At 36.2% G+C, this 70,491-nt stretch overlaps 8 protein-coding genes and 1 long non-coding RNA gene across 13 annotated transcripts in view; 1 reads left to right on the plus strand and 8 right to left on the minus strand.

Moving 5' to 3' along the window:
* The window catches only part of LOC117631962 (protein TIC 100), an 8,068-nt gene extending 2,879 nt beyond the window's left edge, over window positions 1-5,189 (minus strand). The window contains exons 1-9 of the mRNA XM_034365315.1: window positions 4,434-5,189; window positions 4,079-4,150; window positions 3,363-3,452; window positions 3,082-3,255; window positions 2,385-2,475; window positions 1,255-1,317; window positions 1,082-1,148; window positions 413-516; window positions 186-312 (exon numbers count right to left, since the gene is read on the minus strand). Coding sequence (XP_034221206.1) covers window positions 186-312; window positions 413-516; window positions 1,082-1,148; window positions 1,255-1,317; window positions 2,385-2,475; window positions 3,082-3,255; window positions 3,363-3,452; window positions 4,079-4,150; window positions 4,434-5,086 — 1,441 coding nt within the window. The 5' untranslated portion in view covers window positions 5,087-5,189. The remainder of the gene's footprint in view (window positions 1-185; window positions 313-412; window positions 517-1,081; window positions 1,149-1,254; window positions 1,318-2,384; window positions 2,476-3,081; window positions 3,256-3,362; window positions 3,453-4,078; window positions 4,151-4,433) is intronic.
* A 15,371-nt stretch (window positions 5,190-20,560) lies between these two features.
* Window positions 20,561-29,190, plus strand: LOC117629564 (DNA glycosylase/AP lyase ROS1-like). Of its 2 annotated transcripts, XM_034362087.1 has the most exons (22): window positions 20,561-20,684; window positions 20,848-21,030; window positions 21,130-21,614; window positions 22,155-23,399; window positions 23,554-23,694; window positions 23,808-24,185; window positions 24,269-24,359; window positions 24,451-25,267; window positions 25,362-25,441; window positions 25,546-25,630; window positions 25,713-25,804; window positions 25,876-25,944; window positions 26,043-26,079; window positions 26,170-26,252; window positions 26,446-26,859; window positions 27,142-27,178; window positions 27,261-27,318; window positions 27,491-27,633; window positions 27,738-27,803; window positions 27,927-28,041; window positions 28,270-28,308; window positions 28,838-29,190. In XM_034362087.1, exons 2-22 carry the CDS (start codon window positions 20,876-20,878, stop codon window positions 28,951-28,953), a joined length of 4,746 nt encoding a protein of 1,581 aa, XP_034217978.1. In that variant the 5' UTR covers window positions 20,561-20,684; window positions 20,848-20,875; the 3' UTR covers window positions 28,954-29,190. The 2 variants fall into 2 exon arrangements, with proteins under 2 accessions (XP_034217978.1, XP_034217977.1); XM_034362086.1 differs by having other exon boundaries at window positions 20,848-21,614.
* A 3,565-nt stretch (window positions 29,191-32,755) lies between these two features.
* LOC117632508 (putative phytosulfokines 6) lies at window positions 32,756-33,506 on the minus strand. Of its 2 annotated transcripts, none has more exons than XM_034366006.1 (3): window positions 33,311-33,506; window positions 33,051-33,130; window positions 32,756-32,938 (listed from the first exon to the last, which is right to left on the minus strand). In XM_034366006.1, exons 1-3 carry the CDS (start codon window positions 33,408-33,410, stop codon window positions 32,831-32,833), a joined length of 288 nt encoding a protein of 95 aa, XP_034221897.1. In that variant the 5' UTR covers window positions 33,411-33,506; the 3' UTR covers window positions 32,756-32,830. The 2 variants fall into 2 exon arrangements, with proteins under 2 accessions (XP_034221897.1, XP_034221896.1); XM_034366005.1 differs by having other exon boundaries at window positions 32,756-32,941; window positions 33,311-33,501.
* A 6,534-nt stretch (window positions 33,507-40,040) lies between these two features.
* Window positions 40,041-42,118, minus strand: LOC117631603 (arogenate dehydratase/prephenate dehydratase 6, chloroplastic-like). Its single transcript, XM_034364850.1, has one exon. It carries the CDS (start codon window positions 41,815-41,817, stop codon window positions 40,516-40,518), a length of 1,302 nt encoding a protein of 433 aa, XP_034220741.1. The 5' UTR covers window positions 41,818-42,118; the 3' UTR covers window positions 40,041-40,515.
* Window positions 42,119-43,048: 930 nt separating this feature from the next.
* On the minus strand, window positions 43,049-43,408 carry LOC117629688. The gene is made up of 3 exons (XR_004586144.1): window positions 43,354-43,408; window positions 43,183-43,239; window positions 43,049-43,095 (listed from the first exon to the last, which is right to left on the minus strand). It is a non-coding gene; the product is annotated as an uncharacterized LOC117629688 (long non-coding RNA).
* A 127-nt stretch (window positions 43,409-43,535) lies between these two features.
* LOC117630224 (protein FAR1-RELATED SEQUENCE 4-like) lies at window positions 43,536-45,267 on the minus strand. Its single transcript, XM_034362971.1, has 3 exons — window positions 44,318-45,267; window positions 43,692-44,098; window positions 43,536-43,561 (listed from the first exon to the last, which is right to left on the minus strand). Exons 1-3 carry the CDS (start codon window positions 45,265-45,267, stop codon window positions 43,536-43,538), a joined length of 1,383 nt encoding a protein of 460 aa, XP_034218862.1.
* Window positions 45,268-63,341: 18,074 nt separating this feature from the next.
* On the minus strand, window positions 63,342-63,925 carry LOC117632500 (agamous-like MADS-box protein AGL62). The gene has a single exon (XM_034365999.1). The coding sequence runs from the start codon at window positions 63,923-63,925 to the stop codon at window positions 63,350-63,352; it is 576 nt and encodes a 191-aa protein (XP_034221890.1). The 3' UTR covers window positions 63,342-63,349.
* Window positions 63,926-64,976: 1,051 nt separating this feature from the next.
* Window positions 64,977-65,647, minus strand: LOC117632433 (agamous-like MADS-box protein AGL62). Its single transcript, XM_034365903.1, has one exon. It carries the CDS (start codon window positions 65,632-65,634, stop codon window positions 65,044-65,046), a length of 591 nt encoding a protein of 196 aa, XP_034221794.1. The 5' UTR covers window positions 65,635-65,647; the 3' UTR covers window positions 64,977-65,043.
* Window positions 65,648-66,691: 1,044 nt separating this feature from the next.
* LOC117629841 (nucleobase-ascorbate transporter 12) overlaps window positions 66,692-70,491 on the minus strand; it is a 36,711-nt gene continuing 32,911 nt past the window's right edge. For all 3 annotated transcript variants that reach the window (XM_034362470.1, XM_034362469.1, XM_034362471.1), the window contains 3 exons: window positions 69,899-70,133; window positions 67,867-68,153; window positions 66,692-67,420 (listed from right to left, as the gene is read on the minus strand). In XM_034362470.1, the coding sequence (XP_034218361.1) occupies window positions 67,199-67,420; window positions 67,867-68,153; window positions 69,899-70,133 (744 nt within the window). In that variant the 3' untranslated portion in view covers window positions 66,692-67,198. The remainder of the gene's footprint in view (window positions 67,421-67,866; window positions 68,154-69,898; window positions 70,134-70,491) is intronic.

The raw sequence follows: 70,491 nt of genomic DNA on the forward strand, positions 1-70,491 counted from the left end.
GCGTGTTGGGGAGAGCTATCCCACAATGTGCAGCTCACTTCAGAATTCTTCTTTTGGTAAAACAGGGAAAAAAAAAAAAAAAAAGGAAAAAGAAATTGATGTGTGCTTGGATTTGGATGTGCAGAGCAAATTCTTGAAATGAATGCAAGGAGGAGGATGATGGGTATGGATGATTTAATTATTACCCTTTGACCACCAGTATTCAAGCTCAGCAGGCATAGGTATCCTCAATGGAGCTTTATAGAAGGAGTTCAACCACATTTCCCTTTCTTCATCGACCTCATGCACATAAGTTTTCCAATAATCAGGGACCTGCCAAAGAAGTATAAGTACTCAATTTCTTAAACCTGATATTACCTTAATCCTGATGTAAAACAATTTCTCCAGTCATAAATAATTGATTATAACTTACTTCATAAAACTGGTTTATGAAGCCTGGTGCCATCCAAACATCTTCGTCTTCATAGAAATAAGGATGTTGAGGATCACTATACGGGCCCCTCTCTTCCCTGACCACTTTAAAGGACAAAATTCCATTGTCATGAACAAAGGAGAGATCATAGAGTACACAAAAAAGCTGAATGGATCTTATGATAAACCAGATCTGTGTGATGTGAAAATTCATAATAGTAATTCAAAGTTCCTGGGTAAATAAATATCCAAATAAACTAAATCTTCATATGATGCGAGCCAGATATTCCACAAAAAAGATGGAGTAAGCCCCAAAAGAAGTGCTGTAATCAAACAGAGCAAAACATATGCACACCTATATAGGGATGTTGAGGAGCTACTGGTATCTCTTGACTAAAACTAATTTCACGTACATTCTATTGTGTGCTGAACCTCTATAAGACAACTTGTACATGCACATGATTCCAAGAATACATATCCTAACCAATACGCAGATGACTTTCCTGACCTACTATTGTAAACATTATAGTGCATCATTCTGCTTTAACCTCGGGTTAGGAACTTCCAATTTTTAAAGTTGAGTTAAAATTTCAGTGTCTAGAAGATACATTAATTTGCAACCTAACATCTCCTTAGGAAGGCAGTTATTACTGGCATTAAAGAAACATACTTCCATCAGGCTTGTTCACAAACATCCGAGCCTTAGCAGCAGCCACTTCTGCAATACCAGCATGCAGCTGAAAAGGCACCAAAAACATTAGATATCTTGGTACAGATGCGCTACATGACCTTTTTATTTTTCATTCAAGTATAATAAATGAAAGAATGAACTTAAATTGTTACCGTTGAGACATCCTCATCACAACCAGTAGAATCCTCCAATAGCTCCCCAAAATAGAACCTACCCTGCATGCAAAGAGAAGATAAAGTACTTAATAACAATAAAACAGTATCAAGTTAGATGCAAACAAGGGAAGATCTTTCACATGATTTGGTGCCCGATCTTATTGGGATCCCCTATAGGCTGTTTTAATCACTTTGTAATGTGATGCTACAAATTTAGTTTTAACCCAGCATCACCAAAGGGTATACTGGCAATTCCTAGGTTTGTTGGAAATGGGCTGTCGTTGTAACCCAGGGATCTCAATTTGGGTCAATAGATGTTATTAGGTCCTTATGTAAGTCCTTCAGCAGCTTACAACTGGTCTATTACTTCTTTCTACATCGGGGGAAGGAAGTGATAGTATTAACATTAGGAGTAGCAAAAATTAAGAATGAAAATTCAATGTCAATTAATATCGGTTGTTTGAGTTTACAGGAATATTGACGAGCATATCAAGTCTGTAAAGGTAAACGGAAACTATAGATATTTGCTTAAAAGTAAAAGAAATGAAGATGTAACTTGGAGAAATTTAAACCTAATCAATGATGCATGAATTACAATATACACTAGTAAACTTCATAAAGTAGTGCAAAAAATTGAGTGCGACTGGTGACAACATTGACACCAACTCTATTAACTCTATTAAAATAGTGTTGATGCCACTGTATCCCATTACTATACATTTACTGTGGACTGCCTACTGTTTTTTACTTTTCAATTTTAAGGAAACCATTTACATCTTGCAAACAATTATTCGCACAGACTTGAATGTCTAGAGAAATTATTTAAAGAGTGTGATGTAAATATAGTTGAGATCTGTTGTCCCCAAATATGTATGTCCCTATGTCTCCTAGTTGTTTTGGCCACACATGTCCTTAACAGCTCTTGTATTTTTAGAATTTATACTGTGTCTTCTACCCATTTTAGAAAATGAAAACCCTTCCTACAATCTCTTACTACCCCATACTATGGTCATCATATCTACATAGTAATATTTCTCTATTCTTTTGACCTCTTCAATATATCAACATTCACTACCACATATTCAGTGAATTAATAAAAATAAATGGCTTATAGCTCATGGAAATACATAGATGGGGCGCTCGTTGACTTCATATACACCACATCCGTGCATTCTGGCATGCTTCCACTGTCCAGCATAACGATATCGACCTTTCTCCCTGACATAAAAAGACAATCATCAATAAAACCGCAAAACCGGTATAAAAAGAGTACATTTATGACTTGTGGTATAAAAGCTTGCAAAAGGTTTCATTGAATTGTAAACTAAAATTATGAATTTCACCTCTTCTGTTTAGTAAGCAAAGATGCTAAAAACTTACTATTCTATGCTGGCATCTTTAAATTACAAACCAACAAATGCGGACCCTAATACTAAATAAGACAAAGATTTTTAAAAAAAAAAATGTTTATTCTGAAGTCATGGCAAGCACCCTATCCACACTTCCAGACTAAAGGGTGACAGGGACTATTTCAGCATCCACCTAGTTGCTCGCATGTGCAACCACCTTGTTCTGGCATTCTTGGTATTATAAGAATAAGATCCTAGGGGGATCATAAGGAGTGGGAGTGACATCCTAACTCAGGAAGGAACTACTTAAGGAGCATGAGCCCATTGACCAACTACCTTACTTGATTTTACTTGATAACGCATACAAATATCAAGATAACATATTAGAAAACAAATCAATCTTCCAATCTTAGGCATATTAATTAAAATTAATCTGATTATAAACAACAGAAACTAAATAAATAAAAAGACATACGGTTTCCTCCCAAATTGTGTGATCCAGTCATCTCTTTCATAAAAGGGTACTTCATATTGCCCCCCTGCTTGACGAATGCTGTCTTCGATATCCATCTCCAGCCATTCCTTGTCTTCTGGGGTCATATAATCTCTCGATATTATGTGCCCCTCAGCACGCATTTCTGCTTCAAGCCTTGAAAGAGGGTAACAAGTAACTCAATTAATTTACATTACACGGAAGAAAAAACCTTGAGGCACTGCTACGATATGGCACCATAGATAGGTAGGACATAAACTTACTTGGAACCCGGAATAGGCTCTATATCAGGAATATCGACTTCAACAACCCCATGACCCTCCATGTTATTTTGAAGCCATTCACCTTCATACCTATGAAAATAAAATAAAATTTCTTTTCGCATAAACCAGAGTGACAAAGTTGCAAGCTAACCAAACTACTAAGTTTAGAGTTTACACAAAGGAAAAAACCCTCCACAGTTTTAGCGGGAGGGAAGTTATAATAGAACCATGCTTAAGGAATCACACAACACCCAAGCTCTAACAGCATACCAGTCATATCTGGATATTCCATACAGTTAAAACAGACTACATGACAATTATTGACTTTTTTTTTTTTTTTAAAGTCATAATTTTTGGCAAAAATCATATTCCCAGTTTCTTTCTTCAAAATGAAATACTTTCTTTGTAAGATATTGAACTGAAAATTACTCCAACCCCACATAAAGGCACCAAGGACAGAGTTCATGAAGTCTTTGAAACAAGCTTTCTATGAGTTCTTGAAATTTAGGATACTTCTGCGGGGTTGGTTAAATTTGAACCTAGGAGCAACCCCAAGTGACCCACCACACCCTTGACCACCAATGCCAATAAGGCCAGGATTATTAGGCTACTAATTACTAAATTCATCAAATTGGGTTGTTTTCTGATTTGCATCATTCTTTTCTGACCATTATAAGAAAATGGTGACATCTACATTTCATTAAAAATAGACAAACCTGACCAGTCCCTGTTCAGCAACATAAACTCCTTTTCCATGAGCCAAGTCATCCCACACAGTGCCCTCATACCTTAAACAAAGACAATCATAAATTAAGGTGATAAGAAATATGATACCTTAAAGAAAAGAAAAGCAACAACTTTTAACATTAAAAAGTGTAGACATTTGTAGAAATTCAGAGAATGAGCATTGACCATTTCTCTCATGTATGAACTAGGTCACAAAAACAATGGGAACAAATGCCAAACACAAAATCTAACATAAACTCTATAGCCCTTTTGTAGCCTGCTTAAATGATACTTATCATAACATAAATAAATTCCAATGTAGTAAAGAAAGAAACAAAGACATACGAGCTTCCATCAGGGAAAACATAGCTAACCCATTTGAGAAACTCCTCAATCCTATCCAACTCTTCAATCACAGCTTTGGGATTGGAAATGTCATGATGGTCATCCGGTATAGCTGGGTAAGGCCTCCGGTAGGGGACGTAAAACGGAGCAATGGGCGGGTCTTTGCCGGCCTTAATCTCCTCCCTGACAATGTCCCACTCCTCCTCATCAGCCCAAACCGGGTCCCAGCCGGGTTTGGTCATCTCCAATGGAGCATCCCCCCATAGCTCCTTCAAGTCCTCCTCTCTCCAATCCTCCGGGTCCTCCGGAAAATCAAAGAGGTCCTCGTAAAAAACGTAGCTTCTGTCCTCCTCCTCTTGCCTTCGCCTCACCCTCTTGCCCTGGAGGACCTGCGAGAACAGCTTCATGTTCACGTCGGGTGTGTTATCGGACTCGGGTAGTTCTTCGCCGGGTCGGATATAGTTGAGTGTGTCGTCCACTTCACCACCACCGCCACCTCCTTCTCCTTCGTACTCGGATGACTCGTCCGAGTCGTACTCGGACTCTGAGTCTGAGGAGAGATTTTCTTTTTCCTCATCTGGGTCGGGGTTTGGGTCGCTTTCTTGGTCTTTGAGTGGAGACTCGGTGGGTTTTGGTGAGTCTTGGTTTGGCATTGTTCTGGGTTTTAGAGGAAGACGAATAGGAAGAAGAAGATAAGGTAGCTAAGCAAAATGGTAGAGCAGGCCAAGCAGCAGCAGAGAGGGACAAACAGAGGGTTTTTGGTGTTCTTTACAATAAAATTCAAAAAACGAAAAAGGCAAAAAGAAAAAAAAACATTGATTTTTAAGTGGCCCAGTTTCTTTCAGGCTTTAAATCTTAGCCCATATATCTAAAACTTGTCTTCGGGTTAGGACAGGGTTTTCTAATGCCCATTGGATATAAGCCAAAAGGCTCAAAAATTGCCTCCTTTCCTTTATATTGTTCTATCTTTTCCCATGACTTATGCATTTACTTATGTTTTCTCTGCCGATGTTTTGTTTATAAAAGTAAAAGATATATTTCGAAATAAAAATTAGCGTTTTTGATACAAACAATATTTTATTTTAATTTAATCTAAATTATAGAGAGGGAGATTCGAATTCAGATGCAGAGTGGGAAATACATCTGTGCTAACTAACTTGATTACTCCTAGAGATGGCAATGTGTCAAATTGGGGGTGGGTATGTCATTCACATCCTCATTCCGTTAAGCATTCTTCCCTCATCCCCATCTTCATACTCGCAATATTCAATTTGGGAATTCCCCATTCTCGCCTTCGTTGGGGAACGGGTTCCTGACCTAACCCATTACAAATAAAAAACTACTTTGTTGAATGAGAAAAAAACACTATGAGCACAACATATGTATCAATTCAATTTTATTAACTAAAAATCTAGCCTATTAAAAAAAATATGTCAAAACAACATTTCCAAGATATGATCATCATTATATAGGTTAGCAAGCACCATCTTACACATTTTAATAATATATTTATGTGAACAATAAATTATATATATTGTAAACAGGGAGGGTTCGGGTTGAATATTAGAATATCATCCCCACTCTTCCTCGAACTCCATACCCGAAAAATTCCCCAAACCCATCCCTATCCCCTTTTTTTTCCTTCATACTCGACCCATTTCTTCACGGGGAAAATTTTCATCCCTAATTACACCCATATATATATATATATATATATATATATATATATATATACAAAAAAAGGGGGCAGTAGTCACAATTTCAAAGTTACTAATTTAGCTAACAAAAAAGAAAAAGAAAAAGTAACTAATTTAGTTTTCGTGACATTTGGATAGGTGGTCAACGATTTTGCATACTTCTCACTCTTCTCAGTCCACAGTCGTGCTCTCTTTATTCTTCTTGTGGGGCTAATTCGTTGGCGTCACTTGGGGCTTGCAATATGGGCTTTATGTCCTAACTTCGGACTAGCGTCTAGTCCCTTCTCAGAGTCGGTTGTTGGTGTTCTTGTTTTCTTTTAGCTACTGGTTTGTGTGGTGGTGTCGCCCTCTGCGCAAGCCAGTTGCAAGGGTTTTGGTTCCGATATGGTTTTGATCGGGTTCTGGTCTTTTCCTTTCCTCCATCGTTGATTCAGGTAGTGGTACCCTTGGACTGTATGGCCTTTGTGCGTTCTAGGATCTTCGGTGTTGGGCATGATTTTAAGCGGCTAGGGTTAATGGTTGTGCTCTTTGTTCCTCTCTTGACTGGTTCTGTCATGCTGGGGCTTTGGGATCCGGGTGGTGATCGAGATTTTACTATTGTTGAGCAATTTATCTATATAGACAAGTTTGCTATTAAGGTGATGGAGGCTAACCTCGAGGGGTCTCCCAATTTTCCCTGATGTATTCGCCAGAATGTTTGTGGGCTTGGCATCCGATAATTGTTCCCATTCTGATGTTCTTATGTTTGAAGTTCTTCAAGCTAATAAGCCAATCTTGTTAGGGTCTTGTCATGAGGTTTGTCCCATAAGGTTGTCGTAGAAAGGTTTTAATGAGGCCACTGTACCATGTCGCTCTTTGTATGTCTTTGGTTCTATGAATGAATTCTTTTTCTATTAAAAAAAAAAAAAAAAAGGCTACGGGTTATGTTGCATGTACACAGGTATGGGGACAAGGAAACGCGACACGACAACACGAAAAATCTTTAAAAACTAGAACAATGGCTAGGACACTGCAATTAAAATAATAATAAATCCTAATAAAATTAATATATATATATAAATATATACATATAAAATAATTCATACTCAATACTTCAATGTCACATAATTCCATAAAACAAAACAAAGTACTTATGTTTATCATCCATACATAATAATTAATACAACACAATATAAAATATAAATGATCTAAACGCTCAATCTTCTTCAAGCATCTATGTCTTCATTGTTATTGCTATTAGAAAACAACACACCTAGAAAGGGAGAGAAGAAGAAAAGGGAAGGGAACTCGAGGCTGATGTTGCACAAACGAGATATGCGGCTGAATAGGTGAACTTTTGGTTTAGAAAAGTTATTTTTTACACTTTTAACTCTACTTTTTAAAAATATTTCAAATGTGTTCACCACAGTTTCAAATATTACGTTTTGACCCCAATTTTTATTTTCAAAATTTCAAATTGGTCCATGTCATGTCCAATCCGTGTCTTGACCTTGTCCAATCCGTTGATCGTGTCCAAAGAGTGTCAAAGGTGTGTCCGAGCAATGTCAACACTCCGACAATCTTATAATTTGGAGTGTCCGTGCAACATAGGCTACAGGTACCAAGTCGGTGGAGAATAAGGTTTTCTTGCAACGTCCAACTCCAATATGTAAAATTGATCTCGACGTTGATAACGCATTCTTGGAAAAGAAAACAAATTGAATAAATAAGATACCACCACGAAGGAGAAGGAGAAAGCTGTTGTTGCCATAGAGGAGAAGGTGAAAGCTGTTGCTCATGCCATGGAGAAGAAGGAGACCATGTCCAATCGGTGGCTTGACTGTGTCCCAACCATGTCTTAACCGTGTCCAATTCGTTGATCGTGTCCAAAGCTTGTCAGAGGCATGTCCGAGCCATGTCGACGTGTCGATGTGTTCGACACTCCGATACTCTAGCAATTTGGAGTGTCCTTGCAACATAGGTTACAAGCACCTCTTTTTTTTTCCTTTCTCAAAATTCCAACAACTAAATAAAACCTAGCAAATCATATTATAGGGTCGTTGATTATATGTTTGGTTCTTATATTTTGAGAATTATGTTTAGGGTTATGGACTTGTTAAGTTGATTTCAGAGAATTTCTGGCTAGCACACAACCAACAACTAGCCCAAGTTAGGGGAGAATAAGATTTTCTTGCAGCGTCCAACTTCAAGGCGTAAAATTGATCTCGGCTTCGATAACGCATTCTCTAAAACGTAAACAAATTTGAATAAACAAGATGTTGCCATGGAGGAGAAGGAGAAAGGTGTTGTTGCCATGGAGGAGAAGGTGAAAGTTGTTGCTAATGCCATGGAGAAGAAAGAGACCGTATTCAATCTATGTCTTGACCGTGTCCCAGCCATGTCTTGACCGTGTCCAATCTGTTGACTGTGTCCAAAGTGTGTTTGAGCCATGTCGACGTGTCGGCATGTTTGACACTCCGACACTCTAGCAATTTGGAGTGTCTATGCAACATAGGCTACGAGCACCTCATTTTCTCTTCTTAAAATTCCAATAAAGAAATAAAACCTAACAAATCATGTTATGGGGTTGTTGGTTAGATGTTTAGTTCCTATATTTTGAGAATTAGGTTTGGGGTTATCGATTTGTTAAGTTGATATTAGAGAATTTCTAGCAAGCATACAACCAACAACCAGTCTAAGTTGGAGGAGAATAAGGTTTTCTTGCAGCGTCTAACTCCTACATGTAAAATTGACCTCGGCGTTGATAAGGCAATCTCTAAAAAGCAAGAAAATTTGAATAAATAGGACGCTGCCATGAAGGAGAAGGAGAAGTTGTTATTGCCATGGATGAGAAAGTGAAAGTTGTTGCTAATGCAATGGAGAAGAAAGAGACCATGTCCAATCCTTGTCTTGACTGTGTCCTAGCCATGTTTTAACCGTGTCCAATCTGTTGACCGTGTTCAAAGCTTGTCGAAGATGTGTCCAAAGCATGTTGGAGGAGTGTCTGAGCCGTTTTAATGTGTCGGCATGTTTGACACTTAGACACTAGCAATTTGGAGTGTCCGTGCAACATAGGCTACGGGCACCTAATTTCTTTTTCTCAAAATTTCAACAACCAAATAAAACATAGTAAATCATGTTATGAGGTTGTTGATTAGATGTTTGGTTCTTGTATTTTAAGAATTAGATTTAGGGTTATGGACTTGTTACATTGATTTCAGAGAATTTCTGGCAAACACACAACCAACAACCAGCCCAAGTCGGGAGAGAATAAGGTTTTCTTACAGTGTCTAACTCCAATGTGTAAAATTGATCTCGACGTTGATAACACATTCTCTTAAAAGCAAGCAAATTTGAATAAACAAGATGCTGCCATGAAAGAGAAGGAGAAAGCTGCTGCTGCCAAGGAGAAGAATGTGAAAAATGTTACTAATGCCATGGAGAAGGAGACTGTGTCCAATTCGTGTCTTGATTGTGTCCAGCTGTGTCTTGACCATATCCAATCCGTTTACCGTGTCCAAAGCGTGTCGGAGGCGTGTATAAAGCTTGTCAAAGGCATGTCCGAGCAATGTCGACGTGTCAGAATGTTCGACACTCCAACACTCTAGCAATTTAGAATGTCCGTGCAACATAGGCTACGAGCACCTCATTTCCTCTTCCCAAAATTTCAACAACTAAATAAAACATCGCAAGTCATGGTATAGGGTTATTGATTAGATGTTTGGTTCTTGTATTTTGATAATTAGATTTAAGGTTATGGACTTGTTAAGTTGATTTCAGAGAATTTCTGACAAGCACACAACCAACAACTAGCCCAAGTTATGGGAGAATAAGGTTTTCTTAATTGATCTCGGCTTTGGTATCACATTCTCTAACAAGCAAGCAAATTTGAATAAACAAGATGCTACCATGGAGGAGAAATAGAAAGTTGCTGCTACCATGAAGGAGATGGTGAAAGACATGGCTAATGCCATGGAGAAGAAAGAGATCGTATCCAATCTGTGTCTTGACCGTGTCTGAGTCATGTCGGCGTGTTGGCGTGTTTGACACTCCGACACTTCAGCAATTTGGAGTGTCCGTGAAACATAGGCTACGAGCACCTCATTTTCTCTTCCTAAAATTCAAACAACCAAATAAAACCAAGCAAATCATGTCATGGGGTTGTTAATTAGATGTTTGGTTCTTGTATTTTGAGAATTAGGTTTAGGGTTATTGACTTTTTAAGTTGATTTTAGAGAATTTATGGCAAGCACACAACCAATAACCATCCTAAGTCGGGGGAGAATAAGATTTTCTTGCAGGGTCCAACTCCAAGGCGTAAAATTGATCTCGGCGTTGATAACGCATTCTCTGAAAAGCAAACAAATTTGAATAAAAAAGATGCTGCCATGAAGGAGAAGGAGAAGGATGATGCTCCATGGAGGAGAATGTGAAAGCAATTGATGATGCGATGGAGAAAGCTGTTGTTGCTGACATGGAGAATGATAAGGAGAAAGTTGTTGCTCCTAACATGGAGAAGGAGAAGGCATATGAGAAAGTTGTTGTTGTTGCCATGGAGAAAAAGTAGAAAGTTATTGTTGCTGACATGGAGACTAAGTATGAGAAAGTTGATGCTTCTGACATGGAGACAGAGAAGGCTAGTGGTACAGATGATGATGAGCCAACAAAGCATAAAGCATTGGTGCCCCTATACAGCTTAGCTGCTTTTTTGTTGTTTGATTAATGAAAATACATGTCCTCTGTCTTCTGTTTCTGCAAGACTTGTCCCCCTGCTTTGAAGTAATTTCAGATTTGTGGTACTGAAATGCATACAAGACTTTGGTAAATGCAAAGACCATAGGGTCTTATGGTAAATCCATATCTACTTGTAAGAATCTGGTTTGAGCTCTAGCTTTCTCTCCAAATTGATAGAAGGATTGGAAAACGTGAAGACGTCGATGGCTTTGACGAGCCAATTTTATGCAATGGAAGAATTTCTTGAGTGAAGCTCAGGCAATGAGTTTGGGATTACGCTCAGTGTGGAGGCCTCTTGGACATCTTGCTAGAACGATGTAAGAGGTCTGTTTTCAGTTTGCAGAACAGTTTGCCCTCACAGAGGACGGACAACAAGAAATTTTCATCGACCCAAATGAGGTTCTGGAAATCAAAACGGTCAGATTTCTCTTAGTTGGGAAACTACTCATGAACAAATCCTATAACTAGGAGTGGTTCAAATGGATCTTTAGTAACTTATGGCTCCCAAAAGCCCATGTCACCATTGCAGATTTAGATCATGAGAGATTTTCTTTTGCTTTCAACACACAAAATGAATATTGGGTTATACTAGAAGGAGGACTGTGGCTATTCAATGGCTATCTTTTGCTACTAGCAAAAGCAAACGGTACCACCAATTTAGCATGGATTAACTTTTCAAGAAAAGAATTTTAGATCCAGATTATGGGGTTACCGCTAACTTATATAACAAGGAAAATGGGTAGTATCATAAATGAAACGTTGGGTACTTACATTGTGACTGATCAGAGCAACAAGCGAGATTGTTTTGAAAATTATCTACGGATTAGGGTGTTGCTGAATTTATCCAAGCCTTTCCGGCGTAGTCTTTTACTGTGTCTTAACAAGGATCTAGTGGAAATTGTACTTTGGCATGAAAAGATTCCAATCACCTGTTACCTTTGCGGCATGGTTTGCACACTAAGGTATCTTGCACCCTTATTGCACAATTTGCAGGTGATGATAAATCCAAACCCTATGGTTGGAGGCTAACGACGATGTGTCTAGAAGGAACCTTAAGGAGCCCAATTTGGTAAGCCTACCAATTGTGGCGAGATTGCTGGTTAATAGAGTAGATCACGCGATGACTGATGTTGAATACTCAGGAAGGAATCAAGCACAATTTCTCAACCCGGTGGTACCATGTTTGGCCCATAATCTCGCACCTTCCAATTGTTACATTTTGTTCTAAGTGTTGAGTTTTCCCAAGAAGAACCAATGAAGATTGTCTTAAATCAGCCTTAGCTCATGCATGAGATTTAAATGTGAGAGTTGACTGAGATTCTGGGGGTTTAATGAAGAATCCTGTAAAGATATTTGGCATAAACATGACTCCCTCTTTATCTCCCTCCATAGACAGCTCGACCTTAAATTTAGCATGTAAGGGCCATTTAGGCCTTCCAGAGCTAGGCCAGATTGCATGTTTGGACAATGAGACCTCTTCTAAGCCCGAGACGCCCATTATGATTGGCCCGCAAAATTCTATTGTGGAATTAAATCCACTAGACTCTGATCCCTTCAACCTGGGTCCAATTATCCAATGAACAAGTGAAGGTCCATCAACACACAACTACCCATACCGCAGAATTAGGAAACCAAGCGGATCCCAATGTAGACATGTTATTGGAAGTAAAATTGATACAATAATCAATACCTAAAGGAAACGAGTGATTATTAGAAATGCCTTGGCCTCCAGTGCTCCAGCGGCTAAACGAGTTTATGCTCAAAGGGAAGTTACGCCATGTTTCTAAACGGCGGTGACTGACCATGTTCAGTCCTGTCGAGACCAATGAGCATCATAAGTTACAACTATCAGGGGCTTGGGAATCCCCGGACAGTTCAGGCTCTACGTCAACTAGTTGATGGTCAAGATCCCACTGTTATGTTTTTGTGTGACTCACTGCACCAAAACACAGGTTGACTCTATTAATCATACTTCGAATTTTGATAATTTCTTTTCTGTTGATTCTATTGGTAGGTCTGGAGGACTTTGTTTGTTTTGGAAGAATGATATTGATATCTATGTTCGGTCTTATTCTCAACATCATGTGGATGCGGAGGTAGGAGGTATGGGTGATACTTAGCATTGGTGTTTTATTGGTTTATATGGTTTTCCTGCGACAAAAATATGCATAAGTCATGGCAGTTGTTACGCCAGTTAGCTAGTCAGTCCTCTCTACCTTGGCTTTGCTTCGGTGATTTCAATAAGCTATTAAACTCAAGTGAGAAGGAAGGAGGTGCTTGTAGACCAATAAGGCAAATGCTTGATTTCCGAGAAGCTATTTCTAATGCTAAAATGGAGGACTTAGGGTATGACGACAATCCATTTACTTGGCTTAGTACATGTAGTGGTGGTATAAAAGAGAGACTTGATCGTGCACTGGCGAACTTTGAGTGGCAACTTTTGTTCCTGGGTGCAAAAGTCATACATCTTGAGCCAAAAAACTGAGACAACTTATCAATTCTCATATCACCATCCCGACCAAAGCTGCCGAAGATACAGATAAGCATTCTCTTCCTTTGAATCTGCAGGGCTTCAGCATGATTAGTGTGAGAATGTGGTTGTGGAAGCCTAGCGCATTGACAACGTCGGCACCCCTATGTATCGAGTAGTTGAAAAGATTAAAGCCACACGGGTAAACCTTTTGAAATGGCATCGAGCTACCTATGGGCAGAGCAAGAAACGTATTGCAATCATTCGCACCCAATTAACTAATTTAAGCACCTAACCCTGGAATGAAGAAATTATTGGGGCCTGAAATGCTCTCACTGAGGTGTTAGACACCCTTTTAGCTATAGAAGAAGCTCATTAGAAACAGCGGTCCATGAAGTCTTGGCTAAAAGAGGGCGATCGAAACACCCGATTTTTCCATCAACAGGCCAACAAGAGACAAGCAAGGAATTGTATCCTGGGGCTTCATGATAAAGATGGGGGATAGCAAGAGTATTAGCAAAGTTGTCACTGATTATTTTCAAGATATTTTTACCTCTTAACAAGTAGAAGCTTATGAAGTTGTTTTGAATGCAGTAAATCCAAGTGTTACTACTTTCATGAATTATGCCCTGCTTGGAACTTTACTGATTTAGAAAAGAAACTTTATTTCATATGTACCCAAAAAAGTCACCGAGGCGTGATGGTATGCCCTATTTTTTTAAAAATTTTGGCACATTGTTGGCTTTGATGTGACTATTGATGTCAAGAATTTTCTATCCACAGGCCGGTTGCTCAGCAGGATCAATTATACACATATTGCCTTTATCCCTAAGACTTAGCGACCGAATGAGATGAGTCAGTTACATCCTATTAGTCTTGCTAACAAGTTGAAAGTTGTCATGCCCCGATGTAATTTCCCTAAATCAAAGTGCTTTTATTGATAGCCGGTTGATTTATGATAACAAGTTATTGGCTGCAGAGATTGCACATTTTATGCATTAACGAAAACCCTTAAAATTGATATGAGCAAGGCTTATGATCGCATTGAATGGGGTTACTTGGAAAAATGATGCTCAAGCTTGGGTTTGTTGAACGATGGGTTCACATTGTCATGCTCTGCGTTCGTACAATTTCTGACTCTTTTCTTGTTAATGGTTCCACCCATGGTTATTTACATCCATTGCCTGGGTTACACCAAGGGGATCCCTTATCAGTACCTTTTTCTTCTGTGTGCTGAGGGCCTCTTTGCTTTGATTGAGCAAAATGAACGAGATGGTCCACTCAAAGGCATCACCATTTGCCGATCTACTCCTATTGTGAGTCACCTCCTTTTTGCCGATGATAGTTTCTTTTTCGCCCGGCCCACAATGGAGGATTGTGAGAAAATTATAGATATTCTACAACAATACAAGAGGGCATCAGGTCAAAAGGTAAACCTACATAATAGTGTCATGTGCTTCAGCTGGAATGTGAAAAGACCTTGACAGGATTCACTCTCCTCTTTATTGGGAGTATCTAGAGTTGAGCACCGTGATGTTTATCTTAGGCTTCCTTTAATTGTCGGTAGAAGTACTGGTGCTCATTTTAATTTTATTAAGGAACGTCTCTGGAAGCGATTACAAAGTGGGAAAGACAAATTACTGAGTGAGGCTAGAAAGGAGATTCTAATTAAAGTTGTGGCCCAAGCAATACCCATTTACATAGTTGTTTTCTTTTACCAAAATTTTTTTGTGATGATTTAAACAGAATAGTGGCTGCCTTTTGGCAGAATAGCTCAGACGACAAGAGAAAAATCCACTGGTTGGCTTGGGAGATACTTTGCGCACCAAAGAAGGAGGGAGGGCTTGGATTTCGGACTTTGCATGCTTTCAATCTTGCTCTTTTGGCATAACAGGGCTAGCGATCAATCCAACATCTCAAATCCTTGCTAGCAAGAGCGTTTAAAGCAAAGTATTTTCCGCATTTTTCTTGGATATGGTTTTGCCCGCTAACTCTTCCCCTGATTTTTAGAGTATTTTTGTGGCACGATGAGTTATCGGGGTCGAGGTGGCAAGTTGGCACAGGAAACCACATTGATATTTGGCGTGATCACTGGGTACCTAGACCTAGTAGCTTTCGAATTTTTCACCTAAACGTGTTGATTGTTCTCTAAGTTATGTTGCAGATCTTATAAATAAGAAAGAAAATGCAGGATGTTCTCTTTTATTGAGTCTATTCTTTATTGAGGATGTGGATGCTATTATAGAGATTTCATTGAGCTGGCAGTGACCTTCAGATGTTTTGACATGACATTATGACCAGAAAAGTCAGTTCATTGTTCGTAGTGCGTACCATGTGATGCCATCCTGTGTCACAACCATGGAAAACCTTTTGGAAGGCTAAGGTGCCTGCGAAAGTCCATATGTTCTAGTGTCATGTATCTTTGGATATTTTACCGACCCAAGAGAAGTTGCTTTGTAAACATGTTTATGTCGATTTAGGTTGCCTCTTTTGTGGTGCTTCTCTTGAAACTGCACTTCACATGCTACGTGATTGCTCTTTTGCAATCACTACTTGGGTGGCTTCACATTTGGGTGTTGTAGCTGGGGCAAATGGTAGACTCAAACTCCAAGCATGGATCAACACGACGATAGGCTCTCTCTCTCTTTAAATGATCTTCCCTTGTTTTTTATGATTGGCTAGGGCTTGTGGGAAGCTCGAAAATCTTTATTGTGGTAGAATGCGAAATGCCCACTTGATATTGTAACTCAAAATGCTATGCACGAGTTACTTGAATTTACACGTGCCAATGGAAATACTCAACCATGCACAGAGGCCTCATCTAGATTTGTAAAGTGGTCTGCACCACATGGCCAATCCCTTAAGGTTAATGTTGATGGTGCATGGAACCAAAAGGATAAGGTGGGTGGTGTGGGCATTGTTATACGTGACTCACAAGGTCAGTTCATTGTTAGAAAGGCCAAAAGATTTGACAATGTTCTTTCGGCTCCATATATTGAAATTTTGGCGGCATGAGAGGGAGTGGCGTTTGTGACAAAAAAGGGTTTTACACAAGTTTCTTTTGAGAGTGATTCCCTCCAAATTGTTTTGTCCCTTTTTTCTCCGTTGCGGGATAGATCTACTATTGGTCAAGTTGTGGAAGATACAAAGTTTATGATGTCCTCAATCAATGGAGATGGTTTTGCCCATACTCGTTGTAATGCCAACTCAATTGCTGACCGCATCACTCGCTTTGCTCTTCATGTTGGGACCTCGCTTACTTGGTTTGAGGAACCCCCATATTTTATAGTTGATCTCTTATTTGAGGATTGTAACTTGTAGTTTTTTCGGGTATAATCTGAGGGGGACCGGGAGAAGGGGGGCACTCTAGGAGGTAAGGCTCCTGCTTCTGTTTTGTGGTTGAGTGGGTACGGCTACTCAGTTAGTCCGACATTCGAGCCCATTGGTGTAGAGACACTCGCCTAATCCCCGACAACATAGCTTGATTTTCGTACTTGTTACTCTTCCTTATCAAATAAAGTACTATTGCTATTCTCTCAACCAAAAAAAATAAATAATATATGTATATATGTATATGGTTTGAGATTAGGTATAGTTACCTTGTAATTTCAATGCATTTGAGTTTCAAGATTGGACCTGATCTTGATTATGGGGGTTTAGATGGCAATGATGAATTTGATCCCATGAGTTCTTGAGTTTTTATGACTCCAAAAAATAAAAATAAAAATTACGAGCACCAACTTGTTTACCAACTTTTTAATACCAACACATGTGGCACATGACATGACAACCCATTTCATTTGGTTTAATTTCATATTTTGTTCCAAAAAAGAATTTCATCCAGCACAAATAAAAAATAATAAAAAAGAGTGCTGCTAAACGAACCCTAAAATTAACTGAGTACACTCTACTACTAAACTATTTATTCAATTACTAATATATCCTAATATAAAATGATCAAAAAAGATATATTAAATTGTGAAACAAATGTAATTTTAATAAGCACACTCTAATTTTAATAAGAAAATGCCACGAAATGGCGAAGCCATGAGGGAAATAGGCAGACAAACACTTATCAACCTCCATTGCTTCTCAAGCCTCCTCTTCTCTCCAATAATACCAAACCCACTTCAAAAACCACCACCATCATCAACCACCCAGGCTCTTCTTGGGTTTTGGGCCCTTTCTTCTTCCTCTTCCTTCACCACTACCACCATTTTTTAGAAACAGAAAGCATCAAATATTCCAATAAAGACTCAAAAGATTCTTGAGCAGTTTAGACTCAGAAAACTCAAACTTCTGCAACTTTTGCAATTGTATTAGGACCAAAGTTACAAAAAGCGTACTTCTTATATGTTATTTGTGCTATAGCTGCTAAGACAAAAAGAGAAGGTTCAAAGACCAAGTATCCACAAACTCCTATGTACCAATACATGATACAGCAGTAGGGGAGCCTAATAGGAAACAGATTTTATCCGTTGCCAACACAAAATTTTAGCATAATGAACTCTCACAATCGGGTGGAACCACACAAACATTTGACTTGGCATAGCAAATAGATTTTAAATTACATTTAAAATAAATGTAATTTTAATATATTGAATTGTGATAGATTGTATTAGGGGTATTTTGGTAGTTAGGTCATGTATACTTAGTTAATTTTATAATTTAATTTAAATATTAAAGTATACTTAGATCATATGGTGTACTCAAATAATTTTAGGATTCATTTAGCAGCACTCAAAAAAAAAAAAAAAAAAGGCACAACAATTTTATATCTAGGGTTAAACCCTTTGTGATTTAGCATTAAACCCTCCTTCTTCCTCTCCAAAAAAACCCTAGAAATTCCGCAGTCCTTCCATTGAAGAATTAAGTCTCTCATCCCACCATTCTACACCGCCACGACAACTTGAGCAATTTTTTATCACTTGATTTTTAATGCTCTAAACTTAGGTTTTATGATAAATAAATAAAAACCAAGTTTGCAGAATTGACTCCAGCAATCGCGACACAAGACTTGTGCAATCATCACATAAACGAAAAAATCCTTTTAAAAACGGAAAAATAGTCATCGATTCATATACATACAAATATACATGAATATATATATATATACACGCAAATACTCCCACAATAGCCATAAGCTAAATTGGCAGCAAATAATTTTTTATTTTTCTTTTCTTGTTGGACCAGCAATCACATGCGTTGATACATAATTGGACGCCCTGTTCAACTTCTAGGGTTTTTTAGAGGTGAAAGAGGAAGGACTTCTAGGGTTTTTTTAGAGGTGAAAGAGGAAGGACGTAGGAGATGAGTTTAATGCTTTTAAAATCGAAAATATATTAAAAATTTATTGGATATTGTGAGCAGTGGCAGATGTAGGAATATTACCTCATGGGGTCAATGGCATAAGTCTTTCGAGATATATATTATTTTAATATAAAAATATTATAAATAATACAATATAATTCAATTGAAATACTAATTCTTATTCGACCAAAAAAAAATTGTCGTTCGAGCATAATAATAAATCCTAAAAATATTAAATACTCAATTGTTCATAATTCAACATCAAAGGAAGAACTCAATTCATTCACTAAATTAGATAGTTAACTAGGTCCGCATGGTAAATAAAATAAAATAAAACATTTTGCAGCTCATAAAACGCAGCGTTTCCTTTAAAATAATTTTAATCATTCCTTTTTTCTTTCTTTTAAAATTCGGATAGGGGTAGCGTGTCAAAAGACCAATTCAACAACACTGCCTCAAAAACGATGCATTCCACTCAAATTAAGAATAAGACTGAATGAACGACGTCGATTGGTTAAATAAAATCTTAGAAAGATTATAAAATAAAAAAATAGCACGGTGGTTTGTTCTTCTTCTTCTTCCGTCAGATACACGTCTCACAAAGCCGCAAAGCGACGCTGTTTTGCCCAAACTGCCAAGAAAAACCAGGGACCTCCAAGCCAAACTCAGGGCTGCCATGGGGTCAATTGACCCCTTTTGTCCCTTGGTACGTCCGCCCTTGATTGTGAGCCTAGTAAAAAATAATAAAATATTCCCACAGAAAAAGAAAAGTAATAAAATATATAAGTATATGGCTAAAGTTGATTGGATACGCTCTGGTCCCACTGTACTTTTGAACCAATTGTAGTAAACCAAAATTCGTAACTAAATCAGGATGGTTTGTAAAAACAAATATCTGAAAACTACTCAACAACAACTTCCGAACTGCTAAAGTTATTTTGATAGTAGTTCAAACTGGAAAGGATTTATTCAATATAAATGAGTTTGCTATAAAATAAAAAAACAGATGATATCTTTCTATTAGTGACAAAGATAGTATTTGAAATTTGAACGCAAGTTTTAGATTTAATATCAAGCAAACTTATAGATGGAAAGAATTTGTACCTCAAATAATTAAAGGAGTTACAAATTTAAACATCTTACGTCCATCGTTTTAGGAGGCACAAATTATAAGAGAGCTTTTTCGTTTTACGGCATTACCATTCCTCTGCAAATTAAACTCTTCTATATCCATTATTCTCTTTTTTTTCGTTTTTGATTGATATTAATAATCACACATATCTTTTAAATAAAAATTGAAATAAAACTGGATAGGAGTGTGAATCCAGTTCTAAGTGCGATGCAGGACATCAGGTACCGTACTGGGATAAATGTAACTCCATGTACATTGACAGTCTAGTGTTATACATTTACTTAAATTATTGGAAGGATGTGAGACTGAAGTTGTATGATAAGTTTGCAAAAATTATTACAGGTGTATTAATATTAGGTGTTGGGACAAATGTGGGCTTAGCCAAATTGACTAGAGTAGGTGTGCTCTTCACTCTTTACCCGAGTTCGAATGTCTCTCCCCATAGTTTAGATTAATTTAGAATAGAATATCGCTTCTATAAAAAAAAAAATATTAGGTATTGAGTCAACAATTTAGGGATAAAAGTATTCTTTTTTTAAAATTTTTAATACAAGCGATATGGAGTGGGATAATTTGAACACGGGACCTCAGGCATAGGGGTAATTGTTTACCCAAAATAAATAAATAAATGCTTCTAATGGTTTGAGTTACAAACTCCCTATTTTAGGGATTAGAGTTTAGATACTTACCATAATATATGTCCGATGTTAATTTAATTAACAAATTCCCGTTTGCTTGTGTCTCAGGTTTCAAATTCCTTCGTTACTTCTTTTGCCAACCAAATACGCTAATAACAAGAGTTTCATTCCCGAATGAACTCTACTTTACTGTTATTTTTATTCAAAATTATTCAAACAAAACCCATACACTCAAAGATTACAGCAGATTTTTCAGGGCGTTCCTCTAAACTGAACGGAACCTTCTATCAGGTAAACTCTTCAAAACTCTCCTTCCTTCAGATTTCAGAGTCCATAGTCCATAGTCCATGCATGGCTGAAGCAATTGACAATTTTTTTGCTTGATTTTATGTCGTTAATTTATAATGGAATATGTCTGTTGATTTTTGTTCTACTTGTTTGATTGATTTCTCAGTTGTTTGGGCAACTTTGGTGGGTTTGTTATGGACGAACTAAAAGTGTACCAAAGGAGGGAGGAGCATGCTTCCAGAGGCAATGCCATGGAAGAAAAACAGGTTCAGAAACAGAATTTTTTGTTCCCACCCACGCCTGTAAAGCCCATTACACGAAGGTCACAAAAAACCAATGCTAGAAGAAGGTTGAAGAAAAATTTGAGCCACAATAGTTTATTGATCACTGATTCCCAGTTGGACCTGGAGGATTCTAATGGGGTTTCTTTGTTTTCTGCTGCACCAAGTTTTTCAGAGGAAGACAAGGGATTGAGTAACCCAATTGCAGCTTTGCCCACAAAGGAAAAGGTACATAATTGCAGTGGAATTACAGACACAAATTTGGGTTATGTTGACTTTTTTGATTTGAATAAGATTGTGTTGGAGTCTGATGACACAAATTATGCTTATATGGACTCTGAGAAAACAAGCAAAGGTTTTCTGGAACCAGAATTGGCAGTAGAACACGTTGCAAAGAATGATAATAAAGTTTTGACAATGTGTGAGGAACAGCTCTTGCAAGGGAGCAGTGTAACTTCTCCAACTCCTCAGTCATCTCCCAGCGCAACAAATAGGAGCTCCTTTGACATGATGAGCACTTGTTTCTCTCAAGTTGTGCAATCTCATATTGATGCAGAAAAGCCAAATGAGCCAATTGGAGATATGTTGCCTAGTGTAGAGCTGTGGCTTGGTCCTGCTGCCATCCCAGATTCCATGTCACAATGCAAGTCCGGTAAGGATTCTCTTGAAGCGGATTTATTTTATTTCATTTAAGCAGATTTTAATGGTTGATTTTTCTTGATTGTTCCCGACTGTGTGGTGGATCTCTTGAATTGGATTTATTTGTTTTCAAAATCTAGAGATTTTCTTGAAAGAGTAGGTCTTCTCCCTTCAAAAATCTTAATAAAAAATGAACAATTGGGTTGTGTTTATTAAGCTCTTAAGATTCCAATTTTGAGGAAGGATGGAAAAAGAGGAGAAAAACAAAGGAGAGGATCCTCTTCGTTCATCTAATTCTGCTTGTGGATTGAAAATTTGTCTATTCAGCCAAAAAGAAATCAATTGAGGAATAGAATTTATAATGTTAACATGAATTTTACAAGCCCACCTTACTGATTTTGGCACCACTTGTGGGTATTGGAATGCATTCATTTAACCTGTATCGGAGTAATATCTATTACGGTTTCAGATGTTATCACATTCTTATATACTTTCAGTTCTTACTGATAGTACTGGTAGCTTTCATATTCTGAGATAGGTTATTTGACTGCAGATGATCAACAAAATCAGAAAAATGTTAAGCAAGAGAATCATACAAAGAATGACGATTGCAAGTTCAATGCTGCAAACTGTATTGGTGGCTCAGCATTGCCTAGCACTTCAAGCCTATCAGGGAAAAAGAATAACTTGAAAAGAAGACCAGAGGGTGGAAAAGATTTGAACAAAAGGCCACCGAAGAGACGAAAGAAGAGAGGATATAGGCCGAGAGTGGTTGGTGTTGGAAAGCCTAGAAGGACTCTGGAGCCTAAGACACCACAGAAAGCAACACCAAAACCAAAGACACCAAAGCCTAATCGAATGCCTGCTTCTTCCAAGAAAAATATGCCAGTAAAGAAGTCTTCAAGCAACCTCAAAAACTTGGTACCCATAGAAGTCTTTGTGGATAAAGTTGACCTTTCTGTATCAGACAGAGCTACTCTAAACATTGACCTTCAACATCAATCAAATGATGTAAGTGCCATCATATTAGCCACCCCTCCTCAAAAAGCTAGAATTGGTCGCCAAAAAGCTAAGGATAGCTCCCTTGATTCAGAAGGCAGCGGCTATTTTGCAGCAGTTGATGAAGCAGAGAAGTTGGTGGGAAACTGCATCAACCAGAATGATTGGCAGTACAACGCATTTCAAGTTGACCAAACAACTTTCCTAGTAAATCAATGCCTCAACTCTAGCAGAAAACTTGGTCTGAATTTTCCTAAGATATGCAGGAAACGAAGGATGAGGAGGAGGAGATGGAAAGTAGACAGGTGGTCAGTATTAGCAAGTAAGTTTCATGAGAATGCAAGCCATGTTACCCTGACAGGTACTAACAAGAAATCAGTCCCGAAAAAGAGTCAAAAAGAAGTGTTCAATATGGTTGGCTACAAAAACCATGGAAGGTTGCGATACCAAACAACAGAAATCATAGATTTAGCTGATGGACTGCAGTCACTAATTAAGACAAAGAAAAAGAGATCAAAGGGGCGTACTGTCGTGAACTTTGCTGGTCTAACTGCAACTCCAATTTGCAACCAGTTGCCCAGAGCCCTTCTCAGAGAAAGAGTTAGTGAAAGGCAAGAAACTGAGACTTTTCAGAGGCTGGATGCTAATAAAGCCGTGTTATTTGCAAATAAAAATGGAGGAGCGGTGATAGATAAATGGACTGCCATGGGACATTCCCTTGTCAATTTAGAGCTTCACAAAGGTGAAAGAGAAAGAAATCCATTGGAGCATGAGGGTCCTTGCTTCACCAACTTAAGACGTAATTATGTTTGGCATAAAGCTCTTTCTTTTTCCTTTTTCTTTTCTCTGCATTTTTTCTTTCCTTTTTTATTTTAATTTTTGAAGCAGAAGATCTCACTTCAAATTCAGGTATTATTTACTTCAGGAAGCTTACAACTTTCACTTATTTGCAGAACATGAGTGCAAAGAAGGGGCAGCAGAAGAGAGGTTGACTAAGATGGTACCCTCCCTTCTTAATTTAGAGTTTCGTAATGATAAAACTGACAGAAGCCTACTGCAAAATGAGACAATGCAGCTGACTGACAAATCAATAGGTACTTGGTAGAGATTATTTTTCGTTTCTAGAAGCATATGCTACAGAAGTAAATTCAAGAAGCACAATGCACTTTAATGCATTTTTTAAGCTTCTATTTTGCATTCCATGCAGATTCACCGGAAGACAGTTTCAGTCCACTTGTACAGAAATGTCCATATGTGAGCCATAGAGGTAACCATGACCAAGATGCACATGTTGCAAGGAACGACCAGAGAATACTAGTTCCTTATCAAGGACAACGAGATCAGGGTACAAATAGTCCTCATGGTCAGCTTGGGATGTTAGCTGCATACAAGGGAAAGAGCAACAAAAGGCTTGCAGAGCTTTCTGACACAGAATATGAACTAGCTTTGACATGGAAGGTTCAAATGAAAGACAAGGTTAATGAGGGTCAAAGGAAAGAAGGTGATGAGGATTGGTGGAGGAATGAAAGAGAGGTCTTTCATGGACGGATTAATCTACTTATATCTCGGATGCACATAATCCAGGGTACAAGCCCAGCTAATACTTGTTGAAAATATTACAGAGAATTATATGCAAATTTCCTAACAGTAAAATTATTTTCTGAGCAGGAAATAGGAAATTTTCACCTTGGAAAGGTTCTGTGGTGGACTCAGTAGTTGGGGTTTTCCTAACTCAGAATGTGTCAGATCATCTTTCAAGGTAACTTCACATTTGATAAACTAGAATTTGTCAAAGATTTTTCTGTTGGAGGTTCATAATGAGACTTTTAACTTCATATTCTCTTCTACAGCTCTGCCTTCATGTCACTTGCCGCCAGATTCCCCTGTCAGTCTACTTCCAACAAAACAGACGGTAAAGACATAAACATGGTAGGCAACCAAGAATCGATTGGGAGTAGCATTGTTTCTATCATGCCAGTATCTGATGAGGAGTTGCTCACATGTGAAGCTGCAGAGTCTGGAATTAAGGAGTCAAGCTCTGACAAATCTAATGACTTTGAAGGGGCGTCAAGGTCTCGGTGTGATTCCTACAAGCCTCCAGAGGTTTCCCAAATCCATTTCAATGAAAAGGTAGATCATGTGGAAATCTTGGAAGACAGTTTAGTGTCCTATAATCCCCAAGTTCAGCAGAAACTTTCAACAGAAGTTGGTTTTCATGCATCAGAAGGGATGTCTAGTCTGCCACCAGAATGTAGCTCACCAACGAAGGATGAGATGGCTGCACTCTATTATGTCAATATGCCACTTGATAAGCCTGAGAGCACAACTGATACTAATATGATCCAAAATCCGAAACTTTGCTCGCAGCCACCTAATGATGCCAACAGCTTCAACCAGAAAGAACAGAAGGGAAACAAATTGCAACAGTCAGACATGAAATCTGGCGAGACAAAGAAAGCTACTCGAAGAGGAAAAAAAGAGAAGGCTATAATGCAGGCCAAAACTGATTGGGAGTTTTGCAGAACGATCTTTGGTACCAGTGGAGATAGAAATAGAAATCACATAGACTCGGTAGACTGGGAGGCAGTTAGACACGCAGAAGTTGGTGAGATTGCTCATGCTATCCAAGTGCGAGGCCAACAAAATATAATTGCTGAACGAGTCAAGGTAAATCAAATTATTCCTCTTCCAAAATAGGATTGTATAGTTTATTTTATTTTTGAACAGCTTTGGAAGTTACCTATTTTACTCGCTGTTGCAGAAGTTCCTTAACCAAGTATATCAAGACCATAAACAAATAGACCTTGAGTGGTTGAGAAATGCACCACCTGCGCTAGTGACGTAAGCATACATTAACAATAGAAGCATGCTAAAATCTTTCTGTTAGTTCATTCTAGTTATATGTATTTGTCAAAGTTTGATCATTCACCCATCTGTAATTGTAGGAAATACTTGAGAGACATTAAGGGTCTTGGCTTGAAAAGTGTCGAGTGCGTGCGGCTTTTGACACTCCAGCATGTAGCTTTCCCGGTATGATTTTAATGGGCGTATTGTTTAGGTGGATGTAATTTGTAAATGTTTTATTCAAAAATGTGTTCTTTTCTTGTAATAGGTGGACGTAAACGTTGGCCGGATAGCGATTCGTCTAGGATGGGTTCCTCTTCAACCATTACCTGAATCGCTTCAGATACATCTATTAAAAGAGTAAGTACAAAATATATTAACAAGACATATCACTTGTATTTCCAATGACATTATAAATTTTCTATGTGTAGGATGCCTGTGTTCGATTCAGTTCAGCAGTATCTTTGGCCTCGACTAGAAACCTTGGATCCGTTAACATTGTAATCCCAAAATTTTCCCTTAAAGATTATTTTTATCTTGTGAAATCACCTTTAATAAATTAAGAATTGTACTCATTTTAGTATATTATTTTCAACAGGTATGAACTGCATTATCAGATGATAACCTTTGGAAAGGTATATCTCTTCAGAGCATATATTTGCAAAAATGTGTCCTCAAAATTGGTTAGACGAAAATTCTAAATTTGTATTTTAATATTTATGCAGGTTTATTGCACAAAGAAAAATCCAAATTGCAATTCTTGTCCGATGAGGGGAGAGTGCAGACACTATGCTAGTGCATTTGCCAGGTTTTCCTCAAATTTGAAAATGATATCACAACACATGATGAGATTCAGGATATCACTTCACTAAGCATTTGAAAATGGAAATTTGGATGTTGCATCACAAACTATGGAAACTAAGAAACATAATGAGACACTACTTGTAAGTTGTAACTCTTAATCTCACTAGGTATGATATGTATCTACATGTTTGATGCAGTGCAAGGCTTGCCTTACCAGGGACGGGAAAGAAGGCGAGGCAAACAAAGAAAGATAGTTCTACTGCTACTCCGATTGTGGGTTTTGAGGCACTCAATTCAATATCACTATCCTTTCTTGAGGCCAACCGTGAATCAGAATACCAAACCAAAAGTTGTGAACCTATCATTGAGGAACCATCATCACCACAATCTGAACCTACAGAACTACCAGACATTGAAGATCTTTGTCGCAGTGACCCTAATTACATTCCAACAATTAAAATGAGAGATGGAATTTGCTCAGAAAATTTAAAGCCATTCATGGGTGTGTTTCGAGAAAATCATATGCCAACAGAATTAGTTGCTTCACAAACTGCTCACATCCCAGCTCCCAAGCTGAAGCTTGTTGACCGTTTAAGGACAAAACACTTAGTGTAAGTTGGGTTTGGTTATCCAATAAACCTTGATCTGTTTTATAATTTTACTTTTGGATAATTATATTCCTGCGAGCATACAGGTATTAAAATAATAAATGATTTTTTTTTTTAAATTGATCCTATCTCATTTTTTTTAATTGGGAATGGTTGATTGGTTTGCAGAGAAAAATAGTTCCAAAAGATGGAGGAATAAATTTAAGCATTTTTCATAAATGGTATTCTATGATTATTTGATGGCCCCTTACCATTACATTGTAACTAATTTTAATTATCATGCAGCTATGTAGTTCCAGACCATCATCCTCTATTGGCAGGGGTAAGTCAGTTACTCTTTTCCTGTTCAAAGAACTTTCATCTGCATAGTTGTCTATTAACTTCTGAAAATATGAACGTCGCAGTTTGAGACAAGAGAGCACGATGATCCAAGCCCATACCTTCTTGCTATATGGACATCAGGTACAACCTTACTTCCAGAAAACATATTCTACAATTGTAAAGTGTTCAGAAAGATTCATGTTTTCGATAGTAAAAGGACTATGATGTCTAAGATGAGAGTTTCCCAACTTGAAAATATGGTACAATCTTTGAATATGTGCTAATCAATTATCTGTGGAAATGTCAACGTCAGATCAAATTTCAAATTCATCTCAATCACCTCAGAAAAAATGCAATTCCCAGGAGTCTGGAGAACTGTATAATGGTGAGATGACATGCTTTTCACACGGCAGTCTTCCAGAACAAGCTTCTGATACAATTCCTGGCACAATTTTGGTGAGTAACAGTCGGGATCTACGAGCACTTGTGCACACTATTACAGTTTCAACTTGCAATAAGTACTTTAGACAATTATGTAAAAGGACTAACACATGAAACAGATACCGTGTCGAACAGCAACCAGGGGGAGCTTTCCACTCAATGGGACATACTTTCAAGTTAATGAGGTGAGCTTACTCAAAATTTCTCCAATGATTCATATTCTATCTGTCAGCATATAAAATTATCAATAGTGTTTTAGATCAAGCTACTGTGCTAAAGCACATGTACTATATAACATCCTTTTGCAGGTATTTGCTGACCATGAATCCAGCATACGCCCGATTAACGTTCCTAGATCTTGGATATGGAGACTAGATAGGCGAATTGCGTACTTTGGAACCTCAACAAGTACAATTCTCAAAGGTGAATAATCCATACACTAGATGAGTTGTATGTATTATATGTAGAGTGATTCTCTCATGCAAGACAGAGTTTGGCATGCTATTTTGCTAGATTGTGATGTCTAAGCATGCAATGCGATCTCTGCATTGTCCACAATTGAGATTGACAATGCCAAACTCTCTGAAAAGAGAGTGTCACTCACACTATAAAGAGTCAAACAAATGTCTCAAATATTTCTTCTTATTGCAGGCATAGAAACAGCGGAAGTTAGGGGATGCTTTTGGGCAGGTTTGTAATTCCCAGTCCTGCAGCTTCTTATTGATAGCTTGTTGTAATACTGAAAGAGCATCCAACCCTTTGTAATTCATAAACAAGGTCAAAACACAATTAGTTATATTAATAGTGCAAAACTCATTCTTAACAAATTTTTCGAACAAAAAAACAGAACCATCTTTTAATTAGAGCCTTAACAAATCTTATAAATAAAAACCCTTTGTTTGCCCCTTTACTGCTATGTAAGTATCATTTTTATTGTTTTCCAACATCAATTTGGTATGAGGACGAATCCATAATATGTCATAGAGGAAGTGATGACTATTAAGATAAGTTCTACACAACAAGGTTGGGAAACAAGATCTGAAAATAAAATGAAAGAAATAATTAAAAAGATTCCTGGGTGCAACTGTGAAATAAAAGCACTCATTTATCAAGGAAATTTGTAAAGAAAGAAAATAAAAACTACAAGCTTATAGCCATCCATGATATCATATGAAATTTAACAATCTTACTGGTTAATGATTTTTTTTTTTGCTTTCAGGTTTTATGGGTGTGAGAGCATTTGACCGCAAAACACGCACCCCTGAAGAGCTCTCAAATCTGTTCCACGTTTCAACAGCCAAGGCTGGAGGAAAGAAAAACAAAAAAGAGGACTAGTAATGAGTAGGAGGAGATGATGTTGCAGACACAAGCTGAAATAGCATGCTTAAAAATGTTGCAGTTCTGTATATAGGTACACCTTATAATTCTCTATCATAACATGAGAGTCAAACCTGGATGCTAAAATGTGAATCCAGTACAGTGGAATCTAATTTTTCTTACTTAAATCCTTATCAACAGTTCTATTTGAAGCCTCCAATAAGAAAGAAAGAGAGGTAATATTTATAGATTTCACATTCAGAAGAAACCCTTTTGTTTATAGATTTCACCATCACTGCTTTTGGTCAATTTGAGCTTGTAAATTTGTCAGCTTCAAAGGAAATCAACCAGGACAAACCTGTAGTCGGTTCTCAAATAAGGAAAGTTTTCAGCTGGTTTCAAGTATTGATAGAAGACATCATATATTAATAGAGTAGAGGGAGGGCAAGACATTAAAAAAAATAAGATTTGAAGCTTAGATGCATATTACCTGATGAAAACTGTCTTTTTTCCTGTCTATTTTTTTCCCTCTAATGAAGCATTTTTGCCCCAATCAATTTGGACCCTCTTGTTATTTTGGCAATTGTTAGTCGTCTTGTTTAGGTAATACTTAAATTTTAGTTGATGGAACTCAAAATCACCTTATAACCCTTGACTTTTACTGGACGATTTTGTTTAGAGGAAGAAAGGATATGATTCCTTTGGTGCCTCTTGATTGGTTCTGTTAAGTTGATGAAGCTATAAAGATGTGGTCAATGCAGAAAGAGCATCCAAATGACTCAATTTGAGTGGCATAATTTATTTTTTTTGTTGTTGAGAATCTCGACGGTACGAGGGAAACTTTATTAATCATCAAAATGAAAATGGCGGACTTAAAGCCTTACCCCAATTTGAGTGGCACAGTTAAAAGCTAAAGTTTGAGGGGAAAAAAATAAAAATCTCCCTGTCATCATGTTTCAATGATGGAATAAAAGTTTGTAATTTTTATGGCTGTTGGAGCATGTAGAGGATATGTGATGCTAAGTAATTATAACCTAATAAATATGGTAAACTTTCTCTCAGTTCAATGAAAAGTATGATAAATATAAGTTTAAAGATGCTTTCTTAAAGCTTCTATGGTATAGAGAAATATCAGAGCTTTTTAGTTAGAAAAATATGTTTCTCAATTTGAAGAATTTTGAAAGCACCATGTCTGCTGGACAACCAGGAAGTCACTACCCCTCCTCTGATAAAGGCAGATTATATGGCTCTTCTGTAATTATAAATTAGATAAAGCAAAGGGGAAAGGCACCGAAGAAGATGACCAATTTAGCAACAGTGCTAGAACATGCATTAAGATTTAGTTTGATGGCTTTGAAGCTTGCATGCACTATACTCGGTTGGCCACAGCTTTTTTATGGAATGCATGTAAATTAAAGGGATCCTGCATATTATATAGTAATGCAAACCATCGGCTCTTGTAAAAAGTTAAGTGTATGAATGTAAAGTAAGAAAATAAAAGCAAACCAACCACTCAGATTCCAATGACTTAAAGTGGTTTTGAGTTTCCATACACAAGATAAATTATCAAAGCTTAAGAGGTCTAATTAGAGTTTGTAACCATTTCAAATCCTTAATTTGGTAGACCTATGGTAAGGGGCTTGAACTATAATTCAAGTGGTTAAGAGCATTTATCCCTGTATCCGAGGTTCTAAGTTCGATTCCTCCCTCCCTCAATTTCGCTTGTATAAAAAAAAATAATAATAAATAAATAAAAAAAGGTACACCTGTGAGAGTGCACCAAAATAAATTAGTGCAGAAGAGAAAAACAGAGAAGGTGGCTGACCAAAGAGTGGAGCCTTCATTGCGGATTTGGTATCTGCATAGTAATTAAGGTATATTCTGTGTTTTTGTGGTACCTTTCTACCCAAAAATATAGTGAAAATATGGAGAGAAGCAATACATTGAAAAATTAAAAGAAAAGAATGGCGGTGGTGGTGGTGATTTCATTGGCTTCATCACAAATATATAAATAATCCATCCCAAAAGCACATGGCTCGTAAAGAGCACACGTGCTTATTATATTGTTATTTTGAAATTATTATAGTGAATTATAATACATACATTATGCTTTATTATTATAATAGATACGTTCCCTTGAAATTTTCACTTGGTGGATATGCCTTGAAGGATTAAATTTAACTTTCAAGAGATTCCTTCTTTGTAGTAGCTGAATCCATGAATGTGGCCATCTTAAATTTCAGAGAGACGGATTAGCGGCTTACAACCAGCAACATCGATATTGTTTAACTCTTTATAAATTTAGGTTAGGTTTGTCAACTTTTCAATGTTGAACAAATACTCTCAACACACCTCCGCACATGTGACGAACTTTCAAGCCTAATACGTGAACATCGCATATGGAGTAAGGGGTAGAGGTAAACATTTACGCCCAACATATGAACATCACATACTGGATAAGGATAAATGCCCAATTTAGGCCCAGTTAATTAACCCGCTCTAATATCATGTTAAATTCAAAGAGACGGGTCAGCAGCCCCACTACTAGCAATATTGATATTGTCCCCAATTTAACCGCCTACAAAGCTTAATAGGTGTGAGGTTTTATCACAAAAGACCTCGGCGATATTAGTAGTAGAACCATTCATTATATCTTATATTTTATTTATTCAAGTTTTTGATGTGAGACTTATATTATTCAACATCCCTATTTAGTATTTATGCAAGTTTCATATGACTACATGCAAAAGCTGTTCTTCCTATGAGAAAATATCATAAATGGTGAATTCATGATTGTTTAATGGAATATGCTACTGATGAATGGCAAACTCGCTAACAATGTTGATATTGTAGGAAGGGCACCTAGGTTCAAAACCCTCAAATCTCCATTCCTCTTTTTTTCTGTCGTTTGAATCCGATAAAATAAGAATGCACGCAAGAAAGAGTGTTAGCTTGAAACTTGATATAGATTGTTGGCTTCTTTGACCACTTAAGAATTTAGAGTCTAATAATTTCTCTGAGTCCAACAATTCAGGCTGTGAGGAGAGCTATCTTAAGTTACCTGTCACTTTCCATTTCTCTTCAAGAAGAAGAACAGAGACATATATCAGTATTGGATTCCAAACAACTTATAATATTATTACTGTTGAAGTAAAAGAACTGGGAAGATGTACACTTTCCTTATAATATTCTGTAGTTTCTCATGAGCGGAAAACTTTACAAGCAGATATATTAAGATGAGCAGTTTCCTTCTGTAAGCATAGCATTAAGTGCCACCAAAGTAGCTACTAAAAACAAAAACAGTTCAGAATTAAAAGCTTTGTCTTCATAGTGCCTGCCTGCACGTGAGCTTTTGGACTACAAGTCAAAATTTGGTTGACTTCCCAACTGTTTTGAAAGATCCATGCTGCTGGAAACCAGTAAATGGATATCTGTTATGTTATCTGTGTATAAATTTACTTAGTCCAATTTCCTACCTGTTTTTAATTAATTGGAAAGCTTTAATCAATGCCCTCCACCAAAATCACCTACCCTAGATTGTTTTGCTTGGCTTTTAATTTTTCCACATATATAGTTTTAGAAGTTGTGCTGATTCTGTTTAGCTAAGTTGGCTAGCGTTGACGTGCTTCCCACTCTGCACTCGACTTCAAATTCCTCTTCTCGTAGTTTAGATTAGATTAAAGTAGAATATTGTTTGTGTAAATAAAATAAAAGGTTTTACAAGTACTTGTAGCTGCTTCTGGTAGTAATATTTTATTAAGAACATCAAATGATGATAAGCTAAAACTAATTTAGGTTTAACTTGTAAACAAAGTCATCATAATTAAGAGAACATACATATATAAACATTCATATTATCTACTAATTAGATGTGACAGTTACATTATGAAGAGTATCAAGGCTTATGGTGCTGGGTGTAGATGTAGTCCAAGTGAGCTTCAGCCATTATCCTTCTGTTTAAACAGTCCTCATCTCCATCAGTGCAATCTTCCACCCCAATTAACTGCTATAATATCCCAAAAGCAACAAAAAAACAAAGAGTATAAGATCTATAACTTGATGACTAGTTAGGGTTAATTAACAAAAAATAAAAATAAAAGAAATTTAAAATATACATTCATTAGTTCACTGCCTTCCGACTCTACAAGTGAACCCCAATCAGTTATTGCATTGAGCTCTACCTGATCCTCTTGTCCTGCAAAGACACCAAGGTTTTAGTTCATAATTATAGCTAAGAGAAAGAAGAAGCCAAGGCTAATTTGTTTTTCTTTTAATTTCTGGTTTGGGGAGGGAAAATTTTAACTCATGAGACCTCATCTACATCAAACAAAGCAACAGCTAGTTGATTGTCAATGCACAATCGTTTAGGATTTACCTTCTTGGTTGCCTAGGAGACGAGCTGATATCATTGTTGACGAAGAAATGATGAAGAAAATGCATAGGACAATAGCTCCTGAGCTAAAGCTTTGCTTCATGGTTTCAGCTTCAAAATGAGAGAGAGAGAGAGAGAGAGAGAGAGAGAGAGAGAGGAGCTGAGAGAGTTGGAACTTGAGATGCGAGAAGGAAGCAGATGAGGGACATAAATACATGCAAAAAGAAAACAAAAAGCCACTGATCTGCCCCTGTAAGTCACATGAATGAGAAACCCTTATGTGGAACTGGGATAGCATTATTTTGTTATTCTCAATTAATTAAAATATGTCACATATAATAAATTTTTTATTTAATATGTCATAATTAAATAAAAATAGCAAAATAATATTATCACCGTTTGACGCCAATTTTTCTGCACATTGAAGGTCTCTCTAAGTAAGGCAGTCTCAATACTTCATATCATAGGGTAGGGCCAATCACCACCATCCTCTTATTATATACTATACACTCCATGCCTGTTGTGACAACACCACTACTAGATATGAGAGAAAGAGAGAGCCTTGGTCATTGTCTGCCATAGTGGTCCAGAAGAGTCCAAATTGTTATATGGTGGTTGACAGTGTCAACAAGTCAACCTTTCAGACAGGTTGACAGCTGCTGCCCATGATTTTCTCTGCTATATATGGTGATACGTGGCATCAATCTTGTTGTCGTCCTCTGCTTAATCTATGAAATGACATCATGCTTCAAATTGCTCCACATCACATGTATATTCAATTGAGTGGCCTCATCACTCAGACCATATTCCTATCAACTTAGTTTTTGTGCTGTTTAATCCGAGCCCTCTATGTCACACAGACTGAGCATGTATTTTGAAATGTGTACCAGCGCACGATTCTATGTCACACAGACAGAGCATATATTTTGAAGTGTTTTTTAGGTATATGGTAAGACTATTAGTTATCAATTCGTTTCACCGACGAAAATTTACGTCATTGATAAAATAGATTCTTGCTTGAACATATAGGTTAAAACTTAAATTCATAGTCGAACATTATAATCTGTCTAGTAATATAAGTATGATAAGGAAACAGTTTCTATTAAACAAATCTGGGTAAGATAGATGCATGTGGATATTTTTAAGCATTCGGTCATTACAGGGGTAATGTCTTTTGGCAATAGTGGAGGGCACACCATGTTTAGGGTTTGCAGATGTGTCTGTCTCTTCTTAAAAAGAATGGTTATAATAAATTGAAGAGGAGATTATGCTTCTCTCTTTTTGGAAGATTTGAATCTATCATTTCTTGATGAAGCATTAAACAATTAGCCAAGGGAAGGCCATTATTGGGTTTGGATTTTGTGAAGACATATTTATCATACTAACTAGTTCTCTAGGATATTGAGGTGGAGTTTTGAAAGATTATGTCCGCTAGTCCCAGACAAGTGTGATTGGAAACATTATCATGATCTAACTCATGAACCGATGGAAATGCTTTTGACCATGTTTATGTGACAATGGCATTGGAAACTGATCATTCTGTTATTCATGATATCATACAACCCACACTAGGGAGAAAAAAAAACCCATTTCTGAAAGTAAAACATAGTCGGAAAAGCTATTTTATCGTCGAAAAAGCCGTTTTTTCAAAGACAATAGACTGTTGGACTCAATTGTAAATGCTTTCATTCCAAAGAATAGAGTTTTGTTGTTGGAAATAGTGTTTCTTGTGAGAGCATTTGGGGCCCCTAAAAAAAAGTTTGTCGCAAATAACTATTTTGTTGAAGTGCCATCAATGGGTTGTCACATAATATCTTGCGTATATGTATTAGCAATGTGTTCGTAAAAAACCCTAAAAACAGAGTATGACAATCAATTGCAAAGCTTCACAGTTGAAGTTGTTAATTGAGTTGGTCAGAGAAGAAAAAGAAAGTTGCTACTCCTAGGCCCATAGGCATGATATGACCTGCCAAGTTATTTGCTTGAACTTTTTTACAAGATAGGATCAGCTTGCTATACAAGCATTCAACCTAAAAAGCATCTAGTTGTTAGAAAATTGACCAAACAATATAATAAAGTTGATATCTCCCTCTTAACAGCCTCTCAATCTGCAAATTAAGAGACAAACATAAAGTAACAAATAATTAAGGAATATTCTATACTAGAGTCCTATTATCATGTTAGAAAATCATAGAAAATAATACGACGATGTATGTCGACCTAACATAACATTATGTGCTCGAAATTCATCTTTAAGTACTCATTCCACTTAAATTTAACTTCCTTTTCAAGTTTTTGGCCTTGAAGATAATTGAACCGAAAGTATAAAAGCCTACATATGCTCAATTATACATACGAATCATTGCTTCCTCTTTTTTTTCCAAGAACTTTTTCGAGGCCAGCAGCTTTCACTTTCTTATAAGTTAGACATCTTCAGTAAGATTCTATTGCTGTACCATGTTTCTTTGTGAAGGAGAGTCATGTTTTGTCAATTACCAGTGCCTTTCAACTTTCAAAATTTTCAATTTTCAAGTTTAAAAAAAAAAAGGAAAAAAGAAAAAAGAAATCCTTTCTGCTGTGAGAGGTATCTATTTTAAAAGGTATAAGTAGTGGAAAGTACGTGTGGAAGTAGCCCCAGGCCACCAGCATAAGTTGGTCTTTGTTGTTCTGCTTTCTGCTGTTGACATTGACTAGCACGAGAATAAGGCATATGCACTGAGTTGTCTATGTTCATCAAAGTCAGGAACTCCAATGTCTGATATCTGTTATAATTATCTTTAGAAACATGGAGGAAATGCATGGAATTGTGAAATCAAATGCACTCATGGAGAGCTTTGGCAGGGAAAACTGTAAACTATAACTCTGCTTTGATTTATTTAACATTTTTCTTGCAAGACAGAATAACATGTCATGCAATGGCTTATCTTCAAGTTTCTCTCCTTGGGGAATTTTATTTTATTTTTCCTTGGCCTATTCCAACATATTTGCAGTTGGTGCAGTAGGGTTTTGGATGCCAAACTCCGTTGACTAATCTTTCTAAGATTAACTAATAAGTTGAGGGATTATACAAGGGGTTTGTAACTCAAGTGGTTAAGAGCATTTACTCTTGCATCCGAGGTCTTATGTTCAATTTCTCCCTCTCCCAATATCGCTTGTATAAAAACAAAAGAAAAAAGGTGAGGGATTATCCGACCACTATTCTGTTGTGGGAAAAGTTACATATGTATGCTACTTCCATATTGATTAATTTGTCTCATTAATTTTTAATTAATTTATAACCTTATAGCTTAGTAATTAATCTCAAGGTATGTGAATGTGAAAAAAAACAAAACAAAACAAAACACAACATTATGGCTGGTTTTTATGTTGGCAAGCCTTTTTTCTTTTTCTTTTTTTGGTTCTCCCCTTATGTTGCTAAGATAATTTGTTTGGCTCTCTTAAAACAAATGAGGTCTAGTCTAATGAAAAATTTCATTGATTTGCAAACTATTAGTCTCAAGTTTGAACCCTCATGACTTCTTAGCAGTGTGAGAAAACCCCTCCCCTTCATAACTTGGCCAAAAAGAAAAACACTATTGTTTTAGGCTTGTAAGGGTTTTAGTCCAATTCGAGTGCTGGGCAGTTGGAAACAGAAAGAGGCTTAAGCTTCGTTTCTATGTCATCTAATTTGGGTTGGGCTGGGCATAAGACAGCCTATCGGCCCTGCCAATTGGGCTTACAATTAGTATCAACATATTATATATTTTTCTCCGGAATTTTTCTTTTTGAACTTTTTAGTAATACTAATTAGCTTTTTTTCTTTTTTTTTTGGTTGCCAAAGTTAGGAAGGAAAGGAGGGATTTTGGCACACAAACACAATCAAGGTGTCACGAGGGTTTGAACCTATGATCATTGGTCTACAAGTCGAAGCCATTTTCAATTGGGCTAGATCCCGTTGACATACTAATTCGCTATTAATATAATGATCTTTCTCTTTGTAGTGTTAAAAGCGGTTTCAAGGTCGATTCCCTGCCTTAGTGATAATATTCTATATATAGAAGAAAGTATCTAGCATATAAAAATAAGATTCTTTGAGCTTGATTCCAAAAATGGTTTTTGGACAAAAATGTATTTTAGCAAATTTTTTCTGAGATCCACATGAATTGAGTAGCTGCAATGATGATTAGTCAATTTGGAATATCCTTCCAACAGAGCAGGCATGTCCCCGGATTGGTACCGTCTCTCTCATATTGTTGATACAACATACTGTTTACAAATGACACCTCCATTTACAATTTACTTAAGCACATATATACACACACATAATGACTAATCTAAAAAAGATTACAACTAATTAGATTTCCCTTAATTTTAAAAAAATTCGTATAATTTTAAAAGATTCTTATAATAAACAAATCCATCATGGTTAAACATTTCCTAATTAATAATTAATAGCATAGGTTTAAAATATTTTGTACTTTTATATTTAAAAAAAATGTTTAATAATCATACACATTTTGAATTTTCTGAATTACACGCGTCAGTATACTAGTAGAAAACAATGCAAACACCAAGAAGAAAAGAAAAAGGATTTCTTGGTTTATTATTTGTGCAATAAACCCAATCACGACTCCATCTAGCTTTTAGGTTGGTGGCGTCTGTGAATAGTGTCCATATGTGCAGCCACCACCATCACCATGTGTGATGCTTCTACACCAACTCAAATTTTAGACCTACCAAAAATGCATGACTTTGCTTAAAATGCGCAAGTGCAATGTGCTTGTGGTTGGTAAAGGGCACAAAATTTTCAATGTAGACCAAGCATTACCAATCAACTAGGAAAAATAACTCAAATTTGGCCTTTTAAACACATTTTGGTTTAGCATTCTCTTAGTCTTAAGAATATAGCATTGCGTAGTGTTGGAACCCTCCTCGAGCAGTACTCAAACTCCTCTAATCGTATTCTATTTAATGATTTTTAGTTAATTGAAAAAATTGCAAGACGAGAACTATATAGATTATATACAATTGTGTGATATTAGTGAGACATTTCACTAAACATACCAATTCGGAACATACAACTCTGCATACAACCGGTTGTAGGGAAGAATTTTTTTTTTGAAATAGGGAATTTAAGTTTGAAAACAATTGTTGATTCTAATATGGCCCCAACAATAACATGGCACTAAATGAAGAAAGGAAATGTCGACGAACGTCAGGGAGAGGTGGGGAGGGCGTCATAGTGAAGTGAAGTTGCTAACAACCACTTGTTAGCAAGCAAAGCTGCCAAAGCACAAATTGCACAATGCTCCACCTACCACACACAACATCATGCCCCTCCTTTCCCCACCAAACCCTCTTTTTCAACCCCTCTTATATTTCTTTTTCTAAACGCTCGCTCATTATTTTATCCTAATTATCATCCCCACGTCATCTAATTTTATTCCAAATTACCCTTTTTAACATTTGACTATTGTTCTATTTACTTGGACGAATAATGACACTTGTATAATTTTGGTCATAAATGGATCATTTAGGGTCTACAAAGCTTTCTTTTCAAGTTTTTAAGATACGAATTTAATACCTAAGTAATCATTCGTGCATGAACTTGTATGAATGATTGAAATAAATCATACCATGAGAGATTTACATATCAATCAATGACTATTAATTTCCCACGTGCGTGTCGCATACATCCTTCTTCCTTAAAATAAAAGAATTTGCTTCAAGTAAAGTAAATTCGTATTTGAAAGAGTAATGAAAGTTTGAAACCTTAGATTGATGGTGTTCAAACTCATTGGGTTGGTGGGTGTAGAAGCAAGAAGAAAAATAAGTGCAAGAATGCAAAGTTTATTGTATATTTTATGTGGTTTGGACTTGACTTATTCTCAATAGCTTGAAATCAAAACTTAGACTTACGTACCTCACTTGGTTTTGGTTGGTGAAAACAAGCCTGAATAAGCTTCTGAACAACCCAAGCACGAGCTTCTCCAAACATTCTCATCCATTCGCAAACTACCGCGTTGCTTCAATCTATGTTCACCTAGCCACTAAGGGAGAACCATGGATTAGATTATAAAAATATTGGGAAAAACATAAAGCTATATATAAAAAATAAAAATAAAAATTTAGTGTAAATTATTGTATGTTCTTGTTGCAATAAGCCCAGATCTCTCCCACTTATTTTCTACGTTGGCCAAGAGTGTATTGTTTTAAGACTTAGATTTTAGTGTTTAGATTACGGTATAAAATTTAAAGTTGAAGAGTATAAAAAATTTCATTCGTAACGTCGAGAGTTTCTTTTGAAACAACACAAAAAATGTAAATAGACACATGTATTGCGTAAATGCAGATATTTGGTATGGGAAGAGATTTTGAATTTAGCATATGTCATCCAAGTGAATCTTTCAAGCCATTGCAAATGGTTTGTCCTTTTAAACCGCAAAAAATAAAAGAGAAATATTTGATGAAGAATTTTGCCCCAAGGGGTAAGAAAAGGTCTTCCCCACCACAAATTTCCTGGCAAGAGTTGTTCCTGTCAAGTGTCAAGGCTGATACATTTCTATATAAAAATGTGATATGACAAGCAAACTAATGATTTCTAGTGAACATAAAAAACAAAAAACATTTTAGAACAAGAAAAATGGGTGTTTTTGTGCCAACTTGGACAATGACATATTTCAACCAGGTTATTAAACCTAAAAATCAAGGAACTTTTGATTCCATTAGTGACTAATAAAGCACACCACTTTAGTCACTTCATAGGCATCGGCCACTAAAATAATATTCCATTAGTAACTTGGTAAACAAAATTGATCAAAATCTAAGAAACCCATTATTTATAAAAATACAAAAAAAGTTCCTAGATGGGTTTCTTTAGAATTATCTAAAATATTATATATGAATACACAAAAGCATTGAGTCATTGAATGACAGATGGAGATTTTACAAGCTTACACGTAACACCCACAAAGTTTTCAAATATATTTACGCAACAGCAAATTCCAAATTCTTTTTACTTGTTTGGGATGGGATGGAATGGACCAAACCATGGGCATGGATGTAGATTTAGATCCACCAAAATTAAAAATTAAAAATTAAAAAAAGAAAAGAAAAGGTGACAAAGTGAATGAGAGAGAAAACTCGAAATTATTCAAATTTTCTCCCGGGTCCTTGTTTTTTGCGGTAATAATTTACTATCGAGGGGCCTAATGAATCAAGTAATTCCACTAATCGCCCCTGGAAGGAGACCACGGAGTCATATCCATGGGGTAGCTTCCCAGGACTCTCAAGAAAGACGTGAATTCCTGAACCTCCGCCAACGCGTTCTGTGCCCTAACCTCCGCCATGGACGCTTCGAAGTCCACATAGAACAGGTACTCGAAATGCTTCGCCGTCCCTTCGTTCGAATCGCTCACCAACCTGATCGGACGGTTCCGGTGCGGCCTCGACTCGATCTTCGTCAAGCTGATGTTCCTGAAGGCGAAGGCCGATAGGACCTTGAACAGTACGGAGGTCCCTTTGTCGTGAGCGAAGACGATGCTCGTCTTGAACGGCCGATCCGTGCGGGGAATGATTGGCTCCCGAGCCAGCATCACGAACCGAGTCACGTTGCTCGAGTCGTCCTGGATCCCAGTCTCCAGGATCTCCAGGCCGTACAGCTCGGCGGCGCGAGCCGAGGCAATCGCTCCGGTGTCGCGGAGGTTGTTGGCGGCGACGAACTCGGCGGCGCCAGCGGTGTCGTCGACGGCTTCGCGCGCGACGTTGAGGCCGAGTTTGGTCAGAGTCAACTCACACTGAGCCAGAGCTTGAGGATGCGAGATGACTCGGTTCAAGTACTCTTTTCTGACCCCTGGGAGGGCGAGGAGGCAGTGGTGGACCGGGAGCTGGACCTCGCCGACGATGTGGAGGCGGTGGCGGAGGAGAAGATCGTAATTTCGGTGAATTGAGCCGCCGAGGGAGTTCTCGACCGGCAAGACGGCTCGATCGGCGATCCAGAGCTCGACGGCTTGGAAGGCGACTTCGAACTGGTCGCAGGGGATGGCCTCGCATTTCGGGTAGGCTTTGCCGGCGGCGGCTTCGGAGTACGCGCCGGGGACGCCCTGGTAGGCCACGCGAAGCTGCGAGCCGTGCATCGGAGCCGGGGAGAGGTCGGTGATGGTGAGGGCCCGGGGAGGCGGAGGGGGAGAACAGGACTTGTCATCACCGGAGGAGGAGGAGGAGAGCTTCTCGATGGGGACTAGGTCGAGGTCAACGTTGGTCTTGTGGCCGTTGACCGAAGCGACGTGGTCAGCGGTTCCGGGTTTGTCGGGAGGCGGCTGGGGCTGCTGGGAGACGACGTTGCTGGCGAGAATGGCGCAGGAGCTCTGCCAGTCGGCGCGGCTGGAGCCGATGCCGTTGTGAAAGTGGACGGCGTCGGAACGGTAGGCGCATTTGACCACGGCGAGACGGGTCGGGGCGAGACGGGTGATTCGGGTGGGGACGTGGCTAATTTTGAGATGATTAGAGGAGGGGGGAAGAAGAGCCTGCATTGTGCTTGTGTCGTGCGGGAGTGTTGGGGAGTTAGACGGAATCAAGAGAAAAAGAATGAGAAATTGGAAAATGTTTTGGTAGGTGGAAGAAAGCTTGGTGTTCTCTCTGGAAAAGGGAACGTCAAGCTGAGAAGAAAGGGAGGCCTGGAGATGGGTTTTTATATTGAGAGAGAGAGAGAGAGGGAGGGAGGGAAATGGGAAATGGGAAATGGGAAATGATGATGAGGAGAGAGAGAGGGAAGTAGAGTGGAAGAGTCTGTTGTTGTGAAGAGGAGGTGGTTTGGTCAAATCTCACACCTACCCTCGCTCACCTCACACCTCCCCTATTTCTGTGAGTATTTTTTATTATTATATGTATTTCTTTATTATTGGGAGAAGAAAAAAAGAAAACGTCAAAGTTAAATAGGCAAACCAAAAAAATTAGGGGAATGCTAGCAACCTTCTCTCTAACCTTCTCCTTTGGACCTTCTCCCTTCTTTGCTTGACATGTGTCATTCTCCTTGCACTTAAAACAATGTCATTAATATATTATACAAGCTAACTTTTGCTTTCCAAGTTTACCCTTATTAAATATATTCAATTTATCCCAAAAAAAAATTCACAACTTTTTTACCATCTTATTACTTAATTTTTTTTTTTATGTCAGTTTTTTTTTTAATAAAGAAAATGTCTGCGTTAAAAAAAAAAAAAAAAAGTAATGTTCATTTTTTTAACACAAAGGGTTTAGATAGGAAAAAAAAAAAAGTCCTTCAAATCCGTAAGCACCCCAATTGTACAGAGTTTACAGACTAACTTTTTTTTTTTCCCTGAAGGAAATTGCTTGATTGCATTTCTTATACTACTAAATAAACTAAAATATCCCCCAAATCTGAGTAGAAACAATACAACACATTTTAATATTAGCAATGGTTACAAAACACCAAATAGTGAAATCTTTATACAATATTAAAGTCTTCCCAAAAAATTTCCAGAATCTAGTAGTAGTAGAAACAAAATGATTAATCTTCCCAGACTTCACTTCACTTCTCTTCTTCAAAGGTATACGACTTCACTACTCATCTTCCCAGACTTCACATGCAACTCTTCTCTAATATGTATCAACTGTTCCTATTACCACAAATTCAGTTGGTCAAACAAGCACAAACAAAGTTCTTATAAATTTTTTCTTTTTAAAATTCTATAAATAAATAAATAAAAAGTTCTTATAACAATACCATCTTGTGTAGCTTGACCAGCAAAATATTCATGCATGTCTGAGGTCCACAAATTATAATTTTCCTGTTACATATAGTAGATATGCACCTTAATTAATACAAATATATTAGTAATAAACACAAATAAATCATATATGACAATATTAACTACCATCCAGTCCATATTTACTTTCATTCCATTATGCCCTTCAAGAGTCTCATATTCATCCTATAACATATCAAAGAAAAACAAGATTTATTCATAAGTGATAAAATTCAATAGAAGGTTATGATTATTAAGTGCTGAAAAGAAGAATTTGTGTATCACCTATGGTATACTTACTATCTGTTGCAAGCATTCATGAGTATCCTTGTAGTTATCAGAAGCATCATTCCTTGTGTGTGCTTGTTCCTATACATAAAAAAACACCTTGACATGTATATGTTATATATGCACCTAAAGGTAATTCCAAAAGAAAACTGATATATTGTACTTGTCTTGGCAAGGAGCTTTCTATCCCATCATTAGATAGTCCAAGATTTGCTTGTGCCTACGAAAAAAGATGAAAGTATATTTAATAGATAGGCAATGACAATATGAGGAAGTAGATCAATATATGCCTTATGTACAGGAAAAAAATTTAAAGCATACCTTCTTTGGCTTCTTGTTATATTTTTTACCATTCGAGTTCTGATTCTTCACCCTTTTCGGGGCTCCTTTTGTATTTGAGACTCTTGGATCAAGCACATTGATATCACACAACACATTATTATTAACATTCTCTTTATCAACGCTGTGAAAATCATATGATGTGCCATTGAGAGAATGATTTATGCTTGCACATTGTTTCAAGGCTTTCTCCAATGCATGATTTACAATATCATAACTCTCTTGAGATAATGACCCCTCTTCAATCAATTTATTGGCTTTTCGAAACAAGTCATTGAAATGCTGTTTTTTGGGGTCAACTTCTTTTGACATATGTCTACTGGTGTATCCATTCCTTGCATCTTTTGTCCATCGTTTTAATATGTAATGACTTGGAATTCTAAAAACACCAGAAGATTGCAGCATAGCTATTGCATGCCTACAAAGAAACCCACTATATTCAAACAGCCGACATACACAACAGACTTCACATTTTCTTCCATCAAAGACAACCACAAAATCTTGCTTCTTTTCAAAATCTTGAACTTTAAAATTATTTTTCATACTTTCCTCCTTTTCTTTTATAGGATAACATGCCGATACTCCTAAAACTTGCAGTTGAAACTTCCTAAAAATTTCATGTGTGTAAATAACTGACATTTGCTTCTCAAAAGGTGATGGAGATTTTAAAGTAGGCTCTTTATGTAATGTCTTAAAATCTGCATGGGTTGCTGCTTCTTCTCTATCTTGTAAAGCCACCTTGTATTTCTCAACAAACTCTTTCAATGTAGTCTTCTTGTTTACATATTTATCAAAGAAAGAATTGATACTTTCAGATCTCTGAGTTGTAGACATTCCAGCAAAAAATGCATCTCTCATGTAAGTGGGAACCCAAAACTTGCGGTCTTCGAACAAAGATTTAATCCACTCATTGTTATCAAGCTCAAACACTTCAACCATATTCTGCCATTTTTGCTCAAAGTCCTCTACTGTCCATGAATTGTAGATGCAATTATTAAACATTCCCATAAAATTTCCATGCTTTCTCAAAACTTCACCAAGCTTTTGAGGGATCTTTCTCAATATATGCCATAAACAGAAACGATGACGAGCATTTGGGAAAACCTCCGTAATGGCTGCTTTCATAGCTTGATCTTGGTCAGTTAGTATAGCACTAGGAGCTTTCCCACCCATAGCTCTAATCCATGTCTTCATTAACCAAACAAATGTACAAGTAGTTTCATCCGCAAGTAGTGCACATCCAAGTAATGTAGACTGAGAATGATTATTCACTCCAATAAAAGGAGCGAAAGGCATCTTATATTTGTTGGTGATATATGTTGTATCAAACGAAATGACATCACCAAAATTTTTGTAGTCTTCTCGGCCTTTTGCATCAACCCAAAACACATTTACCAAACGTTGTTCTTCATCCAAATCCATTGCATAAAAAAAGTTAGGATTCTCTTCTTGCATTCTCGTGAAAAGCTCAAGCATTGCCTTAGCATCCCCGGATTCTAGTGCCAAACGACGTTCCTTATCTAGATGATTTCTAATGTCTTTTTCTAAAAACCCAATTTTCTCATATCCTCCGTATTGTTTGGCCATTGCAGCAAAAATTTTACTTGGCTTCACTCCAACTGAATGCAAAGCATTAATATTATACTTGTCGGCACTGTTGATTCTTCTATTACTTGGAAAGTAGTGTATATGCTCTGGATAGAGATCATGGTTATGCTCTCTGACAAAATTACAAACAAACCATTTTCCATCATACCTTCTTTTGACTTCCAAGCTTGCTTTGCAATCTATTTTCAAGCAAGGCCGTGGGTTAATAGCATCAGATTTTCGTTTTTAATACCTCGTACAAGCAAATTTTGTATCAATCCATTCTCCAGATGTCTTTGACCGACAACAAGATACCTTTGAGGCAGCAAATCCTTTTTGTTTGGCATACTCTGAATAAATTCATACGCCTTGTCATCTGAATGGAATTCCATTTCACTAAAGTCTGTGTCTTCATTAATAAAGCTTGCACTCTTAAATATATTAGTGTTATCTTGACTCACACCATCAACATCTTCTTCGGGCAAATTCAAGTCAATCTCGACTCCCATGGACACCTAACAATATAGGCTTGAGATAAAATATATAGAACCAAAAGAATAAAAAATCACCAAAATCGAATTCAATATGAAAACCTAAATATATTACAGTTTAGATTAACAAAAGAAATACCCATCAACCTAAGAAAATACTTCCAACAGATATCAATTTTCAGCACAATAATACAGCAGAAATGAAACCATACCTTTGACCAAGACTTGGAGCAAGAGAAGCTGAACAAGATGCTTTAGCTTTTGTGGTTGAGCCTGAGAGTTGAAAAGGCAGGAGCGTCTTCTGAAAGATAAAGCAAAGAGAAGACGATTTAGCTTCAAGGGCAAATATGGAAATATAATTTTTGGTTTTTCTGTAATTAGTAGCATTGTTTTATGTGTAAGGAAAGTGACACGTGTCAAGCAAAGAAGGGAGAAGGTCTAAAGGAGAAGGTTAGAGAGAAGGTTGCTAGCATTCCCCAAAAAATTATGGGTCCACACCGTTTCCCCGAAAAGCAACTGTTTCTCCAAAAAAATAAAATTATTTCTAAATTTGTTGTTTAAAGGTGCATTTTAAATGTGGGGCGCTCTACTTTGTAATAAGCAAAGCTAGGATTAACGTGAACTTGCTGATTTACTGCCTAGAGTGAGAAGGACTCTCCAAATTTGGGAAGGGAGATTCGAACTTGAATGTAAGGGGAGCTGAATCAACTAGTCTAATTCATATCTACGTGATTTTTATTTTATTTTAGGGTAAACAAAGATGGTAGAATTTGTGGTGAATGGGGGAAGGGCATGTATAATTATGGTAAGAGCCAATCTGGGATAGAACTGAAAGTGGAAAAGGGAATGCTGTAGGGGCAACCCCTTACCCATACCTTAATAGGAGGATAAATTAAAGGAAAAGAAAATCCAATTGCAATACAGTAATAAGTCTGTACCTGCCAGGATTACAGTCTGTACCATTATGGACAGAAGCAAAAAACAACAATATGTAGGGTATGGTTCCAATTCTATTGGAAAAAAAACCAGATTTGAAATTAACCACCTAAAGTAACTTATTTATTTTTTTATATATTTTTTTTCGTTGCTGAAGAAAGGAAAACTGCCAACACTAGAAACAACTCTTAATTTATTTTATAACGCGGATCAAAGTGTCGGGGAATGAAGACAGCCAAACTGTTGTACTCAAATCTCCATAGTCGCTAAAGCTCACATCGAATCTTTGTGAACCTGAACGCTCGGGATTTTTCTGTGTAGGACGTTCCTGCTTTGTTAAAGTACGAGTTTTGTTGATATTGTCGACAATTGATAATATGTTGGTACGTTTAACATGCTGGTACGTTTTGTTATTGACATATTACACGGATGATGATAGCATATCAATACCCTATCTTGAGCAACACAACACACTTAGACCAAGTGCTTCTCAACATTTATTGGAGGATGACAATGATAACACATCAAAACCCTATTCCGATCAAAACAACACACTCGACACATGTCATATCTAAACATTTCCTATAGATTTGCAAGTAAAAATGAGTGTGTTCGTAAAAAAGAGAGTAGAGATTAATCATAGCTAGCAACTTAAACATGTGAAACATTACTCATCCATCAATCATTTTCTTTCCATTGTTTCCTTCAATATATATTGTCCCAACCGAGCACATGAGAAGGAAGCTAGAGTGCCCAACACAATTTTAAAGGGCGCATGGTGAAGTAGGTCCCCCAAGAGGACCCCTTTTTTTTTTTTTTTTTTGTCTAAACCCCAAAACCAAGAGGACGTTATGTACTCATGCATTTGGTCAGTCGTGTCATTTCATCGTTCTTTCTTCCACACCACGATTTTCACGTGACTGGAATACAAGTGCTCTCACTCCTACTCCACATGAGATTATGCCAGCCAAAATAATAAACTCATTACGAATCTTTTAATGTTATTAAGGAGATTTGACAACGTGTCATAATTTTTTGTGTTTCATATCTGAATCAAATTTTTTAAAACTCGAACTCGATACGATAATTTGACATGCTAATGTTGCGTGTTGTGTCATGTTTCAGCTGCTAATCCATTAAAACATTTTAAGAGCTCAAATAATGCTATCTAAATTGTCAATGTTTGAATTATACCAAATGCATCGGAATTATTTAGAAAAATGATTGCATGAAGCCACATTAATGATGATAACAATGGATTAAAATTTATTGAGACAAGAAACATTACATATTAATTGGCTATATTCATTATTTTGCTTTAATTAATGAAGGAATGAGGAATTCGAACGTAAAATCTCTTCGATGTTGTGAACAAAAGGACTACCATTGAATCGAGAGATAATACCCATTAATTATGAAGAGTTCAAGCACCAACAACAACTAAGTGTGTGTGTGACATTATGAGCCATCATATTGCTAACTTTTCAAAGCTAGTTCTTACTTTAGTGGTAACATCATATCATCTTCACTGTTTGGTGTAGTTAGCTCACATCTGGACCTCCAATAGGGACCTACTTTAATTCTTACTTTAGTTGTCAATTAAATCATCACATCTGGACCTCCAATAATTCAACAATATTGGATACAGAAACTAGCAAGGCCACTATTAATCATGGATGAGAGTAATGAATGGCGACATTTTTCTGACTTTGGTCACGGGCATGAGCGACCAGTAGGGACCTACTTCAAGCAATCATGTCTAATGGGACATAAGTCTTTTGGAATGACAAATGAGGATAACACTGTTTTGCTATTCTTAATCAATTACAAATTGTTATGTGAAAAAATTATCATATATAACATACCGTAATTTATCTAAAATAGCAAAATAATATTATCCTCGTTTCATGAAAGTGTTTCCATACACGCAAAACCTTTTGTCTAAAGGCTGCAGCTCCTTTTTTATTTTTATTTTTTTATTTTTATAGAAATGGCGTAACCATGTAACCATTTTAGTGGCCCCCAATGTACAATGCATTTACTACAAGTTGTTCTTATGCAAACCCTATAATCATTCATAATAATAATAATAACTTCATTAACAGTTATATAATAAATGTTTGTACGCCCACTTACACAATCAACATAAAGGGAAAAGGAAAAAATAAAAAATAAAAAATCCAGCCATATCAATTGATTCAACCTCCAATACTCAAAACCAATGTCTTTTATTATGTAAGTTATTTATCGTTGAAAGAATAAAATTTTCCTTTACAGCCTTGTGTTATAATTCGTCTAATTCTAGCTATTCCTCTTCGGAAATAACATGATTCTTCAAACTAACGAGAGTGCATCCAATTCTAACTTTTAAAAACTTTTTGAAAGTAAATGACTTTTATAGAGTTGAAAGATTCTTAATGAATTTTACCTACTTTATAAAGTTAAGTGATATACTTTTATCTAAATTTTGTAATATTTATTTATAAATAGTATTTATCTTTTAAATATTTATCATAGAGTAGTATAACGAAAAAAGAAATTGCTTCTAATATTTATGTTTTGTGTGGTGAATTAACTCGTCCGCAAATGGAATAAGTAGCCCAAAAAAAAGAAAAAAGATACAATTGTGTAAAAGCAAAGAAATATTTTTCCATGTCTAAGAACTTTTCACTTGAGAACAGTGTCAAGTATGGAGAAAATAAGGTTACTGCTCTTGGATGCAACTCAAATATAAGTTGCGCAATCAATATTATGGATTTAATTAGTTTAGCTTGTAGAGCTGGGTCTTGGGGAAGAAGGAACAAATTATCCGATTGCTAGAACGAAGTTAAGATCCTCAAGACCTTCTGAAAGTGTACTTTGTTTGGGTGGGAGATACCAGTACAGTGGCATAATGATAGAGCCAAGCCAAATAACAGAACTAGAATGTGGGGTTAGTTGTAAACCCCAGGATGCTAAGAGCTAAATTGCTATTGGAGAATGTGGGTTTTGTAACAAAATCATATGCTCCTACAGATAGGCCTTAAAAATTGCAAATGGAGGCCAAATAAATTTATGGAAGAAACCAATGCAGTCCCACCGTAGCTCTTAGTGCGTAGCAATTGTTTCAAGCATTGAAAAAAAAAAAAAAAAACAAGCAAGAAATGGCTCATCATCATAACAATTCCCAAGACAGATAATGGAAGCCAAAAAAAAAAAAATCAAATTGAAGGTGTAGTAGGCCATCTCTTGATAGTACACCGACCAAAGATGAAGGGGGTCTAGAGACCCAAACATGGTGGCACACCCTCGAACGGCCAAAGCTGCAGCATGATCGAATTCATTGATAAAGTCTTGGATAAATTAGCTAGACTTTTGGTGTTAAGAATTAGGTTTAAAAGTATTGAAAAGTCCTTCATTTAACAAAGTTTTCAAATGTCATTAATTTTTTGGATACCACAAAACTTTTAAAGACTTTTTAAAATCACAATTGAATACTACTAAACTTTTAAAGACTATTTAAAAGTCATAGTTGAATACCTTCAGACTTTTAAACTTATTAAAAGTCTTTAAAAGTTAGAATTGAATACACTCCCTAAGTTTCTTGTACTTTTTTTTTTGGAAGGAGAAACTAAAACTCTAGTCGCTCTTTTTGTGAGTTCCAAAGAAAAACTCTGTAGATGGGGAGGAGGAAGAAGCGTTATTGCCCCTCTTCCCCTCCTATCTCCTTGCATTTTTCTTTTGGGTTAATGAATAAGTCTACTGGAAAGTTTTAAATGAGAAACCCTTTGTGGTGATTTCTTTTGAGCCATGCTCATATTAAAGTTCTCCATCACCCCTTTTAGGCGATCTCAAAAAAATCATTCTCCTAAAATTCGCTCTTTAACATTGCTCATGCTCTCTAAATTTGGGTCTACATCGTCTTTGATGAAGGTTGCTACAAATCACCCACTTATTTTTTTATTAAGGTAGTTGTTTTCGTTTATTTGTTCACTCTTTTTTATTTTGTTTTTGTTTTTGTTTTTGGAATACCTTTCCTATTGAAAGGGGCGATAGCATATTAAACTCACACACACAATACGGATGCTAGGACTCGAACCCAGGACCTTGCCTGAGGGAGTAAATACTCCAAACCACTACACTAATGGGTCCTAGCTTATTTGTTCACTCTTATGCGCATGTAGATCGCTGAAAACCATGTTTTCCCCAAATCTGTTACGGATGCGATGGTGGATATGGCCGTGACGATATGCTTCTTTAGGTGGTGGTGGTGGTAGGGTTCGTTTAGGCTCATGGGTTGCTTTATGGTTTCAATTATGTTGGGTATATATGCTTTGTTTTGGCTTATGGTTAATTGTGGTGATGTGGACTAGTAGTTTTAGTGCGGTTTTTGTCCACTTTAGTTTTGTTTTTATTATGTTAGTTTGTTGTCCTTTTAGGATTGGTACTTTAGATGTCATGTTGATATCTTTGATTGTACAGTTGAAGTTTATCTTTGTTTGAAAAAAAAAAAAAAAAAAACTATGCCTTCTCCCACCATCACTATGTACCCAACCCCACCATTTCGACCACCACCATCGAAGGACAACAAAGAAATAACCCAGTCACCAGTGAAGGTCTAATCCCCAACGCCTTAACCACTTCCCATTTCTCCCCCATTCTCAAACTTCATCCATAGATCCCCTTTTTCTTATGAAAAATAGACTTCGTAAACAATAAGAAATGTAGGGTGGTTTGCCTTCGTGTTGGGTGGAAAGAGTGGTCCACTAGTTGTTGTTTATTATCAGAATAACAATTCGACTTGGGAAGATGAGTTATTGTTAAATTCGACAAGGAACAATGATTTTTTATACAATCAATAGTGACGGAAGGGGGCATCAAATCAAAGACCTCGGTTGCAGTGATAAATGTTGTTAACCACTCGAATTACAAATCTTTTATAGAGATAAGTTTTCTATTAACATGAAAATATATACTTATTCTAAATTGATTGTGATGCTATTTTTTCACGCCCTAACTTAAAGAAAGTATCACTTCTCAAATTAAAATCGTTAGTTAATACTGAAATTCAATATTCTAGAACAAGTAGATGATGAATACTTAATTAGTTTGAGAGCAAAACATCCTTGTTATTTTGGTCAAACCCAAAAAATGAAGCCCATAGATATACTTAATTAACTTACAATTTTCTAATTGTGTGTATAATATGTGTTCATTATTCAACTTTTATGCATAGATTTTCTTACCATGATAAAACCACACGGCAACGAATGAAGTTGGTGAGCAAAATAATAATAAAATATTTCTTCATATTATATATATATATATATATATATATATATATATATAATGAGCAACTCAACCCCGCACACGTCACTTCCTCGGTACATGACATCAAAACTTTGCCTGCTTGGCAACTTCGAGCTGCCACATTACAAAGACAACTTTTTTGCTTTTTTTGGTGTCGAAAACATCACAAAGACAGCCAAGGCAGGTGTTCCAATATGAAATGCTACGGATCATATTCTTATTGCATTACTCAAACGTGCGGCAGCAATAAACACATGCAGGCACACACTTCACAGTATTATTATTTTGTTTGCCCTTCTTTTTATTCGTATAAGATTTAAACGTGACATATATGCCTGATAAACTAGTATCAAATTTAGGTGAAGATTACGTTATTATTCATATCTCTAAGGTTTTGGATAGTTTAGCTATTTTTTTGTACTTTCTTAGAGTGTTTTTATTTTATCGAAGCATCTGGTCCAACTAAGTGCTTTAATAAGTAGAGAGGCTTCATCTTAGCTCTTGATTAGCGTATTCGTATCTGTTTTTTTTTTTTTTGGGGGGTTTGAAATGGTTTTTATTTTTTATTTTTTTAAAAGCAATATTTTAGTTTAATTTCATCTAAAACATGGGGAGAGGGATTTGAACTCAGATGCAGAGTGAGGAGCACATCCGTTCTAGTCAATTTGAAAATTCGAACTAATTTTAGAATATGAAAAAAGAGGGAGATCAACATTTTGCTTTTATTTCTGTTTCACGTGGCATGGGATCTTTAAAGTAGTGGGAGATCAGATGTAAATCCAAACATTAACAATATTGTAATGCAACATGTGCTGGTGATGACTCAAGCAACATATATTCGATTTTGTAGGATTGGGATGCAATTTAACTTAAGAATGAAGACATATATAGCAATCAAACGGATCTTCCACTCTCTCCAATTTCTTATGCAATATGATTTTGCAAGTATGTATTGCGAATTTGCGAGAGTAAGAAACCTCATATATGATTTTGGTATTGTATTTATGTTGGCAAAAATGTATCGATAATACGTGGATACATTTTCTTTGCGACAATACTATGGACGCATTTTCGATCGCATATGGACAACCATACACGTCAAATCCTTGGTACATACAATCACCTAACCTTGGTTGCTTGGCAGCTTAGTTGCCACATTACAAGACGTGTTCTGACTAGTTCTAGAAAAACTAGGCACTACATTTTCGAAACGTGCTGTAGCAATATACATATGATATGCAGATCACAATTGACAGTCTTCTTGACTGTTTTCTTTTATTGTCCTCAATCGCTAAAAGGATAGTGATGGATTTTCATCATCAGAAAAAAGGATAGTAATGGATATTCTTTTCTACGTCGTGGCCGTCGCTATTGGAATAAAATGTAAATAAAACTAAAACTGTTTAACATGTTTGAAGCCTGCGTCCCCATGTTTCAGATCACATGAAACTTGCCAAAACGCTCAAGGCTTGTTCTTGTTTCTTAAATTTAGCACCAAATCTAGATAAAAGCATAATATGCATGCATAATTTATACAAAAAATATCAAAAAAGTTAATAATTCTGTCAACCTGTACAGATGTTGCAAAGGACAATCCCAATTGGTTATTTTAATAGTAATCAATTGACTTTTGTTTACTAATGGATATTCAACCTCATATGAAGTCTAGTCTAGTCCAGTAAAAAAGGGTCTTAATTTGCATTTTAAATGTCTCATATTTGAATTATAATCGCACCGTGATGTGTGTGTGAGAATCTCCTTTCCCTGTAATTTAGACTGTCGCTTATACTAAATAAAATTATTTAGAAAATTAAAATTGAAAACAACATATAAAAGATATTTTAAGAAAATACATGATCGGAACCATTTTTCTAATAGAAGAAATAAGCTATAAACTCGATCGGTCATGGAATTTTACTCCTTATAGGTAACAGAAAATGTAAACTTGAATAAATATAGTTAGTTGACGAGAAGGATTCATAAGGAGGACCAAGTCATCATGTCAAATTTGCCTTGTAGGTAACATCCCCCTTGGCACATCCCACAATTTGGACTGTGAGATATTGAATTTGGCAACATATCCTGCAATTTTCCTTGCAGAGAAAAAAGTAGAATAGAAAATGAAAGTCAATCGTTTGTGTGGTAATTTTAGGTAAAGAAACATTCTTAAAGGTTAGCTCTAACTCTAAGTCGATCACCTTACCTAACAGCTAATGCAAGTAGTTGTGTATAGCGACACGGAGGAACAAACCTAAATAAAGAGAAATAAATAAAAAGTAATTAGATAATGATATAGAAAATTTATTGACCTAAACTACTCTCATTTACGGAGAAGAGGATTTAAATTTAAGAGACAGGATACTATTCTAGTCAATTGACCTAACATATATGTATTTAATTTTAGTATTTATTTTCATTGCTAGGAGAGAATATTATTTCATTTTTTATAATGTTATGAAAATTAAGATGTGATCCGTGGTCCTTAGAAGAGTACGTTGACCGTAGAAATTATGGCAAGTGGCCTCCCTATATATATACATACATCCATATATGATATATACATGGATCATGTGGTGCCACATGTTTGCAGGGACAAAATGGTTATGTCGATGGAAGGCGTATTAGATGGTGAAATCATACAATTTCAAAATCACAAGTTGGACGGGCGAAATTATAGAATGGTACTGTACCACTACGTCAGTTAGTGGTATTTTCATTCAAAATATGACATGTGTTATTTTTAAAAAATAAATTATGCTGTTTTTACAGCTGGACTTTTACTCTCTAGAATAATACATCTACATATACCAAAACGCCGGAAACCAGCTCTCACGACGGCAACCCAATCTTCTCTACCTTGTACTGCTACCCGACCAACCACCCAAGGGTTTTGGTTAATCTGAAACAAGAACCCACATAAAAAATCACTGGAAACTTAAACCCATAGAAAGTTTAAGCAGTGATGTTGAGAAATTGATTGGAGGATATCAGAAAGAAGAAGGAAAGAAATCGATTGTAGGATCATCACGAAAACTGATGATCCCCTTTGTAGTTTCTGTACAAATGATGATCAACAAACCCAAAAAGAATTACCCGCATACTGTAGAAACATGTTCTGTCCCTGAAGGGGCGATTGGGTTAGGTTGCACAAAGATGGGGATTGGGTTGTGGGAGGTGGTTTCCAGCAACGTATTTGGGTTCTTTAACTTTTTAAATAAATAAAAAAATCATGTTCTAAATAAAAAAAGAATTTTAAATCCATCTGTAAAAAAAGTTATAATTTATTTTTTTTAAATGACATATGACATATTTTAAATAAAAGTACTGTTAACTGACGTGGTAGTACATTACTATTCTATAATTTCTGGTTAGAGAGTACATATATTACTGCAATAAAATGTAACAATAGCTAGCTAGCTTAATCGGGACTGTAAAAACACCAATATGGTGAAACAAATTGAAAATCATAGATTTTTTTTTTTTTTTTTATTGATCGAAGAAAATCATAGATCAAGTCTGCAGGGACGTGATGTTTCACGATATTGATATTATATATATATATATATATATATGTGTGTCTGCTTTTTTTATTTCCAAATAAAACACCAATATGATGAAACAAAACATTGATGTTTGCAAGTTGCAGAGAAAGTTGTGGAGGATGACACTGAAAATGACTTTTAATATAAGCGATTCAATTTACGCACTATAACATTAACGCTTGAGATACAAGTGTGAACTAGTTGGTCCCACATAAGAAACAATATTTAACACGTTGTTATTAGGCAGATATTTATCGTACACACGTCATATTCGAAGTTATTTATTTTCTAAATTACCATTTAAATATTATCTCTGATGGGAAAAAAAAAAAAATATTTCATCGTGATGTTCTTGTTATAGACCTATTCTTGCCATATCCACAGTGGTAACTTTTTCACCTTTGGCCTGAACATAGTTGTAGTAGATTGGTGTGATGCTTTTGTCACACCGCCCCAACCCTCGAGAAAATATCATTTCTCAAATTACATTCATTAAGAGAGAAACTGAATATTCTAGACTAATGGTCAGTGACACACATTATTGTCTTGATTATTATTAGCCAAATCAAGTCTGTGCTGGTTGATAATGATCCACTTCTTGTTGTGAAGGAGAAATTTGGAGAACTTATGCAGGAAGGGCTTCGTGAATATAACCGCATGATCCACTTGCCATAATTTCTAAGGCCAACAACATACTCTTCTAAGGACCACCGACCACACCTTAGTTTCTCTAGAACATTACAAACAAGTTTATATTTGAGGGACGTTCTTGTAGGGCTCACGCCGCATTGTATTTAACTAATTCAAACCGTTTATTTTGTAAATATTCATTCAAATATCATCTTTACAAAAAATCACTTGAATCCGATATCATTTTGACCACTCAATTAAATTATTGAAATTTTAGTACTTTTTTGAAGCACCGTGTTCATTAATTTTGTAAGACACAATTGGATATCAAAACGGTTTCCTATTTGTCTAATTTTTTTTTTGCAAGAATTATCTATAAATGTAAATTTAAAAAACAGATAGTTTTGATCGTTGGAAAAATATTTATAGAGTATCTTAAAGGATCTCCATTATTTGAAATTTTTTTTTCAATGAAAGGGACTATATATATCTATCAATTCCTGCATACTGTTTGGCACCTTAATTGCCAGTTACTAGATGCCACAGCAAGAAGACAGGTCTTATAATTACAAAAGCTACATCTACCAGATTCATATATATAATATATATGGTGGCACTTTTTTCACAGTGTTCTTTGTTGTTTGAATTTTGTTGTGTCCCCAGTTATTAGAGGACAGTAAATGGATAATATTTTGTATGTTGTGGTGGGCTATTTTAATTAAATTATAAATGAAATGAAAACGTGCTATATATGTTTACATGTTTGAAGCCTGCCTAGATAACATGCATCTTGCCCAAAGGCTCAAGGCATATGCATGCATAAGTAATTTGTTTATGTTATGACAAAAAAAGTTAAAACGATTTAAAATAGAGCCGTCAACTTAAAAAGTAAGAACATTATACTTTGAAGTCTCAATTTAACCCTAAATTAATCTAAAGTATTTGGTAACGCGTCAAGAAATATTCACCAAAGCCGCCCAAGCAAAGTCTAGTTTTAATATGATTAATCTTAAATGATAATTTAAATTATAAAAAATAAAGGAACTTTCTCACACACACTATAATGATTTGAAACTCAAATTATTGATCTATAAATTAATACCATTTTTTACTGGAACTCATATTCATTTTAAAATAACATTAGATAATATATCTACTGAAAAGAGGCACATGTTTATAGACTAAACTTTAATACATATGAACTTTTTGTTGGTCATGGAATCATTGACTTTAAAAATCTTCAACCTGTTTTATTTAGCCATTGGCCAACTAAGAAATTAAATATTGCAAGCTGTACAGAATTTAGAGAGATATTATTTGTTTTTCTTTCAGTTTCAAGTGGCATAGGATGCTTTAAGTTAGTGGGAACTCAGATGTACATCCAATATACAATATATAAAAAAACATTGTGCAGCATGTGTTGCAGGTGACTCGCGTATTATATAATTGTAGCAAGATCTGAAGCAAAATGAAACTAGTACTGCATATAATTAGCTAGATCTGAAGCTCGAAATTAACTATATCACAACAAATAGAGAGACACCAGAATTTGAAGCAAAATGTCCTTCACTTGAAATAAGACTACGTTCTATAAATTGTGTCTCTAAAACATATTGTTCATCTCTTGTGTCTCTAAACATATTGTTTATCTCTTGTCCTTTTAACTTGTTGGTTTGTGATACAACTAAAGGTTAGTAAGTCCTAAATTCGATGACTAACACGCATTAGATCAACTAACGTATCATCACAACCAGGCCAAAAAGAACATGTTTACACTATAATCAACCGAGCGCATTCGGCATTAGACGACTAGTACCTGGACAGGCACGCCAGCTGCCAAAGGGGAAAGAAACACTCCAAAAGACATACAGACAAGCCCTTAGAGTGCGAGTGACATCATCACCTTCTTAACCTACCGAAGGGGGACCCCCTTCTGAAGTGGTAAGCCACCTACTGATGCTCTCAACTACAAAACCTAGGACCATGGACACGCGTCTCCTCCACAACAGTTTGCACAAAGTCCCACATTGAAACTTTGTGCAAAACTCTTATTTTCACTTCCTTATAAATAGGGAATAGTGCCTAAGTAAAAAGGGAGTAATTACTTTTCACATTTACCGTTATTCTGCCAAAATTACCACATATCACTGACTTAAGCATCGAAGAGCCTTCGATAAGTACCACATTGATGCCCGAAGCTTGACGGCTGCTTCTTCTTTGTCTCCTTCTACATGACTCCTATGTACCGAAGTTTCATGACCTTCTCACTCAGCTAAAAATCCAATACTCCTTTACCTAAGTTACATTCCCAAAAAGAACATCAATAAAACATATTGTTCTTCTTCAATAAAGAAATAGTAAGTCAATAAATTTGTCAACATTGACAATAAGTTGACTTTGTTTTTTTTTTTTTTTGCCAAGAGTATATGCATAATCTCAACAATCTCACACGTTATTTTGGTTTGTGGGGTTGAAAACCACACATCATGAAATCAAAAAATAAAAAGGTTTACGTTGTGTCGCACGTTTCTGGTTAGTTGACCACCTAATTATTATTTTAAGAAAATTTGTTCATCAAAATAATAAATTTAATTTCTAGAAAAATGTCACAGAGATTAATTTAGTTAGCTGAGAAAGATTGATAGACAGGAGTGCATTTGGATAAGGGAAATACACTTGAAATTTTGACAAAATTTAGAATTTCTAATTGACATAAACCAATTCTAGTGTTTGGATAAAAAACCATAGAAATTTAGAAATTCCGCTTGAAAAAAAACATGGAATTTGGAGATCATAAATCCTAAGTTTAAAATTCTATCTAAAAGTCATCATTTCTAAAATCCCAAGAGAGATTGAGTTTAAAAAAAAGATAACTTTACAAATAAAGGTTAAATTCCGTGTTTTAAATCATTCACCCAAACAAGAAACTTTACAAATTCTAGAACATTAATTTCCGTCATTTTAAATTTCGTCATTTATGAAATCCTTTGTAGTTTTAAAATTTCCTCATCCAAACGCACTGTAAATGTTCAATAACGCTACGGGCACCAACTTGTTTACCAACTTTTGAATACCAACACATGTGGCACATGACATGGCACCCTATGTCATCTGCCACCTCATTTATTTTAATTACATAATTTGTTATATAAATAAAAGAATTTCACACCGAAAAAAGAAAAAAAAAAGAAAAAAAGAAATTCTTTTATTTATATAACAAATTATGTAATTAAAATAAATGAGGTGGCAGATGACATAGGTTGCCATGTCATGTGCCACATGTGTTGGTATTCAAAAGTTGGTAAACAAGTTGGTGCCCGTAGCGTTATTGATTTTATAAGCCCATTCCTACTCTAATAAATATTAGCTCACTGCACCAAATAAATATAGCCCACACATGCATTGTTTTTATTTATTTTTATCACTAATATAATAAATATAGCTTAATCCTTTATTTAAAATAAGCCCGCTCCTCTTGAAGCATATAGGAAATAATAAATATCAATTCAAACCTATATAAATTTTATTAGAAGCATAACTCACGCTAAGGGTTTACTAACTTGAGCTATTCTAATCGTACTGATATTGGGCTACACCCACAGAGAGTAAACATTGAAAAATTTCTTCTAGCCACCCAAAACACCATATTTGAACCTTGAGAGCCTAGAGGAAATATCTCTCCTCCTCTAAAAAATTGTACCACCTATCTTCAGTGGGTTCTTCAATCTTGGTAAGTTTTTCTCTTTTTATATATATTCAATTTCCAATTTTAATTGTTGTTGTTAAGTTTTTATAATTTAGGGTTTGGGTGAAAACTTTTGGAGATTGTTGACATATGTTTTATTTTTGCAACTTGAATTATTAATTAGCATATATGATTTTTGGTGTCTAGTATTTCTTGTTAGGATATCATGCACATGATGATAATAAACCGGCAAAGAGAAGAAAAACTATTTATTCATTCATCAAAAAAAGTGGATTTTATTTATATTCTTGGGGGTAAGCTTGATGAGACTTTTTGATTTGGTGCTGGACCCTATGAATGTTCTTGGGGGTCCTCTATTTAGAGGCTAGGCAGATGTCCAATCACTTTCAAATCTTCCTTTATATGCTATTGCTCGTGATTGGTTGCTCTGGGTGGTGACTAAGATATCCTTCGTTCAAGTTCTGATAGTTTGGGCGTTGGAAAAGGTAACCTTTTATTGCGAATGGTCGATAACTCCTTAAAAAAGAAAATGAAAAAAGAATTGACTTCTCATAATGCAGGATCTGAGTCAAATTCTGCACATATGCACCCGATCATCAGGTGATTACATGTGCCCTTCCTAAGCTTCTGGAATAACTAGAACACTTGAAGAAGAAGAGAATGTGAATGTGTGCTGGTTTTGAAGGAAGCGAATCTGAGTAAAGATATTGTATAAAATGCATGCTTGTTGAGAAATATCGTTTCCTTCGAAGTTTGACTGTTAAGTGCAGCCCGCAGGAGCACCATGTGTAGCATGTTGCAGGTTTATTCATATCGAATTAATTTCTTATTATTTTTATAATATAAAAAAATTGATGAAAGTTTTAAAATAAAGAGTGCAGATTGTGATGCACATATAAATATACATAGTAACCGACCAAATAAATAAATATACAATACACAATATTTAATTACTGAGGCAAAGTTAGCTGAGAAAAACTAAAGAGTACAGGTGATAAATTAATTGTTGAAATATATATATACATATAGTTATTCTCTTATTCAGATGTCCGCACGTTATTATTGTACGGATGCCATTATAAACAGGCATGAAAGCATAGAGGGATAGTACAAAATACATGACGTTCGCATAGGATATATATCTCGAAAATAAAACAGTGGAAAAAAAAAAAAGAAATCATTGATAACAGATTAATTTGGATCATGATCCAAGTAGGCCCATAAGCATTTGGCCCTGTAACAAGTCAATTCTAAATCATGAGGCCCAAAATCAAATGAGTAAAAGGCAAGAGACAAACAGAGGGAGAAGAGGAGCCAGTGGTGCAGAGATCTGGAGAGGAAACAAAGTGAGATGCAAGCTATAATGCTTAAACAGTATCAGTGGATAAGAATAATAATAATCTACAGTTGATTCATGACAAACATTTCTGTATTTTCAATTGTGAGAACAATGAGCGTTATAGATTAAATTTAGCCAACTTGAACTTTTTAACGTTATAGATGAAAGTTTAGTCAACTTGATCAACGGTGTTAGCAAATGTAACGCAGTCTCATATGTAAGAGAAACAACCTCCATAACCTTAACCTCATCAACTAGCTACCAAACCTATGTATTATAATACATTCATGTCAACTCCACAGAGAGAGAGAGAGAGAGAGAGAGAGAGAGAGAGAGTCCAATTTCAAACTAGCCTACTGAAGGATCGTTTACATGTCCTATGGTTTAGGATTTAATGGTCAACAACAAAATTAAGCTGCACACATTAACTTGTTAGTTCCTAAGTTCACCATTTATTGTTGAGTTTGTGTGGCTCGATACAAGGCATGAACACAATAATTTGCTCATGAAATGGCACTATAGTCGAAAAATGGGCCAAATTCTCCCCCTCTCTTCAAGTGCACCCGAATTCGATTCATGTAGGAGACAATCTTGAGGCAACCCAACATAAATACTCCCCCTTCCCCCTCACTAGCTAATGATTAAAAAATACACACAATAATTTTAAACTTAAAAGTACATAGCCTACCATTAATTGCATCGAAGTCATTTTAGATATAATCTTTTTTTTTTGGGGTCAAATTTTAGATAAAATCCTTGCTCGTGATCAAGAAAAAATGGAGTTCAGACAAAAAAAAAAAAAAAAAAAAAACAGTGAATGAAAGTACCTAGACCAAAAAAAAATAAAAAAATGTTTAACATTTGTGTTAGTGTAAAAGGGTAATGAAATAATTAAAACAAAAAAGAAACAAAGGACCTAGTGCATATTTTTGCATATAAAAAGTAAAAAGAGTTTGGTCAGAGTAACAAAGCCCACTATATAATTTTGCTTATATTTCTTGAGTCATTCTATAGTGAGGGCCTTATATCTAAGGCCTTTAGTAAGGTCCTATCTCTTAACTATTAGATTAAAGGTTAAGAGATAGGGTCTCATCTAAAGACCTTAGATAAAACCCTCACTATAGAATTCTTGTATATTTCTTTTGACTTGTTCAAGGCCTTCTTTGGGTATGAAGTTAGTGAGTGGCCTTCAATGCCCAGAGGCCTACTTAGCTCTTTTGGTACTTCAGACCCCTTCCAAGAGGGGAAGTTTAGTGAGAACCTAATTTGTGAATCTTATATGAGGACACCGATGGATTTAATAAAAGAGCTTATCATTAGTGGGCCTATTTTAGCATGACATATTATACAATTACCTATATAGAGCCTATTTGGGGCGAAAACTCAAAAATTAGCCACTTGTCATTTTCTAATTGGTTCTTAGTGTGTTAAAAAAACTTCTAAAATCAATTAGAAAATGACAAATGGCTAGTTTTGGATTTTCCCCCCTCTAAATAGACTTTATATGGATAATTATATAATATATCATGCTAAAATGAACTTATTGCTAAGAACTCATTGCTCAAAGATTAGCAGTTTTAAGTCAAACAGTAATACTAGAATCAGTCCCTCAACTTATTCTCTATCCTCCGTCCATAACATATGTTATCTTTTATCAAGAACACATTTCTTTTGTTTTTTTGTTTTTGGTTTGGCGGGTTGGGCCTAGACGGGCTGGGCCAACTTTATTGTTGTACTTTTTAAATTAAAATTAATAATTATATTTTTATATTTATGGTCGTTATCTCAACTTGTTATCTCTCCTCCATCCAAAATGTCATGTGTTGATGCCTAAATTTGGTTTAATAACAAGATTACAGCTTTGAAATCGAGGTCGACATTCATTCCAAACCAATTTGGTATGACCAAGCAGGTTGTCCCTTAGAAGGAGTTCTAGTGATTAGAGATTGCAACTTTTAAATAAAGATTTAGCAAAAACATGCAATTAAACGACACTTAAAATTTACGTGTTTCACCCACAATTGGGTTACGTCCACGGGGTGTTGAGTATGTTCAAAATTCTAACAACTTAAATGAGAGAGAAGTCTTCTAATTTGATTATGAAAGAAAAAATATTATTGGCTGAAAAGCAAAAGTGAAACCTATGGCTTCAAGAAGAAGCCAAAAAAGTATGGCATAGATCTTCTTGGCAAGTAGTAGAACCAATCCATGAAATACAAAACATACTCAAAAAATCCTTGGTGTAAAATTCTCTCCTATTCATATCATCTAACTTACTAGCCACATTCTCTTTCAAAGCTTCTAGCAAACCCTTATATTTTTGAAGTTCATATATCCCCAATTCATCATCAATAGGCTCATCCCACCAAAAATTGACTCTGTCCTCATCCATAACATCCTCAATTTCATTACTCCCTTCTTGCGATGCTTCTAAATGTTCATGATCACTGTCTTCAGGAGTGGATCCAAGGCCCTCCTCATCATGATCATTAGATGTACATGAATCTTGTTCACCAAGAAATCGATCTAGGACAGCTTTGGCGGAGGGGTTTCCAAAGAGGAAGGGCTTGTTACCAGGTGAAAAGGTAATAATCGCAATCTGTGCACCCGACAAGCAGCACAGATCAGTGGCTTTGCGGAAGAGACCCTTGCGCCGCTTTGAGAAGGTGGCCTTGAGGTAGTTCTTGTTGTTTATTTTCTTGATGTTGATCTTATTTCTTCCCATGATTTTTTTGTGTGTGGATATATATATGTACGGATGTCGATTTCTTGTTCTTGATCCGTAGTAAACAGTACCTTGTTTATTTATAGGATTGATGAGTAGAAAGTTTGTGAGTGCACCAAAGAAAAAACTGCAGCTTTATATATGTAAAGATTACTAGGCTTCCTATCAATGCTGGGTTCCCTTTTCCTATCAAGGTTCCCTTTGTGTGATAAATGGAAACACTTTATTTTTGAAATTTCTTTTCCTTTTACATTACGGGAAATAGATTCAACGCTATACTTAATCCTTGACTCTTTTTTATGTTTATAGCCCAGCACCGCGGTAGCAAGCAATACGCAGGAAACCTCCCTCGTTTGGGCGCATAATGGTTGGGGTGTAAAAAAAACATAGATTAATAATTTTGACTCCAAACTCTAATAAAAGAATCCTACTCCTACAAGGATTAGGTATCTCCTAACTATATAAACTCAACCCCAGGTTATCAATTTCACTTTTCTTGAGACTTCTCAAACACCATGTGTTCCTGGGTTAGGGTCTAGGCTTGATCTTCGAACGAATTGGATCTGAATTAGGGGTTTCCAATTGAAATTCAAATAGTTTTGGAAAGTAGTTCAAAATTTTGAAAGGTTAAAATTGGCTCGACAATTTGAAACTTTTCAAAATCAGAATTTCCATAACTCAAAGAGTCTAACTTATTATCCGTTTGGAGCGATTCAGATATTTCAGTATGACCTACAACTGCAAACCAACAAAGCATGCCTACATTCAGAGAGTTTCTTTAACTTCTGCCTTATAAAATTTTCTCCCTTCTCAACCAAATCAAGCATGTAATAATCCGATCGATATCGATTCCAGAGTACTTAGAGAGATCTACAACTTCATTAATTTGTTTCGGAATTGGTTACTGGTAATTTCTTCAACAACAAAAGGACTGGGACTATCAGAATCCTAACAATTTAAATTAACTTAGAACTAGAAGATGAAACAAAAACATTACAAAATTAAATGAAATCAAAGGCTTGAATTCAAGAGTAAATACAAAATTCTCTGTTCAACAACAAAGGGTTGACGAATTAGAGTTTTCTAACAAAAACAAAAACCCACAAAACTAATCGCATTTAAGCATTAGAAGTAGAACCGATCTCTGAATTAAGCATTGCCAAATAATCCTTGGTGTAAAATTCCCTTTTATTCATCTCATATAACTTACTAGCCACATTCTCTTTCAAACATTCTAGCAAACCCTTGTACTTTTTAAGTTCATGTAGTCCTAAATTTTCATCAATAGGCTCATCCCACCATACACTGACCTTTTCCCCATCCCCACCAGCCTCATCTTCTTGATGGGCTTCTGAATCTTCATGGCAATCCTCAGCATCAACGGATCCAATATCCTCTTCATCATGACTGGCTTCTAAATCTTCATGACCATCCTCACCCTCAACGGGTCCAATGCCCTCATCATCATCACCATCCGTTGTACATGAAGCTTGTTCGCCAAGAAATCGATCGACGACAGTTTCCGCGGAGGGGTGTCCAAAGATGAAGGGCTTGTTACCGGGTGAAAAGGTGATAATCGCAATCTGGGCACCAGACAAGCAGCAAAGGTCAGTGGCTTTGCGAAAGAGTCCCTTACGCCGCTTTGAGAAAGTGGCCTTTAGGTAGTTCTTGTTGTTTATTTTCTTGATGTCTATCTTCTTTTTCCCCATTATAGATAGAGAGGTTGTGAGCGCACACAAAAAAACAGCGTGTGATTGCTTATATATACGTACAAATTCTTAAGTGCCCTGTCAATGCTGGTTTCCTTCTCTTTGGATTGTCTCCCAAGTCGACACGCTTTCCTTCATTAGTATTCAATTGGAAACAATTATCTATACAATATTATTTCAGAATTGGAAACAATTTTATGAGAATGGATTTATACATAAGGTAACTAAAATAGGTAACTAATTATTCGAGGTTGGTTTCCTAAAAAACTTCTGATATTTTTGAGTTTTTCTCAAATTCAAAATCTTTATGTAACGTCGGGAATTGGTTTCGTGTTCCTTCATATGAAAAAAATACTGAGAAGTTGTTGCAATTTAGGTTTTTTTTTTTTTTTTTTCCTACTCGAATTGCAGAATTTGAATTTGAGTTGAAGGCTCTTTGTTTAATTCCTGTCAATTATCTCAGTCACCACTCATCAAGTCTTTATTATTTATTTGACTTTTATTTCTTTGTTTGGTTAATTGTTTCCATTGTATCCTTACCATACTTTCATTCTCTTATGTAAATTTTGTGGTTTGCCCCTTTAAATAACTCTTTTATTCAAAAACCATCTACGGAATCACTCTTGTATTCCTATTTTTCAACTAATTTCCAGATTTATAAGAACCCATTCTACAGTCTTCTACATTTAAAATATTATTCTGCTCCGAGTCTTCATCAAGTCAATTGACCTTTCTAGGCTCTGAGACACTTTAGCCGATCTATGCTACATAAGAACTTCCAAGCTTTCAACCAAAAGCTAGATATGCCTATGCCAATGGGGTCTAACCTAGTGAAAAAAGACCTTGACTTGTTGATAAGGGATTTTAAGTTCAAACCCCTACATCTTAGTAACACCCTTATCCCTTGTAGTTTAGACTATCGCTTGCATTCAAAAAAGCTAGATATACAACTCATCTCATCATTTAAAGGCATGTATGCATACAAAGTTCAAACGTTGCATAAAATTCAAGACAAATAGATCCGAATATGCACAAATAGTTCACTACTAAAAAGAAAGGATAAAAAATAAATCTCACAATCATGATATTTAGGGATCATCTAAATACTAAATAAAATAAAATACAACATTCCACATTGCAGATCTCACTCACTCGGTGTGAATACCCTTCTTTTTCTTTTTCCATTGAGAGTCCAACATTCGGGAAAGTAGAGGTCTAAGCTGATCATGGAAAGAAAACAAAAGAAAAAAGCATATACATGAAGATCACTTGACCGCATGAAAAAGGTCCCAATGACTCTTAACACTAGATACATTAATCTAAGATTACAACACAACCAGATCTTCTGGTTCCTCAAATGTACACAAAATATCTCTATAAGACCTATAAACCTAAGAAGTAGAAAGTCCCTTCGTGTAGGAAAAAACAGTTTCCAGACCAATAATTAAGAATATATGCCCCGAACTTACCTTTAGAATCACGGTAACACTACAATCATCCCCCTGAAAATGGTTTCTGAAAAGCTTGAATATCTGATTAATGCTCACACCAACCAAAAATTCTATCAAAGTCCAACCCATTTCACCCATCTGAAAACCCGGCCAATTCTGAAGGGCAGCCCATAATCCTTGGCTACAGCGGGCTCCCTCTCTGCAACCTCAGGTTCAGACCACACATACACTCCACGTTCTTGACGACTGCCAGGTACGGTGTTGTCCAGGATGACAGCCACAAGGAATGCAACCACCATGTGTAACGATAGCAATGTGTTCAGCACATAGTTCACCTACAAAGAGAATCTTAATTAGAGTTTATTGGTTTGCAAAATCAATACGCAGAAAGGTCCAGCATGTGAAATGATATGTGACACTGATATGTAAGCATTTCTTCAAATTGTTTTGGGATATTAGTAGTTTAAATTGTTTGATTTTTCCTATTTTTGTAGGGTCTTCCCTTAGTACGAACACAATTTGAACAGTAGAACAAATATCAGACCAAAAATACAGTAGACCAAATAAAGAAAGGCAGCTGATTTCTATACTATTTTTCGCAATCTCTTAAACTATGCCAGTTATTTTATCTAGTTTTCCTTTGTTTCCTCTAGTAGTCAAAAAACGTAAAATAAAGAGTGGGTCAGTTGACCAATATTGTTCGTTTCTACCATTCAAGAGGGAAAAGCAAATACATGCCGAACAAATGTTTCTTATTGCAGAAGGTCAAGTGGAAGCATACCCCTCCATATTTGCTGCGGAACGGCCCATGAGAAGCTACAATGTATGGTTGAAAATAACTTGGAACAGATAAGTTGGAGTTTGGAGAGATGCCATATTGCTGAAAGTAGGCCGGTATTGAAAGCGAGAAAAACAAAGATAAGCCAACTATGATAATATTCCGAGAGCTTCCAGCTTCACTATAACGTAGATTGGACAGGCCCAATGCAGCAAGCATCGCCCACATGAAGCACAGCAGTGCGGCAACCATGACTTGGGGAATGGATGCTAGAAAGCCTCCAACTTTACCTGCAAGTATAACATAACAGTAATTAGTTTCAGTGAGAAGAATGCCCTTGATTCTACATTCAACATTGTCTTTTAAGTTGTTCAAGTGGTAATGGATACCAAATCACCTTGATGTGGTGATATCATATAAAGAGAGAGGAAACATTGAAAACAAATGTTGATTCTAAGTTGCCAATAAAGATAAAGATGGTCAGGATCTAATAGCCAATTTCAACAGCTGAAAGGGTGGTTGGGTCCAAGATCATACAACACACAGATATTCTACTAACATCTTGGCAAATTGAATAATGTAATGTGTACAGAATACAATCAAGTTATTTTGAGACCAACCTCAAACCCTTGGATGGATCAATCAGCCCAGAAACCAAAACGACCAGAATCACAAAATTTTACTTGCATATTCTAAATCGAGTAGAAAGAGGACTTAAGAAGTTTACTTGCATGTTCATCAAGTTTCATTAACTTAATTTGATGTACTATGACCCAAAAAAATAAAACTAATATTTGTGTTACTTACATATTCTAAATCGAGTTGGAAGAGGACTTAAAAAGTTTACTTGCATGTTCATCAAGTTTCATTAACTTAATTTGATGTACTATGACCCAAAAAAATCAAACTGATATTTGTGTTCGGCAGACAATAGTAATAAGGATGGAGATCTTGTCAAATCATTTCATGCTGAATCAACCTTATCTAAAGAAATGCAACTAGAAACTGAAAAGTGACCACAATTTTGAACACCCTCTTTCACCTATAAAACATTTTAGAGAAGAATTAGGCTAAGGCAAAGACAAAGCCTACATTCTTAGAGAAGCTTTTTGGTTGACAACAGTCAAAGAATAACTTCTGGTTCCCAAAGATTGTGTACTTCCTTGAAAATTCATGCCATTTTAGCAGGGTTGCAAGGGTTCTCTCTCTGGGTCTTTTGTGTTTTGTTCAATAGGGACGAACTTGTGTCAAATACTTCAAGTCTGCAATTCAATATATTCCGGGTCTGTTGCCTTTCGTAATCTCCTACCCTTTCTCTTTGTACCCTAACTGATTTCTTATAAAAACTATGTCTGAAGACTAATATTTAGCATATTCAAATGTTTGAAAGTAAATCACAAGATTGGCTTAAACTAACCACTGAGGATCCTCATTCTTTTCCCACCCCATGTGCATTATTGTATACTTCAGGAAGAAAAATAAAACAAACAAGAAGAAAAAGAGTTCATCAAAAAATGCTCGGACAGTAGTATTTCATGGAAATCACAATCCCCAACCATCATATGCCTCCAACTCTTCTTAAAATGAGCAGGCAAACCTTTTGCATATTTTTCAGTAGTAGAGAAACAACATATGGTAACAAGTAAATTTCACAAGAACCAGTGAAGGCCAAATAACTGCAGAATAAGCAAATGGTAATCCCAAAAATTGAATAAAGAAGACTGCGGCGGATATATTACCCAAGCCACAAAGAAATAATCTGAGCAATTGCAATCTTCAAACAACCAGAACCAAATGGATAAACTTGCCATTTTAGATATTCAAACTATGCACTTGATATTGAAATGCTAGTATGCCCACCCAGAAAAGAAACTAATGTCGAAGTAGTAATCGTACAGATACTTGTATCAGTACTAGTAGTAGCATGCTATAACAAAATGATCTAAGCATGCACTAAAAATGACAGAAGATTCCATATTTACGTTGTTACAGGCTCATTGTTGCAATTGAAAACAGAAGCTTAACAAACACTTACCGACAAGGGATAAGACAATCAAAACACATGCTCCCAATTCAACAGCTCTACGGCTTCCCATCTTAGTGACAGCTAGTGTGTGCACATTTTCAGTTAAACTTGTGGAGCCGGTTCCAGTACCCCAAAGACCAGCCAAGACACTAGAAAGACCTTCCAGACCAATCCCTCGACTAAGAACACCAGAGGTTGGAGGTCTGGAAGCCACCAATAATGAAGATGCATGATAGGAGCCAACCTGACATGTTCATACACAAAGCAAATTCAGCAACCAAAGGAATCAAACAGCATCGCATGACAAATCAAATAAGCAGCTTGATGGAACAAAGAATAATGCCTAATGTTGTAACTAATAATTTAGTATTAGTTCAGTATTTCCGCTACACAAGTGTAGAGGGCACTATCAAGGAGGAATTTTCATACAGTGATGTAATTGGGATCTTTAAAGAGTAATATATGTAATCAGATTGATGCTTTTCTAAGAGGAAAATTCAGAACATGGAACAATAGTTATTCACCTAAAAAAAAGGACTAGTACGGAATTGCTGTTAGCTAACTACATTGTTACAATTTGCAATCTCTTCAATCTCAAAAGT

The sequence above is a fragment of the Prunus dulcis genome, chromosome 6 (assembly GCF_902201215.1).
Source record: "Prunus dulcis chromosome 6, ALMONDv2, whole genome shotgun sequence".
Lineage (NCBI taxonomy): Eukaryota > Viridiplantae > Streptophyta > Magnoliopsida > Rosales > Rosaceae > Prunus > Prunus dulcis.

Excerpts from the sequence above, each read along its gene's own strand:
- LOC117630224 (XM_034362971.1), bottom strand. The coding sequence starts at position 45,267 with ATGGCCAAACAATACGGAGGATATGAGAAAATTGGGTTTTTAGAAAAA. Across the intron at positions 44,099-44,317 it reads TCACCTTTTGAGAAGCAAAT|GCATGCAATAGCTATGCTGC; the intron begins GTCAGTTATTTA and ends GTTTCTTTGTAG. Across the intron at positions 43,562-43,691 it reads GAAGAATCAGAACTCGAATG|GCACAAGCAAATCTTGGACT; the intron begins GTAAAAAATATA and ends CTTTTTTCGTAG.
- LOC117632500 (XM_034365999.1), bottom strand. The coding sequence starts at position 63,925 with ATGGGAAGAAATAAGATCAACATCAAGAAAATAAACAACAAGAACTAC.
- LOC117631603 (XM_034364850.1), bottom strand. The coding sequence starts at position 41,817 with ATGCAGGCTCTTCTTCCCCCCTCCTCTAATCATCTCAAAATTAGCCAC.
- LOC117632433 (XM_034365903.1), bottom strand. The coding sequence starts at position 65,634 with ATGGGGAAAAAGAAGATAGACATCAAGAAAATAAACAACAAGAACTAC.
- LOC117632508 (XM_034366005.1), bottom strand. The coding sequence starts at position 33,410 with ATGAAGCAAAGCTTTAGCTCAGGAGCTATTGTCCTATGCATTTTCTTC. Across the intron at positions 33,131-33,310 it reads TCTCCTAGGCAACCAAGAAG|GACAAGAGGATCAGGTAGAG; the intron begins GTAAATCCTAAA and ends GTGTCTTTGCAG. Across the intron at positions 32,942-33,050 it reads AAGGCAGTGAACTAATGAAT|CAGTTAATTGGGGTGGAAGA; the intron begins GTATATTTTAAA and ends GGGATATTATAG.
- LOC117629564 (XM_034362086.1), top strand. The coding sequence starts at position 20,876 with ATGGACGAACTAAAAGTGTACCAAAGGAGGGAGGAGCATGCTTCCAGA. Across the intron at positions 27,179-27,260 it reads ATCATCCTCTATTGGCAGGG|TTTGAGACAAGAGAGCACGA; the intron begins GTAAGTCAGTTA and ends TGAACGTCGCAG. Across the intron at positions 27,634-27,737 it reads CAATTCCTGGCACAATTTTG|ATACCGTGTCGAACAGCAAC; the intron begins GTGAGTAACAGT and ends CACATGAAACAG.